This window comes from Lolium rigidum, chromosome 6 (assembly GCF_022539505.1).
Source record: "Lolium rigidum isolate FL_2022 chromosome 6, APGP_CSIRO_Lrig_0.1, whole genome shotgun sequence".
Classification (NCBI taxonomy): domain Eukaryota; kingdom Viridiplantae; phylum Streptophyta; class Magnoliopsida; order Poales; family Poaceae; genus Lolium; species Lolium rigidum.
Genome location: NC_061513.1, coordinates 57,535,358 through 57,607,446, shown reverse-complemented (window position 1 = coordinate 57,607,446; position 72,089 = coordinate 57,535,358). Strand labels below are relative to the sequence as shown.

Below are 72,089 nucleotides of genomic sequence, written 5' to 3'. Positions count from 1 at the left end.
AGTAGCTCGAAGACGCCGACGATCCCGAGCACCCCTGGAGCCGTCGCGACCCTCCTTCGACTCTCCGTCGTCGACAACGTCGATTGCCCGCCTCGCCGGATTTGCTGGACGCTGATAAACCTCCCCTCGCAACCCCCTGGCCGCCGGTAGGGTTTGCTCTCCGGCGCACCCTGTCGAGGAAGGCGACGATCCTCGACCGTCCGATCCTCTTTAATCCTACGCCTCTCATTCACCCATACCGCTTCGCTGTTTAAACGCACTGACGCGTGGGACCCTCGCTGTCAGGCGGCCCGCTGAGCGCCAGAGCGAAGCTGGGCCAGCCCATTTCTTTTCCCGCCTAGCCCATATAATTCAAATTCGAGTTAAATTGTTTCAATGAAATTCTTTACTGGTGCCCAATTCAAAATTGAATAACTTCAAATCCGCTGAACCAAATTTGGTGAAATTTATATTGTTGGAAAACTTATGAAAAGCTCTATCCAACCCCACTTGTTTCAACCCTAGATCTTTTGTAGAATTAAAGTAGCAAAAATAACAAGGCAGGGACTTTTCAGATTTCAAACAATTCTTAAAAATCAACCATAAGTGATTTTGAGTTCATTCCAACTCTCATAAATCACATTTCATATTGTCTAATTGTGTATGTAAAAACATGACATAGTTGCTTCATATGATCCTGGGCTAGAATCAAAAACTGGCTATGTAGTCAATACTAGCACATTTAAATTATTTTCAAATTTAGGCTTTTAAATATATGAGGTGTAGCACCTCATTTAAATCATCTTCCCAAGTAATGTGAAGTAAAGTGATGACCTTAGTTTCATGGTCTCATTATTGCTCACTTGAGGATCTTAAATCAAAGTAGTATTTAAATAACATGAGATGATGAACCTCATTTAAATCTTTTTCCAAAATAATAAATATGAAGTGTTGACTTTGGTCAACATGGTCTCATACTTCTTATTTGAGGAGATTAAATCTTAATAAGATTCAATGAGAGGAAATTATTTCTCAAAAGGAAATAAATAGGAACCCTAATAGAATTTTTTCAATGAGAGGAAACTATTTTTCAAACCCTAAAGAAGAAACCCTAGTTTAATGTTGAGTGATGATTAGGATGATGCTAGATCATCTTGTATGAGCCATTAAGGCTAATTAGTCTACTTAAGTATTGTTTGGTGATTGTATCATCGTATTCGTTTATAGACGCTAGTACTAGAGACTACCAGGAGGAGGAGGTATTCTACGAGGAAGAAAAAGAACACTTTGACTGTACCAATCAAGGCAAGCTATACTCTTGCAAGTTACCCAAATGCAAGCTCTATTTGAGCAAGGCACTAATACCATACTACTTTGTGTTTTACTTTACAAGTCCTAGTTTTTATCTTACACAACTTTTACTTTGATTTTCAAGTCTTACTTTTATAGTTAACTTGAGTCTAGATAAGGAGTAGTGCAAGAATATCAAAGTTAGCCTAGAGAACTACAAGCTAGTTAGCACCCCTCATGACTAGTAGCTAGTTCTAAAATTAAAGTTGACTACTCTAGCTGGGAACATGTGAATCTTTGATTTTGAAAACCTTGGAATGATGAGTCATTCTATTGAAGGATTTTGGAAGGTGAAGGTGATTTGAATGAAATGGTGAACTTTACAAAAACTGATGGTTGGGTTCGGATGCGATACCATTCCAATTCTTGAGTACCCCCACAATATCTGATTATGGGTAAGGCTTTAGCTGGAAATTTATGTGTCTTAGTATGGGTTCCCTCTGAACAAGCGTCATAGGGGTTATGCCGAGGCTGCCTCCGTTGAAAGTGAAATGACGTGAAATGAGGTGACTGTCCTACCCAAGCCCTGTGCAGTTCCCAGGATGACGGTTTGTTATCACTGGGAGGCCAAACTCATGGGGAGAGGTGCCTATACTAGGGTGTGTAAGTGAAAGGTTAATGGTTGATGATCCGCATACTGAGTTATGATTATTCAGGGTTATCCCTGACGGATGTAATCAAATGTTGTGGCACAAGTGTGCAACCTCTGCAGAGTGTAAACCTATTCGAATAGCCGCGTCCGCGGTCATGGACAGTTGGAAAGGCCATAACTGTTCCGTCATCAGAACTTTTCCAAAATATGAATGGTGACTGGTGACTTGAGTTTGAAAGGTGATTTTGACTTTGAATCACAACTGAGTTGTGGGAATGACACTAATGTTCCCACTTGAGTTAAGTTATGCAAAGGAAGAGTCTTTGTTTACTAAATGCTTATGAAATAAAACTGGCTTTATGCAAATAAACCTAGAGCTTAGAACCCCATTGATATAGTTGATAGTGCTTACACTAGTATTAATTTGCGAGTACTTTAAAGTACTCACGGCTGTGTCCCTGGCTATTCAAATGGCCAGACTTTGAAGATGAGCCCCAGTACCAGGATGAAGGACAGCAGGACGTCTACGACAACTAGTACTACTCCTGACGTCAACAGTTGCCTGTGGAACAGATGGACCTCTACTACGTATTCCCGCTATGTGTTATGTATTGATCCTTAGATCAAGTGTTGTAATGAGACTGGATCATGTGATCCTTTTTGTTGTAAGACTATTATGGTGTTGTAATGAATGATGACTCTATGATATTCAACCGTTATGTTTCGCAAAAACAATCTTCCTAGGATTGCGATGTATGGCATAATAAGCATATGGACTTAAAAATCCGGGTGTTGACAACTTCGGAGGCGGGCATGGTAATGAAGAGGCCTCCGGTGATGATCTCCTTCTCCGGCAGGGTGCCGGGAAGAGCTTCAGAACCCTCCCAAGCTAGGGTCGACGATAGCGGCGGCGACGGAACTTTTCGTGGATGGAGCATCGGGTGTTTAGGTTTTTCCCGAGGATGTGAATTTATAGGCGAAAAGGCGAGGTCGGTGGGTGCCCGAGGGGCCCACACCACACCTAGGCGCGGCTAGGGGGTGACCCGCGCCTAGGCATGGTGTGGCCGCCTCCTGGCTCTTCTCCGTCTCCCCTTTGGACTTCGTCTTCGTGATAGTAAATTAGAAACTTCGGCTTTTGTTTCGTCCAATTCTGAGAATATTTCTTGTACAACTTTTCTGAAATACAAAAAACAACAAAAAAACTGGCACTGTGATATCTTATTAATAGGTTAGTTCTACAAAATGCATAAAAATAACATGAACTATAAACAAAACATATAGAAATTGATGTAAAACAAGCATGGAGCATCAAAAAATATAGATACGTTTGCAACATATCAGGGGCTGCCCGCCCCTCTCCCCCCCGTTCGCAAAACGTGATTATCCCGTAGAGGACGAAATTATTATGAATGGACCGGCCGTAACATGTGCCTATTCTTGCAGGGTCCAAAACCAAAAGTTACCACACGGAAGAGCAGGAATCCAGTTGGTGCCACAACCGATTTGTGATTATCTTGACATGTGCGGGATATTAAAAAGTCTGGATCTCTAAAAGTAGGTACAGCTAGTATCTGATTATTTCGGTAGGGATGAGCTATCACACACGTCCTGCATACATACGGCTGCTCTACAGCTCTAACTGCGACGACCTATTTTTCTTCTTCTTCTGAAACCTACAACTACCCGATTACTATTATTTTTCTGAAACCTGCAACTACCCAATTATGAATTAGTAGGACCAAAAGCGTCTCGCCAATAGCATCATCAGAAAACTTCCAGGAGATGAGCCAAATCATATCGGCAATGCGTTACTGGTGACGAAGAGATTCCTGTAGCTAAACATCCATCATCGATCTTCAGCAGGGGAATTTATAAAGAACTCCAAACGTGTGTATACCGGTACACGTACTCTTTCGGTTAAGAAATCAGAACACTTCCCATTCTGTGATAAGGCCAAATAGGATGTCAGGCTACTAGGATTAACTAGTCGCAGATAATTCCAGAAGCAGCATTTGTCAAGGCACCATCAGGTAGGTAAGGCAGGTCGCAGCGCCGAGCATAAACAAAGAGGTTACAGGCCATAACAAGCTAGTATATATTGTTCAGTAGGGCGTCGATAAAGAAGTTGTGCGGTTACGGCCGTATTGTAGAGGCTCCATGTGTTTATATGGCAAGATCGACAGCGACATGCCTGGTGTGGTTACGACTTGCTATTCGCCGTAATTGATAAATCTAGTACTAATAAGTGTGATGTGGTTAGCCACGAGTACAGTATAAGGTATAAGAATTTCGTGTCCCAACAAATGTTAGGCCATCGTTTAAAAGAAACAACTGTTAGGCCATGTTCAGCATGGAACTTGGAGCCGCCAGCGTTGTGATGGTGAAGTTTTTTTTCTTTTTGAAAGGGAGGCGATAGGTTTTCCTCATTCCATTAAATAAGGAGAGTTTGACAAGGAAGCTAAACCAAAGTTACAAAATTAAGTGACTACTCTCCCGTTATTACATAGTTGAAATGCTTGGCTCGCTTTTACTAGAGCTAAGAAGCACCATCGTGGGGGCGGTTTTGTTGTGGAAGACCCTCGTGTTCCTTTCATCTATAATATCTAAATAGGAGCAACCCACTAAGATGATTTCTCTCAACATGCAAGCTATCCACCTCATCATAGTGCCACATCATCAGATATCCACTTTACTTATTGATTTGTCTTCCATTCACAACCAGTTTTTCTTTACTACGTACACCGCATGCAATGATGCAAAACCACTATTTCAAGCAGTTCTCACTGGTTAGCCAGGACGCCATCTTTTATTTGGACAGTTTTTAACGCATTAAACTCCCACTCAATAAATCTCAGAATTAAAGTATTTTGCCTCTTCATATCCTCTATCCAAGAGTAACCGATGGGCAATGGAGGCTTTCTTCCCCATTATAAGCAGTGGAGCAGATCCGTTCTCATCGCTCCATCGCAGCAAGATGACAACGCATCTGCTATGATCAAAATCTCAAACGCCATTGGTGAGTCATCCTCCATATCTTTTCCACCTTCGTCATTAGTGCATTCTGCACCTATGCTCAGTTTTAGGTCTGCCTTTGAAACTCAACTTGAGGGTGGGACGGATTTCGAGTCCCGATTGTCCAGGCTCACTGCCGCTGGTGCTGATATACTGGCTTGCTTCGTAGGTTTGTCACCCAGTCCGTCAACGAGACTACCTTTCCTGTTTATTCCTACAAAATGGCAATACTTCACCAGCAGCAGCGATGTACCAGAGGAGCATCAGCGAGATGCCCTTTTCCTGTTTATTACTGTTTCTATTATAGTATTATCTATCTTCATTTCTGAAATATGGAGGCTAGGCCTATGATGGTTGGTTCGACTTTACACTTGCTTTTTGCAGAGTTTTTTGACTTCACACTTGGTGTCAGAACATAGGAAAAAATAGGAGGCTGGTGCATATACTGATGGGTGATGGCTCATATTTCTATTACTTATTGATGGTCGCTTTCAACTTTGCAACTTAGTCTTTACATAGTACTATTGTTCCTGTAGGTACTCGGCACGTACATTACTACTAAATTACATATAATTAATTTTACACAAACGACTCTTTGTGTTTGTGTGTGTAGGAAAGACAGAAATACCAAGAGGCTTTTCATATATTTAACTTCAGAGCTAGCTGGCTTCGTGCTCAAACTATCACTCCCACTCCCCAATCCTATCTGTCTGACCAGGTCTTAAGAGTATCTCAATCAAGGCATGATCTCAATACATGACCTTCCATATCTTACTTCGGTTGTCTAATATCCTTCTTTTGTCAATACTAGCATTGATTGTAACTGCATGTATCTTCATGTATTTTGTCTGAATCATTTTTTTTTCAATGGTAGCATTTCATTGATTGTAAATGAATGTAATTGGTTACAAAATATCTTAGTATTTCCATGCGCATATGAAATTTCTACATTTTGTTCTTCGATATACACAACAATTATAAATGACTGGATACTAGCTTCTGCTATTCTTCACAAACAATATAACAATATATTGGTGATTCATTTTTATCGATCTAACTAACATTTATCAATCCAAAAATAATATGTATGTGCACAATATAAGCCTTACTTTCCCCTTGCTTTTCTATTATGCCGCTCTTTCAATGTTTTTTTGTTAAACCAAAGATTTAACTCAAGTTGTACACATAATTTTATCCGCGGCAACGCGCGGGGTATCATCTAGTTTCAAATGGTCTAAGTATTGAGCATGGTGAGAGACACCATTGCCTTGCGGTTTGGGACATTTTTTTATCGATATGGAAGTCCACCACAAGTCGATGGAGAGCTCCTCCGTCCACTCATCGATGGAGATATGGGAAAGCGATGGAGATATGGGCAAGCCCAAGCCAACCCTTTATCATCCCCCAAAGTCTCTTGGAGAAGTGACACTGGAAAAAGAGGTGTGCCGTTGTTTCTTTAATTCACATGCAAAGGGGGCACAATTAGTCCATCCACCTTTCTTAAGACGATCTTCCACACATAGTCTATTTTGAATCTCCAACCATGAAAAGAGTTTGATTTTGGGCGGTGCCCAAACATTCCAAATCATCTTGTTGAAGATAGTGCAAGTGGCACCAAATAAGTGGGCCTTATAAGACGAAGACAACAAGAAACTCTCCATATGTTGTTAGGTTCAAAGCAATAGAACGTTCCACCTCGTTGTTAAGATGGACATTACTTAGCTTCACCGGAAGGTTTAGAAATTCATGAATGTGGTTTATAGATAAGTTAGCATCCATCTTGATCTTTGAGATCCAAGCGCTCTCCTGCAAAAACTTATTCGACCTTCAATTTTTTCCTACGGGAAGCCTCAAAAATAGTGTGTGGGGGGGGGGGTATCCTTGGGCTTCCTACCATTGAGCCAAGGCGAGTCCAAAACTGCGCAATATTTCCATTGTCAATGTCGATGGTAGAAGAGGCATAGAAGAGGCCCATATCCACCAAATCACATGGGTTGCCAAGGCAGACCCAAAGCTTGCTAGGGTCCGTCTGTTCGAGCCATGGAAATCTCAAGTGAAGGGTGTGAGTAAACTTCTCAAGGTGAAGAGTCCCAGGATCTACACCTGCCCCGATCACGGCTAGCCGGCGGCGGCCCTCCTTTTGTCTATCTATTTATTCTGACCATCTGTAGTTGTAGTGGAACTTTTGAACTTATGCGTACAAGACATTGACTGTTGTTTGATCAAGGGGTTCTACGGGCTTATATTGCCCTAGAACTTCCTTGCTTTTGATCAAGGGATTCTACGGGCTTATAGCGCCCTTGAACTTCCTTGCTTTTGCTCAGGGCATGTTTGTAAACCCTGGCATTGGTGATTAGGTGATGCAGTTATCTAAGTATGTATGTTGTTTTGAGTGCTTGCTACTTTCTTGGTATAGGACTCCCAAATGATCTTGCATTTTCCTCCGGAGATCTCTCTAGTGATGGCCCGAAGAAAAGCCCGATTAATTTGTCCATGCCTCGGCAGGCTGCGGAGGTGGTGGGGTGAAAGATAGCTTGCGAGGACAAGCATCCCATAGCTGGCTCCGGTGATATTCTTTCCGTCCGAAGTCTCCAACTTTACTCCCATCTTCTAGCGGTTGGAAGTTCACCCTCTTTGGTTGCCATACCGAAAGTGGTAGCCTGAGATATTTCGGATGCACGAATCACCGGCAAGCCAATGGGCATGCACCTCATCAAGGTCAATATTATTGCAACGAATGAGCACCGCCATAGTACTCTTTCGAAAATTTGTCTCAAGACAGATAACCTCTCTCAAGATGCTGAATATGTTGAGAATGGATGACAAGTTCTTCGGATGAAAGGTTTCCATCCTACATGGTGTGCATGGATTCAGAGGTTTATTGAGAAGGGTAGCGTCGGAATTAGAGTTAATGATGACATAGGGCACTATTTTCAAACTAGAAAAGGACTTAGGCAAGGTGATCCTTTATCACCAATTTTATTAAATATTGTCGCAGATATGTTAGCAATTTTAATTGCTAGAGCCAAAGAGGATGGTCAGGTAGCTGGTCTAATTCCACATTTAGTTGAGGGAGGGGTTTCGATTCTTCAATATGCTGATGACACTATTATTTTTATGGAGCATGATTTAGACAAAGCTTTGAATATGAAATTAGTTCTCTGTATTTTCGAACAATTGTCAGGTTTGAAGATAAATTTTCATAAGAGCGAGTTATTCTGTTTTGGCAAGGCCAAGGAGGTTGAAAATGATTATAAAATTCTTTTTGGGTGTGATATAGGGTCATTACCATTTAGATATTTGGGTATACCAATTCATTTTCGCAAGTTAAGAAATGGAGAGTGGAAGCCAGTGGAGGATCGCTTTGAGAAAAAATTGAGTAGTTGGATAGGTAAAATGTTATCGTATGGCGATCGCTTAGTGCTTATTAACTCTGTTCTCACGAGCCTTCCCATGTTCATGTTTTATTTTCTCGAAATTCCAAAGGGTGTTCGGGAAAGACTAGACTTTTTTAGATCACGCTTTTTCTGGCAAAGTGATGGACATAAACGAAAATATAGATTGACCAAGTGGAACATACTTTGTAGACCGAAAGACCAAGGTGGGTTTGGAGTAGAGGATTTAGAGTCAAAGAATAAGAGTCTGCTAGCCAAGTGGCTAGATAAACTTATTAATAAAGAAGGGATGTGGCAAGAGTTGTTATATAAGAAATATTTGAACTCTAAGACTCTTTCTCAAGTTTCAGCGAAACCAACCAATTCTCCTTTTTGAAAAGGGCTTATGAATGCTAAAGATGATTTTTTTAAGCGTGGGTCTTTTGTTGTAGGTAATGGGATCACTACTAGATTCTGGGAGGATATTTGGTTAGGACAAAGGTCCTTGGCAACTGAGTATCCCTCCCTTTATAATATTGTTCATCACAAAAATGTTACAGTTGAGAATGTGCTTTCCTCTACCCCTATCAATATAGGTTTTAGAAGAACTTTGGATGGCAATAAATGGGATAGATGGACACACTTGTTACATAGATTAATTCTAGTTCAACTCACAGATCATGAGGATATTTTCAAATGGAGGCTTACAACATCAGGCCGTTTTACTATTAAATCCATGTATAATGATATGCTTAATGGCCACACTCCATATCTTAAGAACTATATTTGGAAAATGAAGGTACCTTTGAAAATTAAGATTTTTATGTGGTTTCTTCATAAGAAGGTCATACTCACGAAAGATAATTTAGTCAAACGTAATTGGCATGGTGATGTAAGTTGTTGTTTCTGTGATCAAGAGGAGACAATACAACACTTATTTGTTTCTTGTCCATTTACACGCATGATCTGGAGAATCATCTATATGACTTTTAATATACCTCCCCCCCTAAATATTACAAATATGTTTGGAAAGTGGTTGAATGGGGTGCCCAAAAAAGATAAAAGGAACATTAGAGTTGGGGTTTCTGCTGTATGATTGCATCTTTAACACAAAAAGCTTCCCATCATTTTTGCAGGTTATCCCTTTGGTTACCCCACTAGTAGGAAAAGCCTCATCAGTGGCGCACGAAAATTTGATTCTGTGGCGCACGGGTGGTGCGCCACAGAAACGTCGCCACAAAAATAAGCTTTCTGTGGCGCACCTGGTCGTGCGCCACAGAAATAAGGTTTCTGTGGCGCACTTGTTCTTAGGTGCGCCACAGAAAAGCGTGCGCCACAGAATTTCTTCTTAGTGCGCCACATAATTTGCTTGTATTATACACGATTTTGTGCTGCATGCTATACATATGCAGTTTATACACAGCAATACAGATACACAATACAGATACACAGGTTATATACAGCAACATTCAGATATAACATAAATATCATGTACATTGCACAGATATAACATAGACATCATCATCACATTACTTAGAGCCCGATCGAGATACATATATAGTGGCAAGTGTCAAATGTTTTGCATACAACTCTTAATTCATACAAAATTCACAATTTCGAGATACAAAGTAGTCTTCATCCGGTTCCTCCTTTGCTCCGTCATCTCTACCCACCCGGCTCGCTTGCATCGGGGTCCTTCCATCCAGTTCCTACTATGATGAAAATGGAAGAAAGTGAGACCAACAAGTATCCGATGCACAAGAGAAATGGAATAAATGCCTCATACATTGTTGGTCAACACAAATATTAACATTCAGGGACGGTGTAAGTGAGACCAAGTCCGATGCACAAGAGATTGATATTTGTGCTATCTTACCGGGCTCACTTACGCCGCCCCCGAGTGTACGGTGACCAAACATTTTAATCATCGGCATTTTGAAAATGTCAAAGCAAATGGAATGACAAAATGGAATAAGTGCCTCATACATTGTTGGTCAACACAAATATTAACATTTAGGGATGGCGTCAGTGAGACCAAGTCCGATGCACAAGAGATTGATATTTGTGCTATCTTACCAGGCTCACTTACGCCACCCCCAAGTGTACGGTGACCAACATTTTAATCATCGGCATTTTGAAAATACCAAAGCAAATGGAATGACAAGGGCCTCATACTTTGTTGGTCGAAACAAATATTAACATTCCGGGACGGAGTTAGCGAGCCGGGTAGGATGCACAAGAGATTGATATTTGTGCAATCACACGAGGCTCACTAACACCGCCCCGAGTGTACGGTGACCAAGCATTTTAATCATCGGCATTTTGAAAATCTCAAAGCAAATGGAATGACAAAATGGAATAAGTGCCTCATACATTGTTGGTCAACACAAATATTAACATTTAGGGATGGTGTAAGCGAGGCCAGGTAGGATGCACAAGAGATTGATATTTGTGCTATCTTACCAGGCTCACTTACGCCACCCCCGAGTGTACGGTGACCAAACATTTTAATCACCGGCATTTTGAAAATCTCAAAGCAAATGGAATGACAAAATAAAATATGTGCCTCATACATTGTTGGTCAACACAAATACTTTGCAGAAGGGCCCCCTTTCCCCGGTCGGCGTTCCGTCAACGGGTGCTTGACGACACAACAACGCCGATCTGCATCTCCGGCGCAGAACCACGCCAGTCCCTCGCTGTCCAGCGAACGAGTCCTTGATGCAAAGACCGTGCCGGCCTGCCCAGCATTATGCCGGGCCGTGTTGCCGCGCTTCAAGCCGTGTGTCCCGCGCCTGCATCTGTTCGCCTTCTTGCCCGGTGAACCAATAGGCTGATCGTTGGAATAAGGAAACCGATGACAGCCGGTCGCAAGATTAAATTGCGATCGGCCGTCATCGGCTTCCTTATTCCAACGATTAGTCTATTCGTTCACCGGGCAAGAAGGCGAAGAGTGCAGGGCGCATGATCGACACGGCCCGAAGCGCGACAACAGAGGGTCGGCATGATGCTAGGGAGGCTGGCACCGTCTTGGCATTAAGGACTCGTTCACGTACTCGGACGGCGAGAGAAGAAAAGTGGTGCTGCGCCGGAGAGGCATGTCGGCGTTGTTGTCTCATCAAGGACTCGTTCACGGAACGGCGGCCGGGGAAAGGGGGGCTCGTCTACAAAGTATATTGCGGCGTATAGGTGACCAAACATTCTAATCATCGGCACTAAAATGGAAGAAAGGCCAATGCAATTAAGAAGTAGCTAGTATGAACTAAATGGAATGCCTCATACTTTGTTGGTCGAAACAAATATGAACATCCCGGGATGGCGTTAGTGAGGCCAGGTAGGATGCACAAGAGATTGATATTTGTGCCATCACACCAGGCTCACTAGCGACACCCGGAGTGTACAGATTGACCGAACATTCTAATCATCGGCACTAAAATGGAAGAAAGAGCCAAGTGGTATCAACTAAATGGAATGCCTCATACTTTGTTGGTCGAAACAAAGTTTAACATCCAGGGATGGAGTAAGTGAGGCCGGGTAGGATGCACAAGATATTGATATTTGTGCCATCACACCAAGCCTCACTTGCTCCACCCCGAGTGTACGAGTGATCGACCAACCATCTAATCATCGACAAGTAAATCACTTGGGGTAATGTTAAAATGTTTGTCTCCATATTTGGGAGACATTTTTAATATTGGAGTCTAGCTAATGGAAATCAAGAACTAGTCTTGATCTCCAAATGGTGATTAGAGGGAATTTATTCATCTTAAGCAACATTAGGGACAAATGGGATCATGCAAGGGACTTGGGTCATTTGGATCATAAGGCATCAATTAAGGAGGCAACCAGGGACAAAGGGAAACATTTGATGATCCATTATCATAGGCAACAAAGCAACAACTTTTTCCCCTCTAATCTAGCTAGAGTCCTTAAAAGAAATCCATCATAAGCATGGTCAAATACACATATATATAGCATGGGGCAGATGCTCCAAAGGGATTATATATTCATCACTTGGTAATTTGGAGAGCAAACAAGCAGGTAGCCATATCACTCAATCCAATAATATAGTAATTTGGATCATAAGGCATCAATTAAGGAGGCAACCAGGGGACAAAGGGAAACATTTTATGATCCATTATCATAGGCAACAAAGCAGCAACTTTTTCCCCTCTAATCTAGCTAGAGTCCTTAAAAGAAATCCATCATAAGCATGGTCAAATACACATATATAGCATGGGGCAGATGCTCCAAAGGGATTATATATTCATCACTTGGTAATTTGGAGAGCAAACAAGCAGTAGCCATATCACTCAATCCAATAATATAGTAATTTGGATCATAAGGCATCAATTAAGGCCTAACGAGCATGCAAAACATTTGAAGATCATTGGGGTAATGTTAAAATGTTTGTCTCCATATTTGGGAGACATTTTTAATATTGGAGTCAACCCAAGTCCCAAGCCAGGCTACACACACACACAGCCAAACAGCTCACCAGGCAGTGTGCATGCCCAACAACACACACGAGCCGGTGAGTCACCACATGCTTGCCAGGCCAAAATGGGTAGAATACCCAGTTTGTATCATCATCTGGCTACTAAGCCATTTGGTGGAAGCAAACTGAAGATCAGCCGAAGGAAATCACCAAGGGAACATTGGTATTTCAGTATGGTGACACTACCAGAGAAATCCAACATGGATTAATCCCTAACTAGCCATCCAAACTCACCTAGCACCACACAGCTAGTTATACCATCAGAATATAGACATGGATTTAAATGTCTATTTTGTTTTCAACAGCAAAAGCTACTGGTAATCTAGTCATGGATCAACCAGATAGCATGAGAGAGTCACAACAACAGCCACGATAAGGGGAGCCACCCTTGGACAACATAAAGGTCCGTCAGGGCTACCTCAAACCCATAGGAACATTCACTAAGCCACCGCATCATAACCCAATAGGGCTCAAGCATGAGCTAGGGTACCCAATCAATGATTGGCAACCCTCTAGCTACATCCAGATCCATCCATGAGATCATTACTCGCTCGGTAGTTCATCTCATTTATCTAATCAATCAAGTTAAACTAACCGAGATAAATGAAAATGCATAATTAACGATGCACCGGACTATTGCAAATGATCCAGAGGACATTTAAATCCGACAAAGTAATTTGGAGAGCAAACAAGCAATAGCCATATCACTTGGTAATTTGGAGAGCAAACAAGCAGTAGCCATATCACTCAATCCGACAAAGTAATTTCGTCGAGCACTTTGTGCCCGCACGGGAGAGGAAGAGGGAGGGGAGGGAGAGGTGGAGCTCACCGACGATGCTGTTGGAGGAGCGGCCGGCTAGAGGAAGAGGGAGGGGCCGGGTAGGGGTGGACGAGGAGGTCGACGATGATGGCGGGGGCGGCGGCTCCTCCTCCTTGACGCGGAGCCGGCCCCTCCTCCTCCATGCGGCGGCCGCCCTCCTCCTCCACGCCGCAGCGGCTTGTGCTGCTGGTGGCGGGGATGGGTGGAGCGTGGCGGCATGCGGCCCTCGCGGAGGAAGGAGGCGGCGGCGGCGACGACGACGGCCACGCTCACCATGGAAGGCAGCGGCGCGCGAGGGAGAGGAAGAGGGGTGGACGAGGAAGTACGGGCGGCGGCGCGCGAGGGAGAGGAAGAGGGGTGGAGGAGGAAGAAGTACGGGCGGCGGCGCGCGAGGGAGAGGAAGAGGGGTGGAGGAGGAAGAAGTACGGCGGGGGGAGGGGGTACGGGTGGTTATAGAAGGCGCTATTTACGTGGCGCACCAGCACAAGTGCGCCACGGAATCAACTACTTCGTGGCGCACCGGAGAAGGTGCGCCACGGAAACACTTATTTCGTGGCGCAGCAAGTCATGTGCGCCACAGAAATACCTACACTAATTATTGGTGGTGGCAGGATGTGGGCCCCACATAATTTCTGTGGCGCACGGCACGGTAGTGCGCCACAAAAATAGCTTATTTTTGTGGCGCATTCTTCCTCGTGCGCCACAAAAAATCTTTCTGTGGCGCATTTATTTTGGTGCGCCACAGAACTAAGCTTTGCCTATAAGGGTTTTCCTACTAGTGCCCACTCGATCCGTATGTGGTCTTATCTACAATTGGAGGACGAGCGTCCGGCTTTGGATATTGGGTGCAACCGACTGGAGACGGTTGCACGGGATTTTTACAACCGGTGCGGATGGCGTGCTGACCGGCGTTTGACATATTGATGCAAAGGCGCTTCATGTATTTTCCTTTTTTTCGATGGCTCATCTTTGTTGAGACCCTTTGCGATCCGTGATTTGTAATAAGGCATCCCACACGCTCTTTTGTAAGACTGGATTTTTTTGTTCAATAAAAGCGGCCGTATGCATCATTGCGATGCAGAGGCTGGAGCAACCCATTTCGAAAAAAGGTTCAAAGAAGAAGAAGCGTTGCGTGTCCAAGGAAGGGCACGGCATGCCCATCACCATCAGGCCGTGTAAGTCCTCACATACCGTCCTGTTTACTTGGCTACAGTTAGCTAATCTAGGTAGTCGCCTGAACATAGGATAGACACGCAAAGCGAAACAAATAGAGCGAATGATGGTGGACGTAACCCCGCATTATTCTCGTGCTGTTGATTGGCTACCTTGAGCAAAGTGAAGTGTTAGTAGCATCTCAGGTATACTCTAGTGCTCCCTGTTTGATCTCGATCGAGCCCTGAAAGGATCAACCGTTCCATGCATTTAATCTATGGAATACGATTTTTAGTAGCAGCCCATGATCTTGGAGGCTTGAAACGATTTCAAGTCCAGTCACGATCATTCGCTTCACTTCCGCTACAACCAGTGGCGGAGGGTATGCCGTGTACGGCATACCCTGCAGCCCAGTCGTGCGTAGCATCCTAGCATGAAGGAAAATGTGTTGTAACTAATCATGCAGGCAGCTAGTTATGTGTGACATTGATTCATGGATAAACCGGTCACTACGCAACGCGCCGCGGTGCCGACGGCTATATCATGTGCCGACGGCAAAATAATGGGCCGTCGGCATAGGGGAGGCCAGGCCAGCAAGCAAGCCGTCAGCACAGGGGCCGTTTCGGGCATGCCAGCAGGCAAGCCGTCAGCACAGGAAAACCATCAGCACAGAAAGGTATGTGGGCGACGGCAACCGTCGGCATAGTTTTGGCCGTTGGCATAGCCTCTCCGCCGTGACGGTGAGGTAACAGCGTCAGGTCTGTGCCGACAGCTTTTCCGTCAGTAGATATTTCAGCCCTGTAGCTATTTTCCATTTTACCACATTAATCTTCAAAAAATAATAAATAAATTATTATAATTTAGAAAATACAAATAATATATAAAAAAACTTAGAAAAATAAGATCTATCTTGGAAAAATATCAAACTTGGAATATTGCAAATATCTCAACAAACCTTCTAAAAAATGAGCTATCATGTTGTTATCACCAGATTTTGGCTAAATCAGGAGGTGGGCCGCGATCAAGATGGGCTTGGAAGATTACATATGGAAGATCTATGAAGCGGCCTTGCACGGAGAATTTGGGCTAGTTAGCCCGTGTATCTTAGTATAATAGATTGTGTATCGATTTAGAAGTTAGAGTTTATCTCGTGCACGGTTTAGTGCACGCCCACATTAGAAAGTCCGTCTGGACTATAAATATGTACCTAGGGTTTATGGAATAAACAACAACTCACGTTCAACCCCAAAACAAACCAATCTCGGCGCATCGCCAACTCCTTCGTCTCGAGGGTTTCTATCGGGTAAGCGACATGCTGCCTAGATCGCATCTTGCGATCTAGGCAGCACAAGCCCACGTTGTTCATGCGTTGCTCGTACTGAAGCGCTTTTGATGGCGAGCAACGTAGTTATCATTAGATGTGTTAGGGTTAGCATTGTTCTTCGTTTAGGCATGCTTACGTAGTGCAACCCTTGCATATCTAGCCGCCCTCACGCCTATCTTAGGTGTGGGGGCGGCACCCCGCTTGATCATTATTTAGTAGATCTGATCCGTTACGATTGCTCCTTGTTCTACAAGGATTAGTTTAATATCTCGCAATAGTTAGGCCTTACAAAGGGGGAGGATCCGAGTGGCACGTAGGGTGGCGTTCGCAAGTCCTAAACGGGATGTTCCGAGGATCAACTTCATGTTGGTTTTTTGGCCTTGTTTAGGATCGGCTTACGAGCACCGTGCGTGGCCGCGAGGCCCAACTCCGGAGTAGGATGATCCGATTATGCGGTGAAAACCCTAAATCGTCGTAGATCTCATTAGCTCTATCTTGATCAAGCAGGACCACCAAGTATTCGTGCACCCCGTACGAATCATGGGTGGATCGGCTCTTTGAGCCGATTCACGGGATAACCCGAGAGCCGATCGAGGCTCGTATTTAATGTTTACATGTATGCCCTGCGAGAAACTAAGCGAGGCATCCCCATCACCTTCCCGACCAGGTATAGGTCAGGTGGCACGCCCTTGCACTTCGCATCGCCGCGTGTGACCGGAAGAGCATTGCGGGCCGTCGCTCGGAGGGGTCTCGGCCGGCCGCGGCTCTAGGCTCTTCCCGGCTCTACGGTGTTGACAAGGCCGCTGCCCGCCGGTGGGTTTTGGCAGTCAACACATTCTGGCACGCCCGGTGGGACAATCGTCTACATCAACCACATCGCCATCTACATCTGAGATGGCGGACGGCACGCCAGTCACGTGCGATGAGATCAAAGCCATCCTTGAAGCCGAACTCTTCGGCTCTTCCCACCGAACCCACTCCCATGGCGTCAGGGGGAGGGGTTCCACGCCCGAAGGCGCACTCGATGGGATAGATCTCTCCACCCCATCGGAGGAGCGCACCAGGTCTCTGAAGCATGGGGATCTGCCCAAGGAGCTCAGAAGGAAATATGACGGGATCAAGGCAACCCTTGGGACCGAACTCATCGGCTCCGCCGAGAAGACCCGGCCGCACGATATCAAGCTCGGTAGAAACCCACGTCCGGGGCCCGGTGTCGACACGGTGGATCTCAGCCACCCCATGGATCAACCAAAGTTTTCCTTTGGTGTCAATATGGCAGGATCTGCAAGCCGCCATGACAAAGAGGAAACAGAAGCAGCCACTCCCGTGGCAAGAATGAAGAGGGAGCCGATCCGCGCGACCAACCCCGAGGTGAAGACGAGCGGTACCGGCAAGGGAGGGAATAAGAAGCATGCGGTATCAGCGCCCACGCTCCAAGCACCCTCTCAACAAATACGAGCAACACCACGACCGACGTCGGCACTACGACGCGGACGATGAAAGGAATTTCCGGTCTGATGCCGAGATCGGAAGGCACCGCCAACATGGCAGAAGCAACAACGGGTACGATCGTCGCGCCGAAGGGAGGCCAAGGGGGCAGAGTGACATGGATAAGCACTGGGACTGCCCGTTCTTCAAACATTGCTGGGACTCAGGGATGAGCCGATTGCCAACAATCGAGGACTGCCCAGAATGCAAACAAAGGAAGAAGGGTGCCGCTAACGTGTACGTGTTCAGCCGGCTAGGGCCTTTCCCGCATCGGGACAAGCGTGCTGAGTCCCTCAGATGGAAGATCTCGAGGAGCTAGAGGACGGTGGTGAAGAATACAAATATCATCAGCCCGGATGGTGCCCCGATGGGCTCGGCCGTTCCCGGAAGCAAAGAGTCCGGCGTACGCGTGGGTTGGAAGAAACCGAAAGTTTATACCTGCGCACGCTAAGGAAGGCACGGCCTGATCCGGCCGCCAAAATTCTGCGAACCCTGGACGAGGAAGGTCAGCCACAAAGAAAAGAGTGGCGCCCCGAACAGAGAAAAGCCGATGATGAAACATCGGCTGGCACAAATATGGTGTTTATCCTCCCTTCGGAGTTCAGTGCTCCGGGATTAGATGAGACATCCGTGGCACAACTTGATCGCGGCCCACGGCCGGTTATCTTTGAGAAGCCACGAGACGAGGAGCTACGGGCATCCGAAGGCCCTGTACTTACGAGGGTATATCGATGGGAGGCACTGTAAACGAGGATGCTCGGTGGACACCGGAGCGGCGGTTAACATCATGTCGTACTCTATGCTACGTCGGCCGGGACGCTCGAGTTCGGATCTAATCAAGACCAACGTAACGTTGAGCGACTTCAACGGCCAAGCGTACGAGGCACAAGGAGTTCGAACGTGGATCCGACCGTAGGAAGAAAAACCATCCCTACGGCGTTCTTTATCGTTGATAGCACGAGCGGTTATGCTTGTTTTGCTCGGGAAGAGATTGGATCCACGCCAACTGCTGCATTCCCTCCACGATGCACCAATGCATAATACGGTGGGATGGTGATGAGGTAGAGGTCGTCCAAGCCGACGACTCGGCTGAAGTTTCAACGGCCGGCATGAACGCATGGGAAGCAGCGAGGCCAAGAACCCCTCTCGGGCATCAAATTGGACGGCTGCGAGCGCATCGATGTGACAAAGGGAAGGGTTAAGCTAGTTTTATCCACCGGCCTGACCATGTAGTTGAAGCCAAGCGATGTGCAAGTTGGCAAGGCTGATCCTTGTGATCGGCCCCAAGGGTCTATGAAGGAGCATTACAAAACCTTCACCGAGCAAACAACGTGGAGGCCGATTCCGATGATCGGCCGTGAATATCCTCACCCACCATTCACGCTCGGGTTCAACATGTTATCCAACGAGCCGATACCATCAATTCTCTTGACAGAATCGGCTCGGGGGCACCCAGGTAGATAAAATACGAGGGTATGCAACGGAAGCATCTCATCTTCTGTTGATGGGTATTGGAATATGGGGGCCGATACACAAGTCGGCCGAAAAATTCGAAAATTTTCAAGCATAGCCGATGCACAGACATCGACTTAAGAGCAGGGGGCTAGTTCCCTCCAAGAGATATTGCGCCCAGAATCTGGAGGGCGTCAGAAATGTAAAGACGTTCTCACCGGAAGTTGCTTCAGCCTGCCAAAGATGATGAGCTGATCTGATCAGCAAGGCGCAAGGTTTCGGACTGAAGAAGCTCGGGGAGGGCGGCTCGCCCTGAAATTCCCTCACTTTAAAGAGCCGATTTTGTTGAATCGGCTGATACGGCGTTGCGAGTTGGAAACCAAGGATGATCGACGTGATCAGCTCGCTGCTATTCTCACCCGACTAAGGCCCGGGGGGCAGCTCACCTTGAAGGTTCTGCTGCTCGGGAGCCGATTTCGTTGGAATCGGCTAAACTCGCACCACAAGTTACCCGAAGAATGGTGCTTGTGTTGCAAAATTATCATAAGCCTCGCTGGATCGGCTCGTATGGACCCTCGACGGAAGGGAGGTGATCGGCTGGTGGCCCTGCAGGATAGCTCTCTTGGACAAGGTTGAGCCCGCCCCGAAATCTCAACGGTGATGATCCATTCTTTATCCTCGCCTTGGCTGAGACTCGGGGGCAGCTCGCCCTCGAGGTTTAACCGACTGCGTCGAAGTGGGCTCACTCTTCGTGACGGCTCGTTCAAAAGACGGTGATTGTAGAAGGAAGCTGCCGGAGCTGAGCGAGCAGAAGTCGGAGGGGATAGTTTAAAAGAGACCGACATTATTTCAGGAGTTTTGCCGCTAAGTTCAACATGCCATCTTGAGAGATCCGCGGATTTGCGCGATTAAGGCTTGGCCTTGTTTGGCGAGGAGTTTGGGTCCGGGTGGATCTATCTCGAAATCTATCGTGAGAGACCGATGCGATGCCATCGGCTTATTGGGCATTGTCCAGTTTGACAATCGGCGAGAATCAGAACGAAAGGCAATCGGCTAAATTATCATAAAGGGAATCGGCAAAATTGAGTTGGGGAATTTCTTCATTGATAAGCCAGATTTCTTACATAGAAGAGCTGATTGCTCTCAAAAGGGAATACCAGGGGGATACATTGCCCCGTCTGCTACTGCTAGCCCTATGCTAAGACCCTATCTAGGGGCCGCTGCTGCCCTCGTCGTCGTCGTCGCCGTCGTCGCCACTGCCGGCGCTGCTCCCTGCCGGCTCGTCATCACTGCTCCGGCGGCCGCCGACGGGACCCTCGTCGTCTTCATCCTCTTCGTCGGCGTCGTCACTTGTCGACGTCGCTGAAGTTCCCGGGCCGGAAGGTGGCGGCGTTTGGCCGGCGGCTCGTCGGAGGAGCTGTCTTCATCCTCCTCCTCCTCTTCCTCCTCCTTCACCTCCTCGGAGATGGTGAAGTCCGCCCGAGAGAGGCGGTCGTCTTCGCTCTCCTCCACCACTTCCTCGTCGGCAAGGAAGCGGAGGTCGCTCTCCCCGTCGGTGTGGGATTTGTCATCCTCGGACCTGACGGAGGAGTCATGGTCCTCTTTATCCCACTTCGTTGGGGCGAGGATGTCGTACGCCGCTTGCGTACCCCACGAGGGCGTCGACTCTCGGATGGGAGAGGACACGTGGGAAAGATCCGACGAAGAAGATGAGGAAGAGGAAGAGGACATGGTTGCAGGGGAGGGTTTTTTGGAGTGCTACTGCGGAAGGGGTAAAGAGGAGAACTGTTCGATGCGACTAAGTAAAAGGAGGTGGGGGTTTTTAATTTCCGAGCAGTTCTCGAGGACATGGTGCCAAAACTGTCAAATCGTGCGAGAGAAGTTGGGAAGGCAAGTCGTCATGATGAGGCATGCTGCGACGAGTTCCGCTCTGCCGTGACACGACCCCTCCGAGGGAAAAAACGAGTGGTTTTGAAATTATCATTACCAAAACCAGGGGGGCATGTGTTATCACCGGATTTTGGCTAAATCGGGAGGTGGGCCGCGATCAAGATGGGCTTGGAAGATTACATATGGAAGATCTATGAAGCGGCCTTGCACGGAGAATTTGGGCTAGTTAGCCCGTGTATCTTAGTATAATAGATTGTGTATCGATTTAGAAGTTAGAGTTTATCTCGTGCACGGTTTAGTGCACGCCCACATTAGAAAGTCCGCTGGACTATAAATATGTACCTAGGGTTTATGGAATAAACAACAACTCACGTTCAACCCCAAAACAAACCAATCTCGGCGCATCGCCAACTCCTTCGTCTCGAGGGTTTCTATCGGGTAAGCGACATGCTGCCTAGATCGCATCTTGCGATCTAGGCAGCACAAGCCCACGTTGTTCATGCGTTGCTCGTATCGAAGCGCTTTTGATGGCGAGCAACGTAGTTATCATTAGATGTGTTAGGGTTAGCATTGTTCTTCGTTTAGGCATGCTTACGTAGTGCAACCCTTGCATATCTAGCCGCCCTCACGCCTATCTTAGGTGTGGGGGCGGCACCCCGCTTGATCATTATTTAGTAGATCTGATCCGTTACGATTGCTCCTTGTTCTACAAGGATTAGTTTAATATCCGCAATAGTTAGGCCTTACAAAGGGGGAGGATCCGGTGGCACGTAGGGTGGCGTTCGCAAGTCCTAAACGGGATGTTCCGAGGATCAACTTCATGTTGGTTTTTTGGCCTTGTTTAGGATCGGCTTACGAGCACCGTGCGTGGCCGCGAGGCCCAACTCCGGAGTAGGATGATCCGATTATGCGGTGAAAACCCTAAATCGTCGTAGATCTCATTAGCTCTATCTTGATCAAGCAGGACCACCAAGTATTCGTGCACCCCGTACGAATCATGGGTGGATCGGCTCTTTGAGCCGATTCACGGGATAACCCGAGAGCCGATCGAGGCTCGTATTTAATGTTTACATGTATGCCCCGCAGAAACTAAGCGAGGCATCCCCATCACCTTCCTGACCAGGTATAGGTCAGGTGGCACGCCCTTGCACTTCGCATCGCCGCGTGTGACCAGAAGAGCATTGCAGGCCGTCGCTCGGAGGGGTCTCAGCCAGCCGCAGCTCTAGGCTCTTCCCGGCTCTACGGTGTTGACAAGGCCGCTGCCCGCCGGTGGGTTTTGGCAGTCAACACATGTCTGATGTTTTGAATATAGTTTGAAATTAGCCATCATAGTTTGTGATAATATGCCTATATTATGCACACATGTGTATCTTGGGATGCCTTACGATATTGCAGGATGAAGTTTTCCATTTCATCGTACGAAAAAATCATTTTCCATTTTTAAGGTGTCGAAAACGGGTTTTTTGTGAAGCAACCAACAAATTAAAGTTTGACATTGATAGCAACACATTTTTCAGAAATATTAGACCACCTATGATGGATAATTTCTCAACCGGTGTATCTAGAACCTTTCCGTACACACCTCATGAAAAAGACAAATTCCTGCCGAATTGGTAGGAGGCCGACCAGATTTGAACTACATGTACATGATATAATGCTCAAGATTTTTTTGTAAAAATCATTTTTAGGTTCACAACATGCTATTTCATCAGAGATCCAGTGCAAGTTTAGCGAGCCTCAGTCCCGGGCAAAGGATCTTCATGCCCGCTGTTTTAAATATAGTTTAAAACGGGCATAACAAATTGAAAAATGATCCAAATAATGTGAAACCTTCGCCTGGTGTCATATTATGTGTCATAATTGAAAGGAAAATTAATAACGTTGGAAAATTACAAACATCACAAAAAATGCTTCACAAAATGAGCTATCACGTTCGAGGTTTCATGACATTTAGGTCAAATGACCAACGTTATGGATAGAATCGCGGAATAGTTTGTGATAATGTGCCCATATTATGCACACATGTTCATCTAGAGATGTCTTACGATGTTGCGGGAGTAAGTTTTCCTTTTCATCGCAATAAAAAGCCATTTTTCATTTTTGAGGTGCCGAAAACGGGGTGTTTTATGATACAACCACCAAATTAAAGTTTCACATTGGTAGCAACACATTTTTCAAAAATACTAGACCATCTAAGATGGAAAATTTCTCAACCTGTGTATCTGGAACCTTTCCGTTCACCCCTCATGAAAAAAAATTTCCTGCCGAATCGGTAGGAGGCCGACCAGATTTGAACTACATGTACATGATATAATGCTCAAATGTTTTTGTAAAAATCATTTTTAGGTTCACAACATTCTATTTCATCAGAGATCCAGTGAAAGTTTAGCGAGTCTTGGCCCCGGGCAAAGGATCTTCATGTCCGTCGTTTTAAATATAGTTTGAAACGGTCATAACAAATTCGAAAACGATCCAAACAATGTGAAACCTTCGCGTGGTGTCTTATTATGTGTCATAGTTGGAAGGAAAAATATTAAGGTTGGAAAATTACAAACATCACAAAAAATCCATCACAAAATGAGCTATCACGTTCGAGGTTTGATTACATTTAGGTCAAACGACCAATGTTATGGATAGAATCGCGGTATAGTTTGTGATAATGTGACCATATTATGCACATATGTGCATATTGGGATGTCTTACGATGTTGCAGGAGGAAGTTTTTCTTTTCATCGCACGAAAAAGCCATTTTCCATTTTTGAGGTGCCGAAAACGGGGTGTTTTATGAAGCAACCACCAAATTAAAGATTCACATTGGTACCAACATATTTTTCAAAAATAGTAGACCACCTAAGATGGAAAATTAATCAACCGGTGTATTTGGAACCTTTCCATCCACCCCTCATGAAAAAGATAAATTTCTGCTGAATCGGTAGGAGGCTGACCAGATTTGAACTACATGTACATGATATAATGCTCAAGACTTTTTCTAAAAATATTTTTACATTCACAACATGCTATTTCATTAGGAATCCAGTGCAAGTTTAGCGAGCCTCAGCCTCGGGCAAACGATATTCATGCCCGTCGTTTTGAATATAGTTAGAAACGGGCATAAAAATTTCGAAAACGATCCAAACAATGTGAAACCTTCTTTTGGTGTCATATTATGTGTCATAGTTGCAAGGAAAAATATTAAAGTTGTAAACTGCAAACATCACAAAAAAATCCTTCACAAAATGAGCTATCAAGTTCAAGGTTTCATGACATTTAGGTCAAACGACAAATGTTATGGATATAATCGCGGCATAGTTTGTGATAATGTTCCCATATTATACACACATGTGTATCTTGGTATGTCTTACGATGTTACAGGAGAAAATTTCCTTTTCATCGCACGAAAAAGCCATCTTCCATTTTTGAGGTCCCGAAAACGGGTTGTTTTATGAAGCAACCACCAAATTATAGTTTCACATTGGTACCATCATATTTTTCAAAAATACTAGACCACATAAGATGGACAATTTATCAACCGGTATATCTGGAACCTTTCCGTCCAGTCCTCATGAAAAAGGAAAATTCCTGACGAATCGGTAGGAGACCGACCAGATTTGAACTACATGTACATGATATAATGCTCAAGATTTTTTGTAAAAATCATTTTTAGATTCACAACATGCTATTTCATGAGAGATCCAATGCAAGTTTAGCAAGCCTCAGCCCCGTGCAAAGGATCTTCATGCCCGTCGTTTTGAATATAGTTTGAAACATGCTTAACAAATTCAAAAATGATCGAAACAATGTGAAATCTTCGCGTGGTGTCATATTATGTGTCATAGTTGAAAGGAATAATAGTAAGGTTGGAAAATTGCAAACATCACAAAAAAATCCTTGACAAAATGAGCTATCACGTTCGAGGTTTCATGACATTTAGGTCAAACGACCAATGTTATGGATAGAATCGCGGCATAGTTTGTGATAATATGCCCATATTATGCACACATGTGCATCTTGGGATGTCTTGCTATGTTGCAGGAGGAAGTTTTCCTTTTCATCGCACGAAAAACCCATTTTCCATTTTTGAGCTGCCGAAAACGGGGTTGTTTTATGAAGCAACCAACAAACTAAATTTTCACATTGGTACCAACACATTTTTCAAAATACTAGACCACCTAAGATGGAAAATTTATCAACCGGTGTATCTGGAACCTTTCCGTCCACCCCTCATGAAAAAGACAAATTCCTACCGAATCGGTAGGAGGCCGACCAGATTTGAACCACAGGTACATGATATAATGCTCAAGATTTTTTGTAAAAATTATTTTTAGCTTCACAACATGCTATTTCATTAGAGATCCAGTGCATGTTTAGCAAGCCTCAACCCCGGACAAAGGATCTTCATGCCCGCCGTTTTGAATATAGTTTGAAATGGGCATAACAAATTCAAAAACGATCCAAACAATGTGAAATCTTCGCGTGGTGTCATATTATGTATCTTAGTTGGAAGGAAAAATATTAGGGTTGGAAAATTGCAAACATCACAAAAAATACTTCACAAAATGAGCTATCACGTTTGAGGTTTCATGACATTTAGATCAAACGACCAATGTTATGGATAGAATCGCGGTATAGTTTGTGATAATATGCCCATATTATGCACACATGTGCATCTTGGAAAGTCTTACGATGTTGTAGTAGAAAGTTTTCCTTTTCATCGCACGAAAAAATCATTTTCCTTTTTTAAGGTGCCGAAAAAGGGGTGTTTTGTCAAGCAACCACCAAATTAAAGTTTCACATTGGTACCAACACATTTTTCAAAAATACTAGCCCATCTAAGATGGAAAATTTCCCAACCGGTGTATCTGAAACCTTTCCGTCCACCCCACATTAAAAAGACAAATTCCTGCCGAATTGGTAGGAGACCGGCCAGATTTTAACTACAGGTAGATGATCTAATGCTCATGATTTTTTTGTCAAAACTGTCACACATGTGGTGCCATAACTTATTTAGAGCATATATCAAATTCGAGGATATTACAGACATTACACAACTCAACGCACTACATAAGCTAGATTTTCAGAAGCCCAAAAGAATATGAAGGACAATTTCTAGAAGCTTCTCTCTAGCACAGTTTCCCTCCACCGAAATCCATAAGCCGGCTTATGCATAAGCAAAAGCTTAAAAGAAGTGGGCCTTATTCACGACGACGCTGGAGTCTGGCCAATGTGGTGTTGGGAGGAGCCATGGCCGTGCTTGCAGAGTGAGGGCATCTCCAGCGGCGCGACGCAAACGGACGTTGAGCGACCGTTTGCGTCCGCCGGGCCGAAAAGTGCGCATGGTACCACCTCCAGTGGGGCAACGCAAAGTGATCGGGGCGTCCGTGGCGACGCAAACCTAACCTGGCCCAAATATGCGCCTCGGATGCGTCTCTGCGGACGCGCAAAGTGTCTGCTCACGTCTGACGGACGTTTCGTCGGGCCCGCCTGGCAGCGACCCTGCGTCGATGCGTATTCTCAAGCGCGCCAGCGACTGGCGCCGCTGCGTCGCTTCGACAGTCTGTGCCACGTTAATGGCGATGCCTCGGCTGCCGAGCGGCCGCCGCCTACCTCCGCCAACCACGTTAATGGCGACGCCACGCGTCCCGCGGCCATCGCCTACCTCCGGCCTATATAAAGAGGGTGCGCGCTCTTCTTCCTCATCCACTCCTCCAAACAAACCATAGCCGCCACAAGCTCCACCGTAGCGCTGCCTAGCTCATCCTGCGACGCAGCCAGACCCGCGAGAAAGTCCATGGCGGGTCCTGGTGGCTGGCGAGGCGGTCGAGGCCGCTGCCTTGGGCGCCCCCAGGGCCGGGGGGAGGGGCCGCCGTGGTGGAGCAGCTACGGCCCCACGCTGGCCGTCGCCTGCGTCCTCTTCGTCTTCGCAGGACGACCGCTGCTTCGAGTTCCTCCTCCGCATCGACGACGACCCACTTGGCATCAAGCGGCTCCCGGACAAGTTCGCCGAGTTCGTCGATGGCGTCGAGCCAGAGCACTTGCATCTAAGGGAGGCCAGCTGCAACTTCTGCCGGTGGACTGTGGAGGTCTTGTTCAATAGGCAGGGCAAGATATATCTGCACACAGGGTAGGACAAGTTTGCTCGCGACCTCGCGCTCGAGCCCGGCTGGCAGCTCACCTTCCTCTACGACGGGGACGGCGAGATGATCGTCAAGGTGTTCGACGACACAACCTGCCGCAGGCACTACCACACGGTGAATCCGACTCGGACACCGATAGTTAGAACTTAGAGTGTTCTTTCTTTGCTGTGAATATGGCTACGGGCCAGACGAATCCAATAGTTAAGGTTTCTGGTTGTTCTTCCTCGAAAGAACCAACGGGAGCACCGTTCCAAGCTGGATTTTTTAGTTTGGGTGACGGTGTGTGCCCTCGAATGTTCTTTCTTGGCAGCGAACAATCGGGAATCAACACAACTGGTTTCTTTTTTTGAAATGTTTTTATTTGTGTCGACCATGGTTTAAACTATGTATTAGTTGTGTAAACCATGTTCCAAACTATGTGTTAGTTTGTGTAAAATCATCTTCCAATATGTAATATTATTTAAATGGAGAAGAGGCAAAAAAAACAAGAAAAAAATGCGTCGTCCCGTTGGAGCCACCCCAGACGCAAACGGACGCGCGGACAAAAACGGTCATTTTAGCGTTCGCGGTGTGACGTAAACAGACACTCGTGGACAATAAAATGTGTCGTGCCGCTGGAGATGCCTCGAGAGCTAGCGCTAGTCACGCAAGTGCTTTGCTGCGGTGTAGTTTGACGACCCGGTACCAACCCGCGCGGCCACAAACTTCACCTACCGTAGGCCGGCCCTCGCAATGTATAGCCTGTAGCTGGATGCAACGGCTACGTCGCACTTGCATCATTGCATGGGAAGGAGCTCGATGCACTTGCACTTGCACTTGCACAGGGATGGTTCCTGCAGCATATCATTGCGGTCTTTTTGGAGTGCACTTGTCTGAGAGCATCTACAGTCGCGTCCCTCAAAAAACGTCCGGCACAAATGATTTGGGGGACGCTTAGGACCGCGCCGGATAAAAAGAGACTAAAAATCTGTACAAAAAAGAGACCCTTCCCAGCCGCGTCCCTCAAACAGCGTCCGGATGCATGCATTTTAATAGAAGGGACCACCCCATGTGGGAAAAGTAGGTGAGAGAAAGTGTGGAAAAGAGAATAACATGTGGGGAGTAGGGGCTGCATGCATGCGTCCGGACGCTATTTTTGTGTCCGGCGTCCCCGGTAGAAACTCCATACATAGAGTCTCTACCGGGGACGCCGGACATAAAATGAGGCGCTATTTAGCTTTGGGGGACGCGACTGAAACGCGTTTTTCTTCATTTCTTGTCCGCCGTTCCCCAAACGTCATTTGGGGGATGCGACTGGAGATGCTCTGAAAGCTACAGCCGACCGGTTATTTGAGCTCAATCCGGATCCGATGCAGCGAAGCGCGTTGGCCGATCGATCAGTTCGTCCAGGCGGCAACTGATCGGACTGATCGGCCGACGCTGATCGTTCTCTGGGTAGGTAGGCAGAGGCACCGTTGGTTCATTCACAGCATAGCCTACGGTTCTTAACCAATCTAGGCCGATCCCATGTCTAGATGGACACTCCCGTTAATGTTTTCACTGTTTCCTTTTTGACCCTACATACAACACGCGCCTTTTCTCCTTGGCCCGTGATCAAAGCCGCGGAGAAATTCCGTGTCTGTCCGGCGGGACCAAACAGCGACCTTGCACTGATAGGAAAATAAGGTAACACTAAAATCGTAGTGTGAGGAGAAAGAAACTAGATGGAAGTGCGCCTGAAGGAGCATCTAGTAAGAGCATCCGCATCTCCAACAGGCGCCCTATATATGCCGCGCTATAAAAAGACCGCTGGTACGCAGCGTGCGGGAGGAAAATAGGAGCTCCAGCAGGCGCGGCAACCGGCGTGGCGCTGCAAAAAAAATTGGGCGCGCGGCTTTTTGCACAATCCGGAGCGCCATATGTGACGCATCGGCTATCGCGCAGCAACGCTCTGCGCACGCGCAAAAAGCCAACGGCTGGAAAATTCCCCCCGCGTCCGCACCCCTCATTTCCCCACCGCCCCGCCGCCGCGAAATCCAGCCGCCTCCGATCGATTCCGCCGCCGGCCCCGCTGCTGCGCGCTGCCGCGGCGTAGATCTGCCTCGCCCGCGCCTCCTCCCGGCAGCAGTGGCCGCTCCGCCGCGCTGTGATGCCCGCGCCGCCGCCAGCGACGGGCAGTAGTCGGCGCTTCTCCTCCGCCTCCTCCTTCCCGCCGCCGTCGCGTTCTCTTCCGCGCTGCCGTCGCCATGTCGTCGTCTTCGTCTTCGAGCTTGCTAACGACATGGCGCGCTCATGGTGCTCGCCGATTTGCTCGCAAGGTACGCACCTCCGCCGGCCGGCCTCCTTGATTTTGCTCGCCGATTAGCTACTATAGTTAGTTGTAGTTAAGTAATTTCATATGTATGTTTGTAGAGTTCATCATACGATTCATCGGATGACGAGTACGACCAAGATGAAGAAGAGAACATATCGCTACTATTAGCATACCGCGCCGTTAAGAAGCTAAAATTTGGTGGATCGGTGTTCGGTAGACAGAAGTTGTGGAGAGAAAGGATTGAAGGGCATGCGAAGTTGATTCGGTCGTATTTCATTGAGAATCCGATATTCCCCGAACGCTATTTTCGGCGGCGTTTTCGGATGAGTCTCAACTTGTTCAAGCACCTCGCAACGGAGGTGACCAAGTATAATCGCTTCTTTGAGCAAAGGAGGAAGAATGCCGCCGGAGAACTTGGTCATAGCACATATCAAAAGGTGACCGCCGCCTTGCGTATATTGGCATATGGTATACCGGCGGATCTAATTGATGATCATTTAGCCATGGGAGAGCACTTTTATCTTGTGTGTGAAGCGCTTTGTCGTTGCAATTGTCAATGTCTTTAGCTCCACATACTTGAGAGCCCCCAATGCTCAAGACACGGAAAGGCTTTTGGAGATCAACGCCAACCGGGGGTTTCCCGGCATGCTTGGTTCCATTGATTGTATGCATTGGAGTTGGAAGAATTGTCCAGCGGCATGGCATGGACAATTCAAAGGGTACAAGAAGGATGCCACCATAGTCCTTGAAGCGGTGGCCAACCAAGAGACTTGGATATGGCATGCTTTTTTTTTGGAATGCCTAGGTCTTGCAATGACATCAATGTTCTTCAACGATCACCACTAATGACAAGAATTGCAATGCGGGAAGGTCCATTGGTGGAGTTTGAAGCAAATGGCCACAAGTACAACTATGGCTACTTCCTCGCCGACGGCATATATCCAAGGTGGCAAACATTTGTGAAGCCGATTATTCAACCAGGAGGTAAGAAGCAAACCCAATTCCACAATGCACAAGCGGCGGCTAGGAAAGATGTAGAGAGAACATTTGGGATTTTGCAAGCCCAATTTACCATTGTTAGAGGACCGGCTAGATTTTGGGACCAAGAATACCTTTGGTATATCATGACCGCTTGTGTCATCATGCATAACATGATTATAGAGGATGATCGCGGGAAAGATGTGGATCATACCCACTACGACTTGATGGGGGTTCCCGTGCAAGTGAGGAGGTCCGCACATAAGATTGCCCGGTTCATTGCCTCATACCATGCCATTCGGTTCAACGACACACATGATGAGATTCAAAAAGATCTCATGGAAGAATGATGGAATTGGAATGGACAACAATAGTTGCATACTTGTTGTATTTGTTTGAAAACTATGTGTTGTATTGTCTGAAAACTATGTTGTATTGTTGTATGTTGGACGTGTTGTATTTGTTGTGAACAATGTATTGTATTTGGATGGTACATTTTATTTGTGAATTTTATATGGTTGTTTGATCTTGTTCGATGCATAGTTGTGTTTGTTTGTTTGTTGTTTGAGCCGCGCCGCGCGCTGCAAAATAGAGCGTCCGGCGGAGGTGCTTTTTTTTGCGCGCCAACGCGCGCTGCAAAATGGAGCATCCGGCGGGAGGAATATCTGTCGGACGCGCCATCGGTTTACAGCGCGGCGGCAGCGTGGTTTAGCGCGCCGATTTATAGCGCGCCTGTTCGAGATGCTCTAAAGCAAGAACAGAAAACATTACGCTCTCGTGTGGTGTCGCCCCCTCAAGGTGACTGGGAAAGCTAACCCAAGCCCACTGCTGCCCCATGTGTCCGTGCAGAGTTCTCTGCCGACCTTCGGCGTCAGTTTTAGGGAGATCTCAGTTCCTAATAGGTCCCCCTCCCCCCTCACCCGGCTCGATCTGTGCGATTTCGTGGGTGCAGGCTGGCAGCGCCCATGGCGAGTTATCTGGCGCGCCAGCCGGTCTTGGTCTCTTCGATGAACATTGGTTCGACTCTGTTCTGGAGTGTTCCTGGGAAATCTCTGCCTGCCGACGGTGCGGCGTCCTTCGATCCCGAGCGAGAGGGATGGGATCACTCGTCGGGCGCAGAGACTGCGAACTGATTTACATACGTTCATTTGGAAGCATTCCTTTTTTATCTTCTGTTTGATTTTTTGTTTTGTGTCATGTTAGTTGTGTATGCTACGTAAGCACTCTATATTTACTGATTTCATGGCTTTATTAATTTAAACCTGGACTAAGGGCCTTATATATTTTTTAACAAGATCAGAGAGGAACACCGGCACAGAAAAGGCGACGCGTCCCATGATCTAGCCATGCGCGTCCAATCGCTACCTTTGCTGTTTGAAACAGGCCGTGGAATATAGACATGCATGATGCATCCACCACTGGATCCTGCCCTGCCCGGCGGCAGCGGTCAGCTGAATTCCGCTCCTCCCGAATACTACTGCGCGCCTGCTGTACTCGCGCGCTGCCACTGGCGCCGGCACGCCGAGGACTTTGGTGCACAGTGCCCCGTCTTTGTTTGACTCGCTCTCTAGCTAGCTCTTCCAAGTGGGCTTGACTACCTTGCTCGATCATCCACAATTCTCCCTTGTACGGAGTACTTAGGGCATCTCCAACCGCGCGACCCAAACGGACGCGCTGGGCCGTCCGTTTTGGGCCGTTTGCGTGGCCGAACGGACACCCGGACAGCGGCCCGCGTCCGCGTGTCCGTTTGGGTCGCACGCTGCGCCCAACGCGCGGACGCAGCGCATTGGTAATAAAATAAAACAGAAATGAAAATAAAAAAGGAAAAGAACAAAACATAAATTTAAACTAGTTGGTCATTAAACTTAGCCCTATTTTGGGCAAATTTTACACAAAAGAAAGCCATATATGGCTTTAAACTAAAAAAGCAAACCCTAGCCAGGGTTTGCGAGCTCGCGGTGGCCGCCGGCAGATACTACCCCAGTGAGTACTCGTCATCGTCGGCGTCGATGACGACGACGCCGCCCGGCGGCGACGCGCCGTTCCGGCTCGACACGCCGGAGGGCACCGGGGACTCCGGCCGGGGGTCCCACCGCGCCCTTTCCCGAGCGGAGTGCGCGTTCGGCGGGCTCGCCGGCCTCGCGCGGCCGTGCCCTCCGCGCGGACTCCGTCGGAGCCGCTCCTCCGCCTGCGTGGCCGGGCGCTCCTCCTCCGCCGGGCGCGCGGCCCGGCGCTCCTCCTCCCGGAGCGCCGCCCGACGCGTAGCGGCCTCCTCCCCGACGGCGCGCCGGCGGAGGAAGGCCCACGCGTCCGCCCGGGCGTCCTCCCCGGGCCTTCCCGGCCGCCTCCTCCGGCGCGGAGGTGCGCAGCGTCTCGGCGAGGAGCGGCCATTTGGCCAGCTCGTCGAGGTCCTCGCTCGCTCGCGGGACGCCGCGAGCGCCGCTCGCGGCTCCGGTCGTTCTCCTCCTCCCGGGGCTGCGGCTGCGGGCCGGGGCCGGGGCCGGGCGCGGGCTCGCCGATGTAGAGGCCGCCGGGCGGCGGCCGGCCCGCCTAGCGGCCGTGCTCGGCCGCGCGCGAGGCCGCGCTGCCGCGGATGTGAAGCACGTGCGCCGCCGCGCATCGTGCTCCACCTCGAACCACAAGTCCCGGTTGGGACTTGCGTCGCCGTACGCGGGGTCTCCGCCGGAGGTCCGCCGGCAGCCGAGCGCGGCGCTCCGGATCTCGGCGTAGCGGGCGCGGCCGGACGCCGGGATGGGCGGCACCGGAACCCGATCCGGGCTCGAGTGCCGGCCGTGGGGAGGTGCACGTCCCCCACGGCATTGGGACGCCGGCGTCCCGGAACATCCGCGCCACCGCTACGGTGACGTAGATCCGGCCGCGCTCGGGCGTCGCCGGCGGCCCCATGGCGAACGGCGCCGGCGCGCGACCGGCCGGCCGCCGCGCCTCGTGGTCGTTGGCGGATGGCGAGAACTCGCGCCGGGGCCATGGCGGCGCGGAAGCTTCCGAGCTCGCGCGTGCGGCCGGAGTGGAAAGTGGGGACCGGATAGGGACAGTCCACTTCCCCGACCCACATTTAATAGGACCGGGGCACCGACAGTGGGCCGGCCACGCGGACAGGGCGGACACGCGAGGACGCCGCGTGCCATCCGCGGCCACGCAAACCCGGCCCAGATTTGGGCCGGGTTTGCGTCGTTCCGGACGCCGCGGCCGTCCGCTTTTGCGGTGCGTCCCCGCGTTGGGCCGGGTTTTTGTCCGGATCGACCCATCCGGACGCGCGGGGGGATGGGTCGCCCCGTTGGAGATGCCCTTACAAGAGATTCGATCGACTCATCCACTATTGCAACTTGTTGAGTCGATTCGACCGCCTCGTCGCACGCGCAGGGAAGGCAGGCCTGCTCCGCTCGCCCAGAGATCTTTTCATTTGTGGGTGACTAGCTAGCCTCGTGATAACTATGGCTAACTTACACAGATACTGTGTCTTCAAGAAGTGCAATATAGCAACAAAAGGTTGGGTAAGTTTTGTCGCCAACGATGCGTACGCCCTAGCTAGGTAAGAAATGGACAACGCACACAAGTTGGCTGCCAAACACAACCGCTCGTACGCGGTTACTAGCACATCTCACATCGCCGTCTGCGTTGGTGCATCTACCCATCTCACGCCCATTCATCCAGGCGGTTGAGTCAGTGTAACGGGGAAGCAAACAGGAAAGGTTACATGGCAATAAAACCTTGAAAACGCCGGGTAACATAATTTTCAACGAATCGAAACGGCGGACACGGTGCCGTCAGCCCGTCACTGTCCTAGCTAGCTACCCTCCCCTCCTTATCCCAGTAAGTGAAAACCGCCAGCTTTGGTGCCGTAGACAGAGACCATCATTTGAGCACCACATATCCTTATGAAAATAATTTTACTATAAACAAAAGGATGTAGTTGTTGATGTCCCACACTTGTCTTCGGAAGAGAACAACATCCTCATAGCTGGCTTCACCGAAGAGGAAGTTTTTGAGGCTATTTCCAGAAAGAAACATAATGAACATCTGGGACTAGATGGGTTTTACCAAATGTTCTAGAAAATCATCAAGAAAAAGCTGATGGATTTAGTTATACAGTTGCAAAATCGATAGTTACTTATGTATATATTAAATTTTATAGTTATTACTTTGCTTTCCAACAAAGAGGATGCGGTCCAAATCTAGCAGTATCACGCTATTTGCTTTCCAAATGTGAGTTTTAAGATATTCATTAAACTAAAACAGTTAGAATAACGGGGATCAGACCTACTCAAACCACGTTCCTACCAAATGTTTTGCACACTATATTAAATAAAGAAGGAAACCTAGTGGAGACTGGCTTTGAGAAGAAGTTGGGTTGCTAGCAAAGCATGTTATTATCATAAGCCGATAAACTTGGGACATAGATTTTTGGCACCTGGGCACCAGTTCTCCTGGTGCTTTCAAAAATTAAAATATCATATTTATGAGTCCCAAAATAATTTTAGAAAAAATTATGTTGTAGCCAATGATTTATTCCACAAACCTGCAAAAATTCAATTTGAAATATTTTGGATTCTGGGCAACACAAAAATGAAAAATGTGGATGTGTGTATGCATATTTCAAATCTCCAAATCTTAACAGATTTTGTCTTTTTTGTGTAGCCTACAATATAAATAATTTCACATTGAAATTTTATACGCTTGTAGGTTACATCATTTTCTATGTCCATATTTATTTTTAGATTATTATTGAAGCTTATATATATATTTTTTTAGAAAAATTAAACAGCAGTAGCACTAGTGCATAGGAGCCAAAGACACTTTCCGATAAATTTGTGTGCTTGTAAACTCCATTCTAACTAGTTTATTGGTGTTCATGTTATTTTTTCAGGAGATACCTATAGGGGTTGGGAAAAAATTAGATTTTTATCGGTCTCGTTATTTCTAGCAAAGTGAAGGTGGCCTTTGGGTTGAAGTCCTCGACATTAAAAATAAATATTTGCTCAGTAAGTGGTTGTATAATCTTTTAAGCGAGGAATGTGTGGCAAGAGAGGAGGTGTTGCATAAAAAATATCTTAAATAAGAGGTTTTCACAAGTGACAGCTAAATCAACCTGATTTCTGAATTCTAGAAAGGGCTAATGGCTGTAGGTAAAGATGAGTGTTTTAATAGAGCTTCCTTCGCTGTAGAGCGAAAGGACTCGTTTATTTGGGAGGATATCTGGTTAGGGGGCGCAACCTTACCAAATCAATACCCATCTCTCTATAATAATAAAAACCTTTTAGTTGAATATGTCTTTACGGTGGCTCATCTAAATATCGAATTTAGAAGAGTTTCAAATGAAAATAGATGGAAAACATGGTTACAATTAGTGCAAAGGTTAATGAGGGTGAATATAACAACCGAGGAAGATTGATTCATATGGATTCTTACATCTTTCACAGTGAAATCTATGTACGTTGATATGATGAATTGAAAAAATACATCTAGACAATGAAAGTACCTTCAAAGATTAAGATTTTTGTGTCGTTCCTTCATCAGAAAGATATTCTGCTAAGAGGAATTGCAATGGTTTTAAGAAATATGCTTTCCATGACTCCGAGGAGTCTATTAACCATCTCATTTTCGTGTGTCCCTTTGCTCATCTAACTTGAAGAGTGGTTCATTTTTCTTTTAGTAATCCTTCACGTGCCAATGTTACTAATATGTTCGGTAAGTGACTCAATGGAGTTAAAAAAGCTAAATCTTGTATTCGTATAGACATACGTGCTTTAATTTGGGCTTTGTGGAACCATATAAATGATATGGTTTTTAATTATGGTAAAACTGCTCACTTTTTACAGGTTATATGTATGTACAACAGGACGGGCCAAAGCTATGCAAAAACTAGCGGCGACCGCTTAGCTTATATTCGGCGTGACGCGTGAAGACCTGCACGCGAGAGTAGCTGGGCAGTTCTGCGCCCACAGAAGCGCCCAAGTTCAGTAGCCAGTCGCTGTTACGTAAATTTTTATTACTGTAAGTGCTTTGATAGGTGTCCACCGTTTTACATGGTTTTACTGGATCTGCAGGTTGTCATACCTTCTGCCGGAGACGCAACAACCTCATATGAATTATGGATGCAGCCGTCTAGAAAAGGTTGTACGCGCTATCTACAATCAAAGTTATTGGCGGCTTGCTACACGTTTTCATGATGCTTAAAATTTTATGAATCTGAAATTCTGGTCATACCTTTGTTTTCGTTTATTTGTTTGGTTGATTTTTATGTATACCTTCTGTGATTCGTGAGCTGTAAAACTTTATGAATATGAAATTCTAAATAATGTAATAAAATCTATGTGCATCGATTTTTTTATTACTTTTAGGCCTCTTCGTACAGTTGTTGATGATTATTTGATAGATCGGTGAATTTTTTGTAAAAAAAAAAGAATTACAGCTCGAGTGAAGTGTTGCTTTACGGACGGTGGATCTTAGCGTGCGGCCGTGAGTATTCTCAACGGAAAGGGAAACAACCCGGCGGCATGTTAATTTTGACCTCGGAACCACGTACAACCTCCACTGATTATCTTAATCGGAGTGAGCTCACCCAGGCTACCAACCAAGCTAGCTATCCTCTCAAGCCGATCGAGTGCGAGCTAGACACGAACTACCTAATCAAGACTAAATTATTGCGCCACGATGGGGACGATAAGATCATAGAAAAATGGGGTTAGTCACACATGACCAAACGCTAGAGACACGAGAGCACAGCTAAGGAGGTTTTGCCGGCTTGCGCTTAGTTAGCTAGCCAATCGGTGGCGGTTTCTCCACCAAATCTTGGAACGTGCACCTAAATGAAGATTCCTGTTTGGTTACCATCAGCCAGCCCTTTTCTAATTATAGTTAGACATCCGACGCTGAAATTACGGTTGAGCGAGCTAGTGCTTACCATGTCTAGTAGAGGTAGTAGGAGATTAGGAAAACGATAGGCCACTAGAGGGTTCGAGTAGAACACATGTCACATGATTAGTCACTTACGCAAATATAAATGGAATTCTGTAGTAGTGTGTTTGGAAGACACTGATTTTCTACACGGGTAAATAAGGGAAAACTTCATATGTATACCACCGGTGACTTGCTCGGTTGTCTAAATACTGTACACTTCAAATTTTAGGCTTACAAGTGTTGCCATTAAGAATTTTTGCACCTGGTTATAGTAGATTATATAATCAGGCTCTTAACGCAAATATCTTTGTTTCTGATGTTTTTGATAAAGGTTGAGGTGTGATTAAGTTTGTTAGGAGAACTTGATGGGGGTGAACTTCAGCACAATGGCATGAGCATAAAGTGAAACGTAAGGATGTAGTGTTGAAAGATAATGACGGTAGTTGTACATGGTTATTGACCAAATCTCGGTTTTTTTTTTGTTTGATCCATGTATTTGCGGCTGAAAATTGGAAGTTAAGTGGCCACATAGAAAGTTATGATAGGTTAAGATTCCTTTAAAAATTAATTCTTATGTGGCTTATTGCTAACAATAGTATCTTGATAAAAGATGTTCCTCTGAAACGAGGTATAAAAAGTAGAGATAATAAATATTCTTTTTGTGATGAGTTAGGATCTATACATAGATCATCTATTTTTTGGTTGTAAGAAAGTCAGTTATGTGTGGGGGCGTAGATCCAATTTATTGAAAAAACTTATTTGTTAGGTTTAAAGTCACTATTTTTCGGATTAAGAAATTTGATTGTACGTTAAAAATAAAAATGATGTGTATCTCAATTCATGATTTACGTTAATGCATTCACAATTTGTCATGTAGGCTATCAAATCTAAAGTAAAAAATCATAAAGATTGCTACGAATTTCATTTCTCTTGAACTACTGGCATAATGAGATAATTGTGTAGGATAACGTAGCATAGAAAACAAAAAAATTCCTACCGCGAACACGAAATCCAAGCCAAGATGCAATCTAGAAGACGGTAGGAACGAGGGGATTGTCGAGTCTCACCCTTGAAGAGATTCCAAAGCCTACAAGATGAGGCTCTTGTTGCTGCGGTAGACGTTCACTTGCCGCTTGCAAAAGCGCGTAGAAGATCTTGATCACGGCGCCACGAACGGGCAGCACCTCCGTACTCGGTCACACGTTCGGTTGTTGATGAAGACGACGTCCACCTCCCCGTTCCAGCGGGCAGCGGAAGTAGTAGCTCCTCTTGAATCCGACAGCACGACGGCGTGGTGTCGGTGGCGGTGGAGAATCCCGGCGGAGTTTCGCTAAGCGTGCGGGGAAGAAGGAGGAGTGGGGCGGCTAGGGTTTGGGGAGAGGGGGGCGCCGGCCATCTAGGGGTGCGGCCACCTTGTGGTCTTTGGGTGGCCGGCCCCCTCCCCTTGGCCCCTCATTATATAGGTGGAAGCCCCAAGTGTTGGACTACAATTCTCCGAATAAGACCCGAACCCAAAACCTTCCATGTGATAGGGAAACCTACCCAAGGTGGGAATCCCACTTGGGGTGGGATTCCCCCTTCCATGTGGGGGGGTGGCCGGCCCCCATAGGGGAGTCCACTTGGGACTCCTCCCCCTTAGGGTTGGCCGGCCATGGGAGGTGGAGTCCCTCCGGGACTCCACCTTCCTTAGTGGTTTCTTCCGGACTTTTCTAGAACCTTCTAGAACCTTCCATAGAACCTTCCGGATCATTTTAAATCACATAAAATGACTTCCTATATATGAATCTTATTCTCCGGACCATTCCGGAACTCCTCGTGATGTCCGGGATCTCATCCGGGACTTCGAACAAATATTCGAACTCCATTCCATATTCAAGTTCTACCATTTCAACATCCAACTTTAAGTGTGTCACCCTACGGTTCGCGAACTATGCGGACATGGTTGAGTACTCACTCCGACCAATAACCAATAGTGGGATCTGGATATCCATAATGGCTCCCACATATTCAACGATGACTTAGTGATCGAATGAACCATTCACATACGATACCAATTCCCTTTGTCACGCGATATTTTACTTGTCCGAGGTTTGATCATCGGTATCACTCTATACCTTGTTCAACCTCGTCTCCCGACAAGTACTCTTTACTCGTACCGTGGTATGTGGTCTCTTATGAACTTATTCATATGCTTGCAAGACATTAGACGACATTCCACCGAGAGGGTCCAGAGTATATCTATCCGTCATCGGGATGGACAAATCCCACGGTTGATCCATATGCCTCAACTCATACTTTCCGGATACTTAATCCCACCTTTATAACCACCCATTTACGCAAGTGGCGTTTGATGTAATCAAAGTACCTTTCCGGCATAAGTGATTTACATGATCTCATGGTCATAAGGACTAGGTAACTATGTATTGAAAGCTTATAGCAAATAACTTAATGACGTGATCTTATGCTACGCTTAATTGGGTGTGTCCATTACATCATTCATATAATGATATAACCTTGTCATTAATAACATCCAATGTTCATGATCACTAGCGGATCTTGGCAAAAAAGATTGGGCGGGCCAGCCCAAAGAAAACCCCATTTTTTCTTCTTTGATGGCCCACTTTAGCACTCATCCTTCATTGTTTTGGGCTGGGCAGGGCGGGCCATGGCCCGGTTTTGCTTCAACATAGGTCCGCCCCTGTTCATGATTATGAAACTAATCATCTATTAATCAACAAGCTAGTTAAGAGGCTTACTAGGGACTCATTTGTTTGTTTACATAACACACATGTATCAATGTTTCGGTTAATACAATTATAGCATGGTATATAAACATTTATCATAAACATAAAGATATATAATAACCACTTTTATTATTGCCTCTTGGGCATATCTCCAACAGTCTCCCACTTGCACTAGAGTCAATAATCTAGATCACATTGTAAGGTACCTAACACCCATGGCATTCTGGTGTTGGTCATGCTTTGCCCTAGGGAGAGCTTTAGTCAACGGATCTGCTACATTCGGATCGGTGTGTACTTTGCAAATCTTTACTTCTCCATCTTCGATGTACTCGCGAATCGAATGATAACGCAGCTTGATATGCTTCAGCCTCTTGTGTGACCTTGGTTCTTGTGCATTGGCGATGGCACCCATGTTGTCACAGTAGATGACTAGTGGGTCCAATGCACTAGGAACCACACCGAGCTCTACAATGAACCTCTTCATCCATACCGCTTCTGATGAAGCCTCCGAAGCCGCTATGTACTCCGATTCTGTTGAGGATTTCGCCACCGTGCACTGCTTCGAGCTTGCCCAGCCTTATCTGCAGCACCATTCAATATAAACACGTACCCGCGATCGTGACTTAGAGTCATCGGGATCAGTTGTTCCAACTTGCATCGGTGTAACTTGTTACAACGAGCTCTTGGTCACCTCCATAACAAAGAAACATATCCTTAGTTCTTTTCAAGTACTTCAGGATATTCTTGACCGTTGTCCAGATGTTCCATTCCCGGATCACTTTGATATCTCGCTAGTCAAACTAACGAGCATGTGCTATATCCGGTCTTGTACATAGCATGGCATACATGATAGAGCCTACTCGCCGAGGCATAGGGGATCCGACTCATCCTTTCTCTTTCTTCTCGCCGTAGCCGGACCTTGAGTCTTACTCAAGACCTTGCCTGGTAACATAGGTAAGAATCCTTTCTTACTTTCGTCCATTCTAAACTTCTTTAGAATCTTGTCCAGGTATGTACTCTGTGATAGCCCTATTAGACGTCTTGATCTATCTCTATAGATCTTGATGCCTAATATATATGATGCTTCACCAAGGTCTTTCATTGAAAAACTATTATTCAAATAACCTTTTACACTGCTTAATAGTTCTATATCATTCCCAATTAATAATATGTCATCTACATATAATATCGTGAACGCTACTGCAGCTCCCACTCACTTTCTTGTAAATACAGGCCTCTCCATGACACCGTATAAACCCGAAGTCTTTGATCACCTTATCAAAGCGTTGGTTCCAACTTCTCGATGCTTGCTTCGATCCATAGATTGAACGCTCGAAGCTTGCATACTTTGTCAGCATTTTTAGGATCGACAAAACCTTTGGGTTGTACCATATACAACTCTTCCTCAATGTCTCCATTAAGGAATGCCGTTTTGACATCCATCTCGCCAAATCTCATAATCGAAAAATGCAGCTATTGCTAACAAAATCCTCACAGATTTTAGCTTCGCTACGAGTGAGAAAGTCTCATCGTAGTCAACACCTTGAATTTGTCGGAAACCCTTTGCGACAAGTCGAGCTTTATAGACAAGTAATATTACCATCAGCATCTGTTTTTCTCTTGAAGATCCATTTATTCTCGACAGCCTTGCGGCTATCAGATAAGTCTACCAAAGTCCATACTTTGTTATCATACGTGGATCCCATTTCGGATTTCATGGCTTCTTGCCATTTATTGGAATCTGGGCTCATCATCGCTTCTTCATACATCGCAGGGTCTTCATCATTGTTGTCCGCAATCATGACATTTAGACAAGGATCATACCAATCAGGAGTGGCACGTTCCCTTGTCGATCTGCGAGGTTCGGTAGCTATCTCATTTGAAGTTTCATGATCATTATCATTAGCTTCCTCTGTTGCCGGTGCAGGCGGTACAGGAACATCTTCCGGTACTGCGCTACTCGATCAACGAGCGAGAGATTCTTCAATCTCATCGAGTTCTACTTTTCTTCCAGATCACTTCTTTAGTGAGAAATTCTTTCTCAAGAAAGGTTCCGTTCTTAGCAACAAATATCTTGCCTTCGGATCTGTGATAGAAAGTGTACCCTATAGTTTCCTTAGGGTATCCTATGAATACGCATTTCTCCGCTTTGGGTTCTAGTTTGTCCGGTTGTAACTTTTTTACATAGGCTTCACAACCCCAAACTTTAAGGAACGACAGCTTAGGTTTCTTATTAAACCATAATTCATACGGCGTCGTTTCAACGGATTTTGATGGTGCTCTATTTAAAGTGAATGCGGCTGTCTCTAATGCATAACTCCAAAATGATAACGGGGCAAATCAGTAAGAGACATCATAGAACGAACCATATCTAAGAGAGTTCGATTACGACGTTCGGACACACCGTTTCGTTGTGGTGTTCCCGGCGGTGTCAATTGTGAAAGTATTCCGCATTTCTTTAAATGCATGCCAAACTCATAACTCAGATATTCACCTCCACGATCAGATCGTAGAAATTTAATCTTCTTGTTACGTTGATTTTCTACTTCACTTTGGAATTCCTTAAACTTCTCAAAAGTTTCGGATTTATGTTTCATGAAATAGATATACCCATATCTACTTAGATCATCTGTGAAGGTTAGAACATAACGATAACCACCGCGCGATGCTACACTCATTGGTCCGCACACATCGGTATGTATGATTTCCAATAAGTCAGTAACTCGCTCCATAATCCCAGAGAATGGAGTCTTAGTCATTTTTCCCATTAGACATGCTTCGCATCTATCAAGTGACTCAAAATCAAGTGATTCAAGTAATCCATCGGTATGGAGTTTCTTCATGCGTTTCACTCCAATATGACCAAGACGACAAGTGCCACATATAAGTAGAATTATCATTCAATTTAATTCGCTTAGCATCAATGTTATGTATATGTGTATCACTACTATCGAGATCTAACAGTAAATAAGCCATTCTTTTCAGTGTGCTCGACCATAAAAGATATTATTCATAAAAATAGAACAACCATTATTCTCAGACTTGAATGAATAACCGTCTTGCATTAAACAAGATCCAGATATAATGTTCGTGCTCAACGCGGGTACAAAATAACAATTATTGAGGCTTAAAACTAATCCCGAAGGTAGATGTAGAGGAAGTGTGCCGACAGCAATCACATCGACTTTGGATCCATTTCCAACGCGCATGGTCACTTCATCCTTTAGTAGTCTTCATTTATTCTTTAGTTCCTGTTTCGAGTTACAAATATGAGCAACCGAACCAGTATCAAATACCCAGGTACTAGTACGAGAACCAGTAAGATAAACATCTATAACATGTATATCATATATACCTTCTTTCTTCTTCTTGACAAGGCCGCTCTTCAGATTCGCCAAATACTTGGAGCAATTACGCTTCCAGTGTCCCTTCTCCTTGCAGTAATAGCACTCAGCATCAGGCTTAGGGCCAGTCTTAGGTTTCACAGGAGGCGTGGCAGCTTTCTTGCCACTCTTCTTGTTCTTGCCTTTAGACTTACCTTGTTTCTTGAAACTGGTGGTCTTGTTGACCATCAACACTTGGTGCTCTTTCTTGATCTCAATCTCAGCAGATTTGAGCATGGAGAAGAGTTCAGGTAACTCTTTGTTCATGTTCTGCATATTGTAGTTCATCACAAAGTTCTTGTAACTAGGTGGCAGTGATTGAAGGACACGATTAATCCCCGACTCGTTAGGAATCACTATTTCCAAGTCACCGAGTTTCTTCGCATGCCCGGTCATGGCGAGCATGTGCTCACTAACGGAGCTGCCTTCTTCCATCATGCAGTCGAAGAAGTGTTTCGATGCTTCATAGCATTCCACGGCCGCATGAGTCTCAAAGATAGTTCTCAACTCATTGACTAACTCATGTGGATCGTGGTGCTCAAAACGTTTTTGAAGATCGGCTTCCAGACTGCATAAAATGGCACACTGAACTTGAGAGTACCGAGTTTTCCGAGTTGCGTAAACATTCTTTACTTCATCGGTTTCAGTTTCTGCAGGAGGGTCACCTAGCGGTGCATCAAGCACATATTGCAGATTTCCGCCATTGAGGAAGATCCTCACATGACGGAACCAGTCGGTGAAGTTGCTACCGTTGCTCTTAAGCTTTTCTTTCTCTAGGAACCGGTTAAAATTGATTGAGGACGCCATATCTACAACATATTTGCAATAGTTTAGACTAATGTTTATGACAAATTGAGTTCAAATTTTAATTCAACATAATTAAAAACTAGGTGAACTCCCACTCAAAACAATATCCCTCGCATTGTCTTAGTGATCACACGAACCAAATCCACCACACCAAGTCCGATCATCACGAGACAAGATGTAACTTCAATGGCGTACACTCAAAGTGTTCATCATATCAATCATATGATTCATGCTCTACCTTTCGGTATCACGTGTTCCGAGACCATGTCTGTACATGCTAAGCTCGTCAAGGCCACCTTAGTATCCGCATGTGCAAAACTGTCTTGCACCCGTTGTATGCACTTGTTGAATCTATCACACCCGATCATCACGAGATGCTTCGAAACGACAAGTCTTGGCAACGGTGCTACTAAGGATGAACACTTTATTATCTTGATATTTTAGTGAGAGGGATCATCTTATAATGCTACCGTCGTGATCTAAGCAAAATAAGATGCATAAAAGGATTAACATCACATGCAGCTCATATGTGATATGATATGGCCCTTTTGTCTTTGCGCCTTTGATCTTCATCTCCAAAGCACGGACATGATCTCCATCATCAACGGGCATGATCTCCATCATCGTCGGCGAAGCACCAAGGTCAATGGCGCCGTCTTCATGATTGTCCTCCATGTAGCAACTATTACAACTACTTTGAAATACTACTCAACATGAAATTTAAAGACAACCATAAGGCTCCTGCCGGTTGCCACAATACAATAATGATCATCTCATACATAGTCATCATCACATTATGGCCATATCACATCACCAAACCCCGCAAAAACAAGTTAGACGTTCTCTAATTTGGTTTGCATATTTTACGTGGTTTAGGGTTTTCGAGTAAGATCCAATCTACCTACGAACATGAACCACAACGGTGATACTAGTGTTGTCAATAGAAGAGTAAATTGAATCTTCACTATAGTAGGAGAGACAGACACCCGCAAAGCCGCTTATGCAATACAAGTTGCATGTCGAGCGTGGAGCAAATCTCATGAATGCGGTCATGTAAAGTTAGCCCGAGCCGCTTCATCCCACTATGCCACAAAGATGCAAAGTACTCAAACTAAAGATAACAAAAGCATCAACGCCCACAAAACCATTGTGTTCTACTCGTGCAACCATCTATGCATAGACACGGCTCTGATACCACTGTAGGATAACGTAGCATAGAAAACAAAAACTTTCCTACCGCGAACACGAAATCCAAGCCAAGATGCAATCTAGAAGACGGTAGCAACGAGGGGATTGTCGAGTCTCACCCTTGAAGAGATTCCAAAGCCTACAAGATGAGGCTCTTGTTGCTGCGGTAGACGTTCACTTGCCGCTTGCAAAAGCGTGTAGAAGATCTTGATCACGGCGCCACGAACGGGCAGCACCTCCGTACTCTGGTCACACGTTCGGTTGTTGATGAAGACGACGTCCACCTCCCCGTTCCAGCGGGCAGCGGAAGTAGTAGCTCCTCTTGAATCCGACAAGCACGACGGCGTGGTGTCGGTGGCGGTGGAGAATCCCAGCGGAGCTTCGCTAAGCGTGCGGGGAAGAAGGAGGAGTGGGGCGGCTAGGGTTTGGGGAGAGGGGGCGCCGGCCATCTAGGGGTGCGGCCACCTTGTGGTCTTTGGGTGGCCGGCCCCCTCCCCTTGGCCCCTCATTATATAGGTGGAAGCCCCAAGTGTTGGACTACAAGTCTCCGAATAAGACCCGAACCCAAAACCTTCCATGTGATAGGGAAACCTACCCAAGGTGGGAATCCCACTTGGGGTGGGATTCCCCCTTCCATGTGGGGGGTGGCCGGCCCCCATAGGGGAGTCCACTTGGGACTCCTCCCCCTTAGGGTTGGCCGGCCATGGGAGGTGGAGTCCCTCCGGGACTCCGCCTTCCTTAGTGGTTTCTTCCGGACTTTTCTAGAACCTTCTAGAACCTTCTATAGAACCTTCCGGATCATTTTAAATCACATAAAATGACTTCCTATATATGAATCTTATTCTCCGGACCATTCCGGAACTCCTCGTGATGTCCAGGATCTCATCCGGGACTTCGAACAAATATTCGAACTCCATTCCATATTCAAGTTCTACCATTTCAACATCCAACTTTAAGTGTGTCACCCTACGGTTCGCGAACTATGCGGACATGGTTGAGTACTCACTCCGACCAATAACCAATAGCGGGATATGGAGATCCATAATGGCTCCCACATATTCAACGATGACTTAGTGATCGAATGAACCATTCACATACGATACCAATTCCCTTTGTCACGCGATATTTTACTTGTCCGAGGTTTGATCATCGGTATCACTCTATACCTTGTTCAATCTCGTCTCCTGACAAGTACTCTTTACTCGTACCGTGGTATGTGGTCTCTTATGAACTTATTCATATGCTTGCAAGACATTAGACGACATTCCACCGAGAGGGCCCGTAGTATATCTATCCGTCATCGGGATGGACAAATCCCATCGTTGATCCATATGCCTCAACTCATACTTTCCGGATACTTAATCCCACCTTTATAACCACCCATTTACGCAAGTGGCGTTTGATGTAATCAAAGTACCTTTCCGGCATAAGTGATTTACATGATCTCATGGTCATAAGGACTAGGTAACTATGTATTGAAAGCTTATAGCAAATAACTTAATGACGTGATCTTATGCTACGCTTAATTGGGTGTGTCCATTACATCATTCATATAATGATATAACCTTGTCATTAATAACATCCAATGTTCATGATTATAAAACTAATCATCTATTAATCAACAAGCTAGTTAAGAGGCTTACTAGGGACTCATTTGTTTGTTTACATAACACACATGTATCAATGTTTCGGTTAATACAATTATAGCATGGTATATAAACATTTATCATAAACATAAAGATATATAATAACCACTTTTATTATTGCCTCTTGTGCATATCTCCAACAAATTGTATACCCCTGGAACCATTTATGATTTACTATCATATTTTCAGAACTTTGGAGCCATTTTTATTGTATTACTTTTGGCTCTGCATCATTGATGCATACGTGGAAATTATCTCAATGGTTATCAAAAGATTGTTAAAGGAGGAAACCTAAATTAATTCACCAAACAACCTATTATACCCCCGTTGGCCAAATTGGGTCTTAAACCCCATGGTATAATTATATTCTTTGAGCTCCACGCATCTGTAGCGCAACCGTTGTAGGAACTCCCATGATCATAGCTAACTGATACATGATGTAGGGCATGTTTTGTTGAAAGCCAAAGGTAGCGCTGTAAAAAGGTTTTCACAGCGGTTTGATTCGGTGCTCCAACGTTGGCTAGCCTAGCCCGACCAATGCGCGCGTAGTTTATTTTTCCGCAGATGCACGAGCGAAGTGAGGGTTGCGCCAAAAAGTTGGTCGTGCCTAGAATTCGGTATGGCTGGCTAGTCTTAAACCAACGAACCCATATTACACTCACAATTTTTTTTGATCATGATTAAATTTATTCCAACGAAGCGAAATGGACTAACTTGTGAAGTTAGTTGATGTTGATGTAGCGTGATGTGATACGCTAAATTTAAAATGAACATTAATAAAATAAACGAACATGGGTGATTAAGCAAGAATAATAATCATAATCCGCCGCAAAGCCAATCACCATAGAAAGTTTGGGTAGGGGCAACAAACAAAGGAAAAAGGTGAAACAAAATGGGAGTGGCACCTTTGAGTTGAGGGCTGATCCGTTTTGCAACTACCAAGGCTACAAGTGGAACAAGTACAACAAGGAATCAAAGACGCTAGCTGAGGCGCGCCCACACCTTTACTCACAAGCATCCTGCGACGCGCACCCAAACCCAAACGCGCAGTCAAATCCCGCTCCCTCCGCAGGATCCGGTCAATGCAGCGAGAAAAGCACCACCAGTGCCACCAGTATCCAGAAAGAAAGAAAGAAAGAATCACCACCAACAAGGCAACAACACAACTCGCCTCTGCTCTGCTAGCTTCTCGCCGTCACCATATATACGCCCGCCTCCCTCTCCCCACGGCCTTCTCCTCTGCACACCGCCGCGCGCGAGCTCAAACTCCCAGCTAGCTAACTCCAGCCCAAGAAAAGAGGATACGATTCCCGTGCGCGCGCTGTAGGTGGCATCGATCAGGCATCTGCAGCCATGGGGAGGTCGCCGTGCTGCGAGAAGGCGCACACCAACAAGGGCGCCTGGACCAAGGAGGAGGACCAGCGCCTCATCGGCTACATCAAGGCGCACGGCGAGGGGTGCTGGCGCTCGCTGCCCAAGGCGGCGGGCCTCCTGCGCTGCGGCAAGAGCTGCCGCCTCCGCTGGATGAACTACCTCCGCCCCGACCTCAAGCGCGGCAACTTCACCGACGACGACGACGAGCTCATCATCAAGCTCCACGCCCTCCTCGGCAACAAGTAAGCCTCCTGCCGATTGATCGTTCAATTCAATGCGCGTCGGCTTCTCCGCCGCCTCTTCCGTTCGTTCTCGATCTCCCTGGTTTCTTGGCTGAGCGCGCGGTCTCCGTCGTGCAGGTGGTCGTTGATAGCGGGCCAGCTGCCGGGCCGGACGGACAACGAGATCAAGAACTACTGGAACACGCACATCAAGCGCAAGCTCCTCAACCGCGGCATGGACCCGCACACGCACCGCCCCATCAGCGCCGCCGCCGCCGCCAGCGGGCTCACCACGGCCAGCAACGCCGCCTCCAGCTTCCCCTCCTCTCCGTCGGCTCCCGCGTCCAGGCTCGCCAACGCGCTCTACACCGCCCCGACCACCACCGTCAGCTTCGCGAGGCCGTCGCCGTCGGACGACGGGCACAGCAGCAGCGGCGGGAGCAGCGACGGGCCGCGCTGCCCCGACCTCAACCTCGACCTCGACCTCGACCTGTCCATGAGCCTGCCCTGCTCGCCGCCGCCCAAGACAACAACACCTGCCCCGGCGTCCCCGCTCCACACGCCGCAGCACCACCACCAGCAGAAGCAGAGCATCTGCCTGTGCTACCACCTCGGCGTCCGCAACGGGGCGGCCTGCACCTGCAAGGCGGCGTCGCCGGCGGGCCACCGCGTCTTCCGGTTTCTCAGGCCCATGGAGGAGGGCCAGTACATATAGCGCACTAGGCACCAAAAAACAAAAAAAGAAACTCTGTAAAAAGCTAAAGATGGGAGAGATTCTAGTTGGGATAGCTGATGTGGATTATTTCCCCATGTTTCGCTTTATCCAAATATCATTCATTTCTTCTTGCCATTCACGAGCACAACTAATTACGTAGAATTCTATCAAAAAAAAAAACTAATTACGTAGAATCTACTTCTAGTGCAGTAACAAGATTTGATAAACTAGTGTAGAAACTACACAGAACAATTAGGCGCGCACACACACAAAACAGTAGGAGGTATTATTGGTTTGCGCATCCGGTTCGGGTGTCTCCCTGCCGTTTGGAGTTTCAGACCTCTCACAACAAAAAAGAAGCAAATCAAAATCAAACAAATCAGAATATAACCAATTTATCGTTTTTGATGACTCGTTGACAGCCTCCTCAACCCAAGCTTCCATCTCCTGCTCCAAATCTGAATATACTGTGAGAATAGAGAATGTGGAGTGTTTTTCGTGGGGACGAAACCTATACGTGAAAATGGACCTCCTAAATAAGTCTTTCCTGAAACTTTATCACAAAGTAGACTAAATGTGATTTTTTTGTGAAAATATGCGTTTGTTATTTTCCACAATTTGCACGACGTCCTAGGTTGGGACCCCATGCTAGATATCGTGGCGTCCAAGCTAGAGCGTCGTGCTGTATGGCGTGATAGATAGCTCTAGCAGAAATGGCGCGTTATTTACAATGGCGTCCTATGGCAGGTTCTAGCTAACACGACACCAACCGAGTCATCATGGAAACAAACAAATTTCATATTTTTAGAGATCCAATACATTTTATGCTGAAGTTTCATAATAGAGCCATCTTTTTATCGAGTTTCACAACTTATACGACGGTGCTTCAATATTTTTTTTGCAAATTCCTCCTTCTAGATTGTCAGGTATATTTTTTTATTAAAAAAGTCTATAATGCAAGACTTCGATGATAATTTTAATTAAAATATGTCACAATAAATAAAATGGAACATACATAGATGGATGGGTTAACAAATAAAAAATTATTGAGAAGTATCATTATGTATTTCTCGATATACAGATCATCCTTATCCCAACCTTACTTACATCCATAGTCATGCAAGCCGTAGTATATTGTACACTTCTCGTAGATACACCCTATGTTCACAGTTAATTCATGTTCTGCGTTCGGTCAAAGTTAATTTTTTTGAACTTTTACAAAATATTATATAGAATTTATTTATGAGAATCATTATAAAGATATTTTCATCTTATTTTATTTTGTATTATGGATGTTCATATTTTCCGCATATTCTTGATCAGACTTTACGAAGTTTATTTTGATTAAACCCATAATGTGAAAAATAAATAAAAATAGAGGGAGTACAAAATCACATAGATCATTAATTATTTAAGAATGCCTACACATGGAAGAAATAAATGTAAATTTTGAAGTAATGGAAGAATACTACGTCAGCCCCTTGGTTGATGCACGCAAGAGTAGGCAAACGGTTGGACATTTCGTTTTCTTGGTGAAAGTGATATGAGGCTGCAAATGTTGTGGTGTTATTCTGGTAAGTTAGCCTACCAACCTTGGTGGGTTCAAACTTTGCCAAACGACAAGTGGATATGACACTTATGAAAGTCCAAAATAAACAATGAAATTAATTTGGGGCTTAATCACATAGAAATGCACAAATTCAAGACTTTGACAATAATTTACAATAACTTTTTTTTTTGCCAAGAATTAACATTTTATTTCTAAAAGTAAGAAGTATTATCATCCAATGATTTGGCTAAGCTAACTAATGTGAGATGTTGTATACTTAAAGTAGATATATAAAATCGTTCAGACAATTAGTAATTTATGAGTTGTTAGGCTTGGAAAACTAAAATAGAAAATTTAAGAAAATGAAGGAATATTCTCCGGTCTCCTCCAAATGTTGATGAGCGCAGGGACCAATATATAGTTGGACATTTCATTTACTAGAGTAAGTGACATATGTTGTGGTGTTATGCGACACGTCGGGCGTCTTAATCTCCCTGCTTGACCAACCAGTTGTACCATGTTCTTACTAATGAATTAGCTAGGTTGCTTGTTGCACTCAAACTACGCCAGACCACTAATTATTTTGCTCTTGATTGCTAGTAGTACCACGTTTGCACCATTGCACAAAGTTAATCACCTTTTGTGAAGGATTGACACCATGAGTAGCCAAAGACTATGTATGGTCCTTAAAAAAGTTGAGTTGACTAAGCTCACACGTGGCCACTCTAAAGAGGAATTGTAATTGCATAGAAAATAGAAAATCAACTTTTTATGGGGGTTAGGCATGGAAAAGAAAATGTAAAATTTTAAGAAAATGAATGAGCATTGTCTGAGTTCCTCGTGTTGCTGCACGGTGACCACAGGAAACAAATATAGTTGGTCATTTCACGAAAGTGACACCTTGTTATGGTGGTAAGTTAGCCTACCTAGGTGGGTACAAAACTTGTCAAGGATAAGTGGATATATGCCATTTCAGATAGTAAAATAATATTCATGAAATTAACTTATAGCTTAATCATGATATAAAATGCTCAAATTAAAGAAAAATAAGAGATTACAGCCCATGGACTATGGTAAGTTGTACACGTAGTCCTTCCTCCATACTTAAAATATGATCACCTTTTTTTCTATATACTGGTATATCTACATTTTAGTTATAGATTTATCCGTGCTTCGATAAAGTTGCGACACTTATTTTAGAATGGAGGGGGTAATATCTTTGAGCGTATGATTTCGAAGACAATGTCCATTTTGGTTTTACACTTGGAGAAAATAATTATTGGAACCTTCTTTCACTTCCCACTTGTAAACTTGTCACTTTTTGTCAAACGACACGAATGGAGTTTCTTGCAGGTAAGTTGGACGTGGACATGCATGGTTAGTTTCTTAAGACTACTCCAGATAATCTGGGTTTACATTGCGGGCGCTTTTGACATCTCTGCATGCATATGCCGGTAGTTGTGCTTAGAATTTGGAGTAGTATCAACATCAACTGAGCTCACAAAGATTACAATACTATTATGGAAATTTCGTGTGATATGGTACTACCGTGGCACCTGAAGCAACGATGATTGGTGAAGACGTCCCCATATTTGTACAGTTTTGTAGTTGGTGTGTGAGGTCAACGTTTGCTCCATCTGCCATCATGTTTTAAACGGGAACATTCGAAGGAGGACGCCACTCCGATTGATTATGCTCTAAAAACATGGTCAGAGCTTAAATCATGGCTCGTTGCTTCCCGGCGACACGTCGGACGTTTAATCTGGCGCGCTTGACCAACCAACCACGTGTACCATGTTCTTACTACTCTGCAAACTGCACCAGATAACCAATTATTTGTGTAGCTACCGCTAGCAAAAGGCTCACCTTTGCGAATGCATGTTATGGAGCGCCGAGCTCTCCTGTGCTGACACGTTTTGCATGTGTAGCTGTTTTAGTGGACACATTTTAGCAGCCTATCACGCATGCCTACTCACAAATGCTACATAGATGTACTTCCAGGTATCCTAAAATACAACTATAACGAATATCGAAGTACAAAGTACAAGCTATAGTGAAACAAAAGTATACCGAAGTACGCCAAAATATAGAAACCCGAAATACACTAAAGTTCAATTATATATGCTGAAACCCAAAGTAGAATGTGTACTACGAACATGAAGTGCAACTAAAACGAAGGGCCTCCCATGTCGAATAATTTGAAAAAGATAGTTTTTAAGATATTTTGTTTTGAAAATCCAATCTAAAATGAAGGTCCTCACGTGTATAATAATTATGGACTTACGGGTATTTTATTAATTACGAAAGGAGCTTACGGTTTGACGTGGGTGAAATCTGTTGGTGCAAATTGTTTTGCATGATTTAGGGGGGTTGAATTCCTTATGTTGATCTCTATCACTAATTACTCGCTCGTCCTCCTTACGCCAAGCGATGAGGGGAGACTACTTCGCTGAAGTTTTCTAGCACCACAATGAGCCATGTGGAGGCATCACAAAATGGCGAAGCCTTCGTCGAGATCGGTAACTTTTTAATGGGTTTTCGCAGAAGAGCACGATGCTTTTGAATCTTGATTGCTAGCACCACGTTTGCACAAAGTTGAACACGTTTGTCTGTGAAGGATTCATGGTCTCTAATTAAATCGAGTTGACTTAGCTTACACGTGGGCATTCTAGAAAAAAATTATAATTGCATTTTTAATGAGTTTTCGCAGAAGAGCACGATGCTCTTGAATCTTGATTGCTAGCACCACGTTTGCACAAAGTTAAGTGAAGGATTGGCATGCACACCATGATTAGCCATGGACTATTCATGGTCTTTAATTAAATCGAGTTGACTTAGCTTACACATGGGCATTCTAGAAAGAAATTATAATTCCACATATATTATTAGAGCAAATACAAAAAATTCTAATCGGCAGGTGACGAGGCGGTTCCTCGGCAATGCCCACCATGAGGGGCTTGGGTTTTAGAGAAAGGCGACGACGGAAGTTCCGGGAGCGAGGCGGTACACGACATACCCAGGTTCACGTCCCCGCGGTGGAGGATCGCTACGTCCTGCTAGCAATCCAGTATGTAATAATATGAGTACAGGGGGCCGCCATAGGCGGAGTTGTTGTATCTAGTCTAGTTCTAGTTCGCAGGTTGCGATGTCTAGGCGTGTCGTCTCTATGATCTATGTTTCTGATTGTGTCCCTAAGGGGTGCCCCTGCCTGACTTTATATATCAGCCAAACTAGGGTTTACAAGAGTCCTAGTAGGATCCGTGTTGGAGTCTTCTTTCCTTGTAGTCCAAGTTGAGACGCGTGCAGGTCCAGCTCGTCGAGTCCTTGTGCTGGTCCAGCTTCAAAGTTTGCACCGGGTATGTCAATGTCGAGTACCCGTAGGGTTATGCCCACGTCAGTAGCCCCTGAGTGTCTGGCCGAAGTGAAGCTTCGGGCAGGGACTAAAGTTGTCTTCGCCGAATGTCTTGATCATCTGTTGAATCTTGTGCTTGATGTAGAGTCGAAGTTGCTTTCTGTCGGGTGCGCGAAGCGCTCCCGATGAGAGTAGCCCCCGAGTCTATGGGCGGGTGCTTGCAGCCACGCATAGACTCAAGTTGTACTACTCGAAGATCTTGATTGTTGATGTCGATGTCTTCAAGTTTATTCTTCTTTGTTGGCGAGGTTGCCATCTTTTTCTCGGGTGCGCGATCAGCGCTCCCGATGGGAGTAGCCCCCGAGCCTGTAAATAAATATGAAATAGTTATGTGCAGGGTGTAAAAATACCGTACATGTCTGATGGCGTGTAACTCACACGTTCGTTGGGAACCCCAAGAGGAAGGTATGATGCGCACAGCAGCAAGTTTTCCCTCAGAAAGAAACCAAGGTTTATCGAACCAGGAGGAGCCAAGAAGCACGTTGAAGGTTGATGGCGGCGTGATGTAGTGCGGCGCAACACCAGGGATTCCGGCGCCAACGTGGAACCCGCACAACACAACCAAAGTACTTTGCCCCAACGAAACAGTGAGGTTGTCAATCTCACCGGCTTGCTCGTAACAAAGGATTAACCGTATTGTGTGGAAGATGATTGTTTGCAGAAAACAGAGAAACAAGTATTGCAAGAGATTGTATTTCGAGTAAAGAGAATTGGACCGGGGTCCACAGCTCACTAGAGGTGTCTCTCCCATAAGACAAACAGCATGTTGGGTGAACAAATTACAGCTTGGGCAATTGACAAATAAAGAGAGCATGACCATGCACATACATATCATGATGAGTATAGTGAGATTTAATTGGGCATTACGACAAAGTACATAGACCGCCATCCAACCGCATCTATGCCTAAAAAGTCCACCTTCAGGGTTATCATCCGAACCCCTCCAAGTATTAAGTTGCAAAGCAACAGACAATTGCATTAAGTATGGTGCGTAATGTAATCAACAACTACATCGTTAGACATAGCATCAATGTTTTATCCCTAGTGGCAACAAGCACAACACAACCTTAGAACTTTCGTCACCGTCCCGGTGTCAATGCGGGCATGAACCCACTATCGAGCATAAGTACTCCCTCTTGGAGTTACAAGCATCTACTTGGCCAGAGCATCTACTAGTAACGGAAAGCATGCAAGATCATAAACAACACGTAGATATAACTTTGATAATCAACATAACAAGTATTCTCTATTCATCGGATCCCAACAAACGCAACATATAGAATTACGGATAGATGATCTTGATCATGATAGGCAGCTCACAAGATCCGACAATGATAGCACAATGGGGAGAAGACAACCATCTAGCTACCGCTATGGACCCATAGTCCAGGGGTAGACTACTCACACATCACACCGGAGGCGACCATGGCGGTGTAGAGTCCTCCGGGAGATGATTCCCCTCTCCGGCAGGGTGCCGGAGGCGATCTCCTGGATCCCCCGAGATGGGATCGGCGTTGGCGGCGTCTCTGGAAGGTTTTCCGTATCGTGGCTCTCGGTACCGGGGGGTTCGTCACGGAGGCTTTAAGTAGGCGGAAGGGTGGGTCAAGAGGCGGCGCGAGGGGCCCGGACCATAGGGCCGCGCGGCCAGGGCGGGGCCGCGCCGCCCTATGCTCCGGCTGCCTCGTGGCCCCTCTTCGTTTCGTCTTCGGACTTCCGGAAGCTTCGTGGAAAAATAGGCCCCCGGGCGTTGATTTCGTCCAATTCCGAGAATATTTCCTTACTAGGATTTCGAAACCAAAAACAGCAGAAAACAAGAATCGGCACTTCGGCATCTTGTTAATAGGTTAGTTCCGTGAAAATGCACGAATATGACATAAAGTGTGCATAAAACATGTAGATAACATCAATAATGTGGCATGGAACATAAGAAATTATCGATACGTCGGAGACGTATCAGCATCCCCAAGCTTAGTTCTCGCTCGTCCCGAGCAGGTAAAACGATAACACAGATAATTTCGGAGTGACATGCCATCATAATCTTGATCATACTATTTGTAAAGCATATGTAGTGAATGCAGCGATCAAAACAATGTATATGACATAAGTAAACAAGTGAATCATAAAGCAAAGACTTTTCATGAATAGCACTTCAAGACAAGCATCAATAAGTCTTGCATAAGAGTTAACTCATAAAGCAATAATTCAAAGTAAAGGTATTGAAGCAACACAAAAGAAGATTAAGTTTCAGCGGTTGCTTTCAACTTGTAACATGTATATCTCATGGATATTGTCAACATAGAGTAATATAATAAGTGCAATAAGCAAGTATGTAGGAATCAATGCACAGTTCACACAAGTGTTTGCTTCTTGAGGTGGAGAGAAATAGGTGAACTGACTCAACATTGAAAGTAAAAGAATGGTCCTCCATAGAGGAAAAGCATCGATTGCTATATTTGTGCTAGAGCTTTGATTTTGAAAACATGAAACAATTTTGTCAACGGTAGTAATAAAGCATATGCATCATGTAAATATATCTTATAAGTTGCAAGCCTCATGCATAGTATACCAATAGTGCCCGCACCTTGTCCTAATTAGCTTGAACTACCTGGGTTATCACCGCAATACATATGCTTTCACCAAGTATCACAAAGGGGTACCTCTATGCCGCCTGTACAAAGGTCTAAGGAGAAAGCTCGCATTTGGATTTCTCGCTTTTGATTATTCTCAACTTAGACATCCATACCGGGACAACATAGACAACAGATAATGGACTCCTCTTTTAATGCTTAAGCATTCAACAACAATTAATTCTTTTCTCATTAGAGATTTGAGGATGTTTGTCCAAAACTGAAACTTCCACCATGGATCATGGCTTTAGTTAGCGGCCCAATGTTCTTCTCTAACAATATGCATGCTCAAACCATTCAACTCAGTGTAGATCGCCCTTACTTCCGACAAAACGAACATGCATAGCAACTCACATGAAATTCAACAATGAAAAGTTGATGGCGTCCCCGATAAACATGGTTATCGCACAACAAGCAACTTAATAAGAGATAAAGTGCATAATTACATATTCAATACCACAATAGTTTTTAAGCTATTTGTCCCATGAGCTATATATTGCAAAGGTGAATGATGGAATTTTAAAGGTAGCACTCAAGCAATTTACTTTGGAATGGCGGAAAATACCATGTAGTAGGTAGGTATGGTGGACACAAATGGCATAGTGGTTGGCTCAAGTGTTTTGGATGCATGAGAAGTATTCCCTCTCGATACAAGGTTTAGGCTAGCAAGGCTTATATGAAACAAACACAAGGATGAACCGGTGCAGCAAAACTCACATAAAAGACATATTGAAAACATTATAAGACTCTACACCGTCTTCCTTGTTGTTCAAACTCAATACTAGAAATTATCTAGACCTTAGAGAAACCAAATATGCAAACCAAATTATAGCATGCTCTATGTATTTCTTCATTAATGGGTGCAAAGCATATGATGCAAGAGCTTAATCATGAGCACAACAATTGCCAAGTATCACATTACCCAAGACATTAATAGCAATTACTACATGTATCATTTTCCAATTCCAACCATATAACAATTTAACGAAGGAGAAACTTCGCCATGAATACTATGAGTAGAAACCAAGGACATACTTGTCCATATGCTACAGCGGAGCGTGTCTCTCTCCCATAAAGTGAATGCTAGGATCCATTTTATTCAAACAAAACAAAAACAAAAACAAACCGACGCTCCAAGAAAAAGCACATAAGATGTGATGGAATAAAAATATAGTTTCAGGGGAGGAACTCGATAATGTTGTCGATGAAGAAGGGGATGCCTTGGGCATCCCCAAGCTTAGACGCTTGAGTCTTCTTAATATATGCAGGGGTGAACCACCGGGGCATCCCCAAGCTTAGAGCTTTCACTCTCCTTGATCATGTTGCATCATACTCCTCTCTTGATCCTTGAAAACTTCCTCCACACCAAACTCGAAACAACTCATTAGAGGGTTAGTGCACAATAAAAATTAACATATTCAGAGGTGACACAATCATTCTTAACACTTCTGGACATTGCATAATGCTACTGGACATTAGTGGATCAAAGAAATTCATCCAACATAGCAAAAGAGGCAATGCGAAATAAAAGGCAGAATCTGTCAAAACAGAACAGTTCGTATTGACGAATTTTAAAATGGCACCAGACTTGCTCAAATGAAAATGCCCAAATTGAATGAAAGTTGCATACATATCTGAGGATCATGCACGTAAATTGGCTTAATTTTCTGATATCAAGGCGGAAACCACTCCGTTGGTAGCATTGGAACGTGATGCCTTACGAAAGGCTAATGATAGTCTTGCTAAGCTTCGTCGCGAGGAGGAAGCCAAATGGGCTCAGCGTGCAAAAGTGAAACATGTGCAAGAAGGAGGAAATAATACGAGATATTTTCACCTTATTGCAAACGGTAAGCATAGGAAAAAGAAAATATTTCAATTAGAGCAAGACGAAGGGACAATCGTAGGCGAGGAAAATCTGAAAGTGTTTATCACTGAGTACTATAAAAAGTTATTTGGGGAGCCGGCTAAAAATAGCGTTGTGATGAGAGAAGATATGGTTGAGGATGTCCCCCAACTCTCTCGTAATGAAAATGATATTCTCACAGCCGTGTTCACTGAGGAAGAAGTTTTCGAGGCTATTTCTCAAATGGAATATAATAAAGCTCCTGGACCAGACGGGTTTCCAGCTGAGTTTTATAAACAGTTTTGGGAAACAATTAAACATGACCTTATGAATCTTTTCATGCTATTACATCAAGGTGATCTCCATTTATATAAGCTTAACTTTGGGGTTATTACCTTACTTCCGAAGAAGGAAGATGCTGTCCAAATCCAGCGATGCATGTGCCTATATGCCTACTTAATGTGAGTTTTAAGATATTCACTAAGGTAGGTACTAATAGAATAACTGGGATCGCCCACAAAGTTATAAAGCCTTCGCAAACTGCTTTCATGCCTGGGCGACATATACTTGAAGGAGTTGTCGTCTTGCATGAGACCATTCATGAACTTCATAGGAAGAAAATGGATGGGGTCCTTTTCAAAATAGATTTTGAGAAGGCTTATGATAAAGTAAAATGGCCTTTTCTCCAACAAACTATGCGCATGAAAGGATTTTCACCTGAATGGTGTGATTTAGTTGCAAGTTTTGTTCAAGGAGGGTCAGTGGGAGTAAAGGTCAATGACGACATTGGCCATTATTTTCAAACTAGGAAGGGCCTGAGGCAAGGAGATCCTCTATCACCTATCCTTTTTAATATCGTGGCTGATATGTTGGCTATCCTTATTGCGAGGGCAAAAGAGGATGGTCAAGTAGGTGGTCTTGTCCCACATTTAGTTGAGGGGGGAGTTTCCATTCTACAATATGCGAGATGATACTATTCTTTTCATGGAGCATGACCTTCACAAGGCCGTCAACATGAAATTAATTCTTTGCATATTTGAACAATTATCTGGCCTTAAAATCAATTTTCATAAGAGTGAAATTTTCTGTTTTGGAGAGGCTAAGAATCAAGAGGATGAGTATAAACAAATCTTTGGTTGTGAAGCTGGTTCTCTACCCTTTAGATACCTGGGTATCCCAATTCATTATAGAAGGCTTCTTAATAAGGAATGGAATCCAGTGGAAAACCGTTTTGAGCGAAAGTTGGGCTGCTGGCAAAGCAAGTTACTCTCATACGGAGACCGACTCGTGCTGATTAATTCCGTCCTGACTAGTCTCCCGATGTTTATGCTATCTTTTCTCGAAATACCAAAAGGGGTTAGGAAAAGATTAGATTTTTATAGGTCAAGATTTTTCTGGCAAAATGATGAGCATAAGCGTAAATATCGGTTAACTAAATGGAATATTATTTGTCGACCTAAAGATCAAGGGGGTCTCGGTGTGGAGGTATTAGATATCAAAAATAGATGCTTACTCAGCAAGTGGTTGTTTAAACTCTTAAACGAGGAAGGGCTATGGCAAGAGTTGCTGCATAACAAATACCTCCGGACTCAAACGCTCTCACAAGTGACAGCTAAACCCACCGATTCCCCTTTTGGAAAGGGCTTATGGGAGTTAAAGACGAGTTTTTCTCCCGAGGTTCTTTTACGGTTGGAAATGGTCAAAGTACGCGTTTCTGGGAAGACACATGGTTAGGTGACCGACCCTTAGCTGAACAATTCCCTTCGTTATATAATATCGTACGCCGGAGACACGTCTTGGTATCAGATGTTTTAATAGGTAATCCGCTGAATATCGAATTCAGAAGGAATTTATCTAATGATAGAATGGATGTTTGGCTACTTCTTTTACAACGCCTAATTAGGATCAACTTGTCGGCGGATCCGGATATTTTTGTTTGGAAATTAACAACTTCCGGTATCTTTTCGGTCAAATCTATGTATGCGGATATAATGAACGGTCATACGGTTTTCTTGCGCAAATATATTTGGAAAATAAAGGTACCACCGAAGATTAAGATTTTCATGTGGTTTCTATATAAAAAGGTGATTCTTACGAAAGACAACCTTGCTAAACGGAACTGGAATGGATGTAAAAAAATGTGCCTTTTGTGATGCTAATGAATCAATAGATCATTTATTTTTCGATTGTCCCTTCGCTAAGCTTATTTGGAGAACCATTCAATTTACTTTTAATATCCCTCCGCCGGCCAATGTTACGAATATGTTTGGAAATTGGCTAAATGGAGTCGACAAAAGGTCCAAAGAACAAATCCGGACGGGTATTTGTGCTTTGATGTGGGCTATATGGAATTGCCGTAATGACATTGTTTTTAACAAGAGTACGAACTCTCATTTTTTACAGGTTATCCGTATGATTACACATTGGATCCACGAATGGTCTTACCTTTCGCCGGAGGCACAACGTACACATATGGATTCCGGATGCATCCGTCCGGAGATGGTAGCTCGGGATATCTACAACCCGGGTGGCTGGCGACTTACTAGAAGATTACAAGATGCTTAAGAGACTCATTCTTTTTATTTTCCTTTGGTTAATCTTTGTGTACACTTTATGTGATCCATGAGTTGTATGAATTCTAAATTTTAAAACTTTTAATAAAAGGCTGTGTGCATCTATTGATGCAGAGGCCGGGGCGATGCTCCCATTTCGAAAAAAAAAGGGAGGTGGACCCAGATTCGTGACAGCAAAGAAATCTGGAACTGTGCAGTAATCCAAATCTAGTACTTACTTTTCTATCAACGGCTTAACTTGGCACAACAAAACACAAAACTAAGATAAGGAGAGGTTGCTACAGTAGTAAACAACTTCCAAGACACAAAATAAAAACAAAGTACTGTAGGTAAAAACATGGGTTGTCTCCCATAAGCGCTTTTCTTAACGCCTTTCGCCTAGGCGCAGAAAGTGTGTATCAAGTATTATCAAGAGACGAAGCATCAACATCATAATTTGTTCTCATAATAGAATCAAAAGGTAACTTCATTCTATTTCTAGGGAAGTGTTCCATACCTTTCTTGAGAGGAAATTGATATTTTATATTACCTTCCTTCATATCAATAATAGCACCAACAGTTCGAAGAAAAGGTCTTCCCAATATAATGGGACAAGATGCATTGCATTCAATATCCAAGACAACAAAATCAACGGGAACAAGGTTATTGTTAACGGTAATGTGAATATTATCAACCTTACCCAAAGGTTTCTTTGTAGAATGATCAGCAAGATTAACATCCAAATAACAATTTTTCAGCGGTGGCAAGTCAAGCATATTATAAATTTTCTTAGGCATAACGGAAATACTTGCACCAAGATCACATAAAGCATTACAATCAAAATCTTTAACCTTCATCTTAATGATGGGCTCCCAACCATCCTCTAGCTTTTTAGGAATAGAGGCTTCGCGCTCTAGTTTCTCTTCTCTAGCTTTAATGAGAGCATTTATAATATGATGTGTAAAGGCCAAATTTATAGCACTAGCATTAGGACTTTTAGCAAGTTTTTGCAAGAACTTTATAACTTCAGAGATGTGGCAATCATCAAAATTCAAACCATTATAATCTAAAGCAATGGGATCATCATCCCCAATGTTGGAAAAAATTTCAGCAGCTTTATCACGAAGCGGTTTCAGCAGTTTTAGCGATTTCAGGCAGTTTTTCGCGCTTTGCATTAGAAGTGGAAACATTGCTAACACCAATTCTTTTATTAGTATTAGTAGGAGGTGCAGTAACATGTGTAGCATTAGCATTACAAGTGGTGGTAATAGTCCAAACTTTAGCTACATTCTTCTCTTTAGCTAGTTTTTCATTTTCTTCTCTATCCCACCTAGCACGCAGTTCAGCCATTAATCTTATATTCTCATTAATTCTAACTTGGATGGCATTTGCTGTAGTAACAATTTTATTATGATGATTTTCATTAGGCATAACTTTCGATTTCAAAAGATCAACATCAGCAGACAAGACTATCAACTTTAGAAGCAAGTATATCAATTTTCCCAAGCTTTTCTTCAACAGATTTGTTAAAAGCAGTTTGTGTACTAATAAATTCTTTAAGCATGGCTTCAAGTCCAGGGGGTGTGTTCCTATTATTGTTGTAAGAATTCCCATAAGAATTACCATAGCCGTTGCCATTATTATAAGGATATGGCCTATAGTTGTTACTAGAATTTTTCCGGTAAGCATTGTTGTTGAAATTATTATTTTTAATGAAGTTTACATCAACATGTTCTTCTTGTGCAACCAATGAAGCTAATGGAACATTATTAGGATCAATATTAGTCCTATCATTCACAAGCATAGACATAATAGCATCAATCTTATCACTCAAGGAAGAGGTTTCTTCGACAGAATTTACCTTCTTACCTTGTGGAGCTCTTTCCGTGTGCCATTCAGAGTAGTTGATCATCATATTATCAAGAAGCTTTGTTGCTTCACCAAGAGTGATGGACATAAAGGTACCTCCAGCAGCTGAATCCAATAAATTCCACGAAGAAAAATTTAGTCCTGCATAGAAGGTTTGGATGATCATCCAAGTAGTCAGTCCATGGGTTGGGCAATTTTTAACCAAAGATTTCATTCTTTCCCAAGCTTGAGCAACATGTTCAGTATCTAATTGTTTAAAATTCATTATGCTACTCCTCAAAGATATAATTTTAGCAGGGGGATAATATCTACCAATAAAAGCATCCTTGCATTTAGTCCATGAATCAATACTATTCTTAGGCGAGAGATAGCAACCAATCTTTAGCTCTTCCTCTTAATGAGAAAGGGAACAATTTTAGTTTAATAATATCACCATCTACATCTTTATATTTTTGCATTTCACATAGTTCAACAAAATTATTGAGATGGGCAGCAGCATCATCGAACTAACACCGAGAAAATTGCTCTCGCATAACAAGATTCCAGTAAAGCAGGTTTAATTTCAAAGAATTCTGCTGTAGTAGCAGGTGGAGCAATAGGTGTGCATAAGAAATCATTATTATTTGTGGTTGTGAAGTCACACAACTTAGTATTTTCAGCGTTGGCCATTTTAGCAACAGTAAATAAAACAAACTAGATAAAGTAAATGCAAGTAACTAATTTTTTTGTGTTTTTGATATAGCAAACAAGATAGCAAATAAAGTAAAACTAGCAACTAATTTTTTTGTATTTTGATTTAGTGCAGCAAACAAAGTAGTAAATAAAACTAAGCAAGACAAAAACAAAGTAAAGAGATTGAGAAGTGGAGACTCCCCTTGCAGCGTGTCTTGATCTCCCCGGCAACGGCGTCGAAAAATATGCTTGATGGCGTGTAACTCACACGTTCGTTGGGAACCCCAAGAGGAAGGTATGATGCGCACAGCAGCAAGTTTTCCCTCGTGAAAGAAACCAAGGTTTATCGAACCAGGAGGAGCCAAGAAGCACGTTGAAGGTTGATGGCGGCGTGATGTAGTGCGGCGCAACACCGGGGATTCCGGCGCCAACGTGGAACCTGCACAACACAACCAAAGTACTTTGCCCCAACGAAACAGTGAGGTTGTCAATCTCACCGACTTGCTGTAACAAAGGATTAACCGTATTGTGTGGAAGATGATTGTTTGCAGAAAACAGTAAAACAAGTATTGCAGTAGATTGTATTTCAGTAAAGAGAATTGGACCGGGGTCCACAGTTCACTAGAGGTGTCTCTCCCATAAGACAAACAACATGTTGGGTGAACAAATTACAGTTGGGAAATTGACAAATAAAGAGAGCATGACCATGCACATACATATCATGATGAGTATAGTGAGATTTAATTGGGCATTACGACAAAGTACATAGACCGCCATCCAACTGCATCTATGCCTAAAAAGTCCACCTTCGGGTTATCATCCGAACCCCTCCAGTATTAAGTTGCAAAGCAACGAGACAATTGCATTAAGTATGGTGCGTAATGTAATCAACAACTACATCCTTAGACATAGCATCAATGTTTTATCCCTAGTGGCAACAGCACAACACAACCTTAGAACTTTCGTCATCTGTCCCGGTGTCAATGCAGGCATGAACCCACTATCGAGCATAAGTACTCCCTCTTGGAGTTACAAGCATCTACTTGGCCGTAGCATCTACTAGTAACGGAAAGCATGCAAGATCATAAACAACACGTAGATATAACTTTGATAATCAACATAACAAGTATTCTCTATTCATCGGATCCCAACAAACGCAACATATAGAATTACAGATAGATGATCTTGATCATGATAGGCAGCTCACAAGTTCCGACAATGATAGCACAATGGGGAGAAGACAACCATCTAGCTACTGCTATGGACCCATAGTCCAGGGGTAGACTACTCACACATCACACCGGAGGCGACCATGGCGGTGTAGAGTCCTCCGGGAGATGATTCCCCTCTCCGGCAGGGTGCCGGAGGCGATCTCCTGGATCCCCCGAGATGGGATCGGCGTTGGCGGCGTCTCTGGAAGGTTTTCCGTATCGTGGCTCTCGGTACCGGGGGTTTCGTCACGGAGGCTTTAAGTAGGCGGAAGGGTAGGTCAAGAAGCGGCGCGAGGGGCCCGGACCATAGGGCCGCGCGGCCGAGGGTAGGGGCCGCGCCGCCCTATGCTCGGCTGCCTCGTGGCCCCTCTTCGTTTCGTCTTCGGACTTCCGGAAGCTTCGTGGAAAAATAGGCCCCCGGGCGTTGATTTCGTCCAATTCCGAGAATATTTCCTTACTAGGATTTTTGAAACCAAAAACAGCGAGAAAACAGAAGCGGCACTTCGGCATCTTGTTAATAGGTTAGTTCCAGAAAATGCACGAATATGACATAAAGTGTGCATAAAACATGTAGATAACATCAATAATGTGGCATGGAACATAAGAAATTATCGATACGTCGGAGACGTATCAATGTCCTCGAGTTCCAAGAATATGATGTCGATGACTATGATGATGTCATTGATAGAGGGGTTGATGATTTGGATGATGGCCCAGAGGAGCCGATAATTTGGATGATGGCCCAGAGGAGCCGATGATTAGGATGATGGCCCAGAGGAGCCGATGATTCGGATGATGGCCCATAGGAGCCGATGATTCGGATGATGGCCCATAGGAGCTGATGATTCGGATGATACCCAGGAGGAGCCGATGATTCGGATGATACCCAGGAGGAGCCGATGATTCGGATGATAGCCCAGAGGAGCCGATGATTGGGATGACGACCCAGAGGAGCCGATGATTTTATCGAGTGCGCGTCCAGCGCTCCCGATGGAAGTAGCCCCCGAGTCTGGGAACTGATGCTTGCAACCGTGAGTAGACTCAAGTCGAGCAACTCGATGTTTATAGTTTTCTTCAGGTGCCGTTGACACATTGTTTGTATATTTCAAGGGGCAATCCTTAATGCACCTTGAGCATCGTTGATGCCATTGTTTGTAAGTTTTTCGGTAGGTACATATATATGCACTTTTACCGTGCCGTTGGCAAATTTTGAAGGAGCAAATCTTAATTGCCCGTTTAAGCGTATGTGTATTTGTTGGTCAGCAAATTGTTTGAGTGATCAGCTCGTGTTGCAGGTCTTGCTAAATCCGTTGTATGTGCAACTTTGCTTTCAACCGATGCATGTCTTGACTCCGTTGCTCTTTGATACCTTTGTAATTTAAAGTATTGAGCGTGGGTCGTTTTCGTACGTGTTTCATGATCCTTGCTATCTGCGGCACTCTTTGAGGCATCTATAGCAAAGGAAAAGAGCGAGGTCCCCGTTGTTTCATAATCCTTTGCTATTTGCGGCATTCTTTGAGGCATCTATAGCAAAGGAAAAGAGCAAGGTCTTCGTTGCTTCATGATCCTTTGCTATTTGCGGCACTCTTTGAGGCATCTATAGCAAAGGAAAAGAGCAAGGTCTTCGTTGCTTCATGATCCTTGCTATTTGCGGCACTCTTTGAGGCATCTATAGCAAAGGAAAAGAGCAAGGTCTCTGTTGCTTCATGATCCTTTGCTATTTGCGGCACTCTTTGAGGCATCTATAGCAAAGGAAAAGAGCAAGGTTCCCGTTGATTTTGCATCATAGCACTCGTAGTTTCAGAGGCTTTTTTAGAGTGCAATCTCTGGGCGTATTTCCCATCGCACTGATGTTCGTTGAAATATACGAACAAGTTTCCTGACGATGTAGTTCGGGTGTCCCGAATTACTGCAATTCTTCAAAACTTGAGTCTTCATATCTTCTTGGGTTCCATTGAACCGGCGCTCCCGATGGGAGTAATAGTCTTCATATCTTCCTGAATTCCAACGAACCAGCGCTCCCGATGAGAGTAACCGCAATAGTTCGAAGATATTCCAGGAGCTCCCGAGTAATCGCAGCGAATCAGCGCTGCGGCGGGCGCAGCCGACGTAATTACGCCATCCAAGATTGTCCATACGGCGGGCGTAGCCGAAGTAATCGCGCCATCCAAGATAGTCCATGCGACGGGCGCAACCGAAGTAATTGCGCCATCCAAGATAGTCGGTGCGGCGGGCGCAACTGAAGTAATTGCGCCATCCAAGATAGTTGGTGCGGTGGGCGCAGCTGAAGTAATTGCGCCATCCAAAATAGTCCATGCGGCGCCCTGGCCGATGTGGCCGATGAAGAGGACGCAATTGACGTAGCCGATCCGTGACGGGTGAGCATCCGAATATATCGGGTCCGCGGCAGGCGAGCCCCCGAGTAAGAAGAGTGTGCGATGGCGGGTCCACGACAGGCGAACTCCTCTGTACGATGGGTGCGCGGCGGACGCGGTCGGTCGGGTGGAGTAGCTGAAGCTTTCGTTTCAATCTGCAGGAACATTGCGGCGCAAAAACATGAAGTGTTGCTTGAAGTTGTCGGCTCCACGGCGGCGAGTTCGTGCAGCCCTTTGTCCGACCATGTGAATCCATAATAGTTTGGTTGATTAGTCCTGGCGTCGAGATGCATAAGAATTTCAGCCAATTAATTTCTTTCTTGAGTCTTCGCCACGATCGTGCCTCCAGGCTTCTTGACGCATCTTCTTAGAGCTGATATCAATCGAACTAGAGATGTCCCGAGGCAGGCTCCTGCTGCGCGGCGACCTTGGGACCCTTCTGTGCTTTGTCGTTTCCTTTGTTATTTTTGGTCGGCTGGTCCTAGCATCAAAGTCCTAGTCTTCAATTTGGTCATCACGTGGGTGGAAATCCATTTAATTTCGATATACAGCGTTCGTGTTGCAGGTCATAATTCCAAAATCTTGATCAGTGCTCCGTTCCTTTTGTTTTGATTGCCTGATCTTTCCTTGCTATAGATTTTGTACAGAACTTTCAGTTAGCACTTGATTTACTTTGGAATTTGGACTGCGGCAGACGCTGCTTGTTCAGCTGGCTTATCTCTGCTGTTGCACGTGGAGTTGATGGCAATTCTTGGTCCGTGAGTCTGCTGTAGGGCGCATCCAAGCGACTTCTTGTTTGCGATCAGATCTTGTCCCCCGACTCCTAGGATTAATACCATATTACAGCTTTCATGAAGACTCCCGCAACCTGAATCCATCGATCTTCTTTTGATGTGAAACTTTTTGCGGCGTAGAAGGCGTAAACCATGGCGGAGACGAAAAACATCCACACATGTCGACCAAGACAGAGTATAGGTCAGCCGTGGCGGAGTCGTTGATAGCGAAACCAAACGCGCTGTCGTCGATGAGTAGCAAGATGCAATCTATTGTTTGAAGATGATGAGGCCTCCGCACGATTCCAGCAGAGCCGCGACGAAGCTGATGATGCCGATGCAGACGAATCAGCCAAAGATGATCTTGATGATATGAAGAAGGATCCCGCCCGGATGATAAAAATCCAGTCGTCACGATTCCCACAGACGGCGCCAATTGACGAGGCGGTTCCTCGGCAATGCCCACCATGAGGGTCTTGGGTTTTAGAGAAAGACGACGACGGAAGTTCCGGGAGCGAGGCGGTACACGACGTACCCAGGTTCACGTCCCGCGGTGGAGGATCGCTACGTCCCGCTAGCAATCCAAGTATGTAATAATATGAGTACGAGGGGCCGCCATAGGCGGAGTTGTTGTATCTAGTCTAGTTCTAGTTCGCGAGGTTGCGATGTCTGAGCGTGTCGTCTCTATGATCTATGTTTCGATTGTGTCCCTAAGGGGTGCTCTGCTCGGCTTTATATATCATTCAAACTAGGGTTTACAAGAGTCCTAGTAGGATCCGTGTTGGAGTCTTCTTTCCTTGTAGTCCAAGTTGAGACGCGTGCAGGTCCAGCTCGTCGAGTTCTTGTGCTGGTCCAGCTTCAAAGTTTGCACCGGGTATGTCAATGTCGAGTACCCGTAGGGTTATGCCCACGTCAGCAGGCTAAAAAGATTAAAATAATATATTGTTGCTTAGTTGAAGAAGAGAGATTGTGAAAGAAGAAGAGTGGACTCTAAGGTTGGTCATAGTGCATAGTATCATATTGTAGTATCATGCATATGGTACTTGTCTATGATACTATCACTACAGTGGGTGGTATTATAGAGTAGTATCATAATCTTCTGAATGTATTGTTCTGTAGAATCCCAATACAAAATGTGTGTACAAGATCTATTTACCATTAACTTTTCTCGTAACGTGCGTTATGATACAATGTCCACCTATGTTACTCTAATCTTATATCTCCTCATTAATTAGGGCATGAGCAATGGTAGCATACACAACTAGCTTCTCTATGTAAAAAAGTTGTCAGAAGGAACATGGTGAAATTTTATCTCTCCAATGAAACCTACAACTTTAATCTGGAAAAAGAGAGAAGAGACCCCACAGATATGACGCTATGTATCTCTTTCTTTCTCCAAAAATCATGCTTTTAAGGTTTAAGATCCCACTTCCTGAAGAGGAGAATATCTTCTCATCCGAACCTACTTTGGACCACCCGAATCTAGTTAAAGGTGTGAGGCAGTACCTCTAGGGAAGTGCATTGGACATGCCCTTAGATGCCACATCAGTATTTTTGTGGGCCAAAGATGCATGATGCTATCTAAAATATTAGCACTATGGCCAGCCTAATGCAAGAGTCAGCTCTAGCACGTACTCCTAGGTACTTTATGAGAGTGAAAGGTGGGCCACATATTAATAAAATAGTATAATTTTATAGCTCATTATTGGACATATTGGCTTTACGTTGACAATAGATGACATGGTTTATACCAACCGTTAGCGCTACTGTTGAACTTGCTCTTAGCAGCTACCACTTCATTGTTGATTTCAGTTGTAAATAATCTGTTTTAGCTAGAAGAATTTGGCTGTCAGATGAGGACATTTTTCTCTGTTGGGTTCCGTCCCTCGTACTCCACATCACATGCTACACCAGCACGTACTCTACCAAGATGGCAAACCTTACATTCTTTCCGTAGGTGCCATTTTTCCACCATGCTAGCTACCTACTATTTCCACGTACAGCTCGTGACCCCTGTACCCGTATACCAAACCACAGTTCTCCCGATGCGTACATTGTAGAATGCGCACGGCCATATCCGGGAGAAATTCCAGCAGTTGCTTGCGCCGTGACGGCATGTCTTCTTGGTCTTGCCGGCAAGCTAGCGTGCCAAGCTAACCCAGCGATTACCGGCAACGGTATCTGCCGGTGTCACATCTACTGTTGAGTTTCTGTTTTGAGATTGGTGAGTCTTTTGACATTTGTCTGATATAAAACTAATTATTAAAATACAAGTAAATTTTTTATGAAACAAAAATGATAAATGAAAACTATTGTGAAACATTGTAACAAAAAGTGAAACTAATGACGTCACTGTTGACATGACTTTATTTTTTTACAAAAATATTCGTGTTTCAGTTGTGTTTTAATTATGTTTTAGATTTGTTTTATAATTTTGTGAAAGAATTATTCACCACATGGGTGACATCACTGTTAACGACACTCGTATAGGTGTAGTTGCCTTAAAAAGAGGTTTTCGGCCAAGCTAGCTCTCATCCATCGGACGTAGTTAGCCATGAGAACGTATCCCACAAAACCGTCCAATATATGCACGTGCTGCACCAGCATAATATGGGCATGTGGATTCGGAACAGAAGGAAGATCATGTTGGATGATAGGAACAGTTGCAAAAAGATTCTCATATACTCCCTGAATCCACCCAGGTGAGTGATCCGATTTGGATCTTTGCCCAAATTCGCACATCTCTTTTGCCCTCTTCGATCTGTAGTTCTGTACCAAGCGATCTAGGAGCACCAAGCAAGTTTCTTCCCTCTCTGTACTAATCTTGCGATCTGACCTGTGCCATGAGTTTGAAGCAGCAGTGCGCTCGAAGTCGTCTTTGGCAACGGCGGCTCGCCGTGAGCGCGTCAATGGAGCGACGCCTCCATTGACACTACAGACTATACAGAGGCATGTGAACGGGAAATCTGCACCAGCAAGGTCTATCATCCATGTGTTAAGGTTGGGAACTTGCTGCAGCTCAAAATTTTGTAAAGATGGATCGCATCTTCGCGTATAGGGAATAGAAGAGAACAGAGGGAAGGAAATGATTTGGGTTCAGTAGGGACTTTTGGTGCAATTGAACAGCTCTGCGAGGTCCAACTTGTAAACTATACCACCAATCCACGTTGTGACTAGATCCTCTCCCTCTCAGTTAGCCATCTTTAACGGGCCACTCTAAGACTAGTCACAATAGGAGTATCATAAGTAGTATCATACATGTCATGTTGGCAAAAATCTGATTTGATAGATTAATTAATGAGGTGAAAGATGAGAGTGGTATCATAATATGATACCGTATCATAGCACGTAAAACTAGAAAACTTAATGGCAAACACATCTACTTATGATACTATGCATTGTGGGGTTAGTATCATAATCTAGTATCATGTGCATGATACTAGTGTATGATACTTTCCATTGTGTGACTAGTCTAATGGATATTTTGTGTTCGTCAACGTGTGCGTGGCATAAAAGTGAGGTCGACGGTTGATTGCAAACGAACCGCGTTCCACAAACACGTGAGTTTCGATGCAAATCAGGCTAAAAATTGCAGGGATTTACTGTCGAGCGGACAACGCACGAGCAGCCGATGCATCCTCCTTTGACCCGCAAGTCAACGAAAACAAAGAACCCTTGATTATTTGTGATAACTACATCTCTGCATCAATAAGTCGAAATTAGACTAAACTAAACAACATGGGACGATATCCAGCATGGGCGTAGCTGGCTTAGCCCATGCTGCCTTGGCGCTCTTCGGCCTCGCCACTAGAGTGCGGATTTCCCTAACATAGGAAGGCACCCCGCTATTATCTATACCACACATTTGTCTGAG

At 44.9% G+C, this 72,089-nt stretch overlaps 1 protein-coding gene across 1 annotated transcript; it reads left to right on the top strand.

Moving 5' to 3' along the window:
- Nucleotides 1-48,303: 48,303 nt before the first annotated feature.
- LOC124665889 (myb-related protein 308-like) lies at nucleotides 48,304-49,457 on the top strand. The gene is made up of 2 exons (XM_047203245.1): nucleotides 48,304-48,638; nucleotides 48,756-49,457. Exons 1-2 carry the CDS (start codon nucleotides 48,376-48,378, stop codon nucleotides 49,330-49,332), a joined length of 840 nt encoding a protein of 279 aa, XP_047059201.1. The 5' UTR covers nucleotides 48,304-48,375; the 3' UTR covers nucleotides 49,333-49,457.
- The last annotated feature ends 22,632 nt before the right edge of the window (nucleotides 49,458-72,089 follow it).

What these genes read in the sequence shown, in the direction of transcription:
- LOC124665889 (XM_047203245.1), top strand. Translation starts at nt 48,376, where the DNA reads ATGGGGAGGTCGCCGTGCTGCGAGAAGGCGCACACCAACAAGGGCGCC. An exon ending in CACGCCCTCCTCGGCAACAA is followed by an intron (nt 48,639 to 48,755) that starts GTAAGCCTCCTG and finishes TCCGTCGTGCAG; the next exon opens with GTGGTCGTTGATAGCGGGCC.